Source organism: Protopterus annectens, chromosome 6.part1 (genome assembly GCF_019279795.1).
Source record: "Protopterus annectens isolate FY-2018-M chromosome 6.part1, PAN1.0, whole genome shotgun sequence".
Classification (NCBI taxonomy): Eukaryota; Metazoa; Chordata; order Ceratodontiformes; family Protopteridae; genus Protopterus; species Protopterus annectens.
The window spans coordinates 201534206-201606294 of record NC_056738.1 but is presented as its reverse complement, the minus strand read 5'-3'; the positions used below and the strand labels follow the sequence as shown (position 1 = coordinate 201606294).

The window sequence follows — 72089 nt, the reverse complement described above, 5'->3', positions numbered from 1 at the left end:
CTGTGAATGACTCATAATCATAGGACCTAACCCTCCTTGATCACCTACACTTCGCAAAATAAATGAATTCACAAGCAATCAAAGTAAAGATTTGAATCGTCATCAAAAAATAAATAGAACATGGTGGATGGACAGATTTATTACTCAGCACTTCCCCATTTCTGGAATTATCTTCCATTACATATAAAACAGATTGGTACCATTGCTTCCTTGTAAGCAAACCTTGATGGATGGATGGGCACTCATAAACTCTTCCCAGGGCTGAGGTATTTTTGCCTTCCTGGAAGCAGGAGCTGCCTATGAAGGTAGGTATTGGAAAGATGATTACGCTCCATGGACCAACTCTGCCTTCTAAACTCTGTGAATTTCTGAAACATTTTACAAGATATTCTTATTTTGTTATTTCCTTCATACTTTTCCTATCATTAATATTCATGTCTACTTCAGCTTAATTCATTGACTTCTACTTGCTGGTTATTCTGTATTTGGAAAATGGCCTTAATCTTCATGTAACACCGACATCCTCTCTACATCTGATCTCCCATGTAAAATAGATACCCGAGTCATACTTTCACTAATTAGTTACCACAATATGCATTAATACAATGAATACTTTGGCTTGCAAGTCTTTTAAAGCTCTACTCCAATTTTCTCTCCAGCGTTCAAGCTATAATTAAACATGTTAGTTGTGGTACCTGAGTGCTAGAATTTGCCGATTTGGATTATTTAATATGCATCTGTGGGCCTATCTACTGCAGATGCCACTTTTTCCTTTGATCCTTCACCTGGACCATCAGGACAATCCACAACAAATTTAGTAACAGCATTCTTTGCAAGGCAATAAATGTTCAAATATTCTTACCAAAGAAAAGGTGCCCTAAGACACATTCATTTTGCAAAGTTTCTTAATGAAGTTATACAAAATAGTTGTCAGTCTGCTTGTCAGACACTCTTAGAATGCTTTACAATTAAGGTTGTGACCTTTTTTAGGTGCCTACTGAAATTAGAGTTTTTGAAGACTGACCACACCCTTAAGAAACACAGCTTATTAGTTTTCACTTGATTATCAAAATAAAGAGTAACTATTGAGAAATGTAGATGTTCTTACCGTTCAGAATACATTAAGACACTTCAAATAAAGTACCACAGTTTCTGTAATATTTAGAAAAAAGTTTGGAAAGATGTGTGTTTTCTAAAATATCAGAAGACTTATACATTTTTCTTATTGTTTAATAGGACATGGCAACCTAAATCAGGAGCGTCCCGTGAAAAGTGGGGAGACATGATAACCCTACTTATACTGGTGAAAACTACTAGTAAAAACACAGAAGGTGATTAACACTTATAAAATATGGATCATTGAGGGCTTCAGTTTTTCCTTTTAAACTGATCTAATAGCTATTGATACAGTGCAGTGAACTTGTGCATACAACAAAAAAGACAAACCAAATAAGAGGATACAGAGGAGTTTTATTGGGGGTATTTATGTGAGACATTTGTTTTCACACTCTAGTAAGTGTGAGTTTGTACATGTATGTGCACACGCGCTCGTGTGTGTGTGTACATGTTCAGACTGCTTTTACCCTAATTATAAGAAATGTTAGGGCATGGTTCAATTCAAGTATTCTTACCCAGTATGCAAAATATCAAAGTAGAGTCCCTAATGAGTGGAAGGTTAGCTTGAAAAATAGGAGTGCAATTCACACACTGCTGAGCATTTTTGTTTTTCTTAGCTTCTTAATATAAAACAGGTGATATTAAGTCAGGCAATGCAAGAAACAAAGGTAGTAGTGGTGGTGGTGGGCTGGTTTGGCTATGACTAAAGCATCATACATAAGATATTAGAGAGCTGAGCTGTACTTTTGTAGACTGATCTAAAATTCTTCAGTCTAATTACAATTCAATTGTATGTAAGGTTCTTGTATAAATTCAAAAAAATAAGGTTTATAAATTTTTTCCAAAAGTTTGAAAAAGACTTATGATTCTGTTGCATTTCTCACTTATATTTAACTTCACTCAGTGAATATAATGGTTTTGCAATACATTTTTTTCTCCTCTTTGACGTTCTGTGTTACAGTTTGGTAGAAGCATGACCAAAGATATGAGTAGCAGCACAGGGTAATGTAGCCACACTTACTTGCTGTGACGTGAATAGGATTATTGTAAGAATGTCAGAAGTGCTGTGGCCTCTTTTGTTGTCAGCTCTTTAAGGCCTTAGATTAACTTGATTAATAACATATAATGTACATTTTTATTATTGGTGGTTGGAAGACAGATGTTGGATTTCTGCCTTTTTTCATGCTGTTTTTTAAATGTTGGTCTTACAAATGCTGCAATATCTGTTTGACATAGTTGTGTCCTGACAGCTATTCTCCAGAGAAAACCTGGGTTGTATTTTTCATTTGATTATATACACAATATGTCTCAGATTCTTTTTCTTAGAAACAAAGGAAAAGCAAAAAAAATATATAGTGAAAAGGTTAGAAAATAGTTTAAAAATGATGAATAAGATGCTCTGCAATTGTATACATTTTCTGAACAACAAAAAAAAACTTTGGAATTATTTGATCCTCAGTATTTTGTCAAAAAAGCCACACATTTTATTATGTACAGAGCAAAATTTTAAGACAAAATGAGTCACGTCCCTGAAATTAGGAACAATAAAGAGACATGCGTCTATATTTTTGCAAGTTATAATTGCTTGCCCTGTTTATTATTCTCTTCTCTTGTATAACTATAATAACCTTAGAAACAAATAAACAGTAACAACATTGTAGTATATGGAGCGTGCTGATTATGCTCCAATATTCAGAAAAAGATAAAATCAGTTAAGTTCTACTATAGTAAGGGGCACAATCTTAATAAACATTACACACCCCCTGCTTAACTTATTAAGGTCAGGTCTCACACTAGGCAGTCAAATCTGTCAGTACTGACCAACAAATGACAGCGGCAGAATAAAAACAGATTTGTTTCTGCCTGCTGTCCGTACCAATAAAGTGCCCCACACTTCTTTTCACAAGCTTAGAAAGTAGCTAGAGTAAGAGGATGTGTGTTCACCTGCATTTTCTGAAAGATATGAAGTCTGAAACTGCCATGTCATTATTTAGTGAGTCAGTAATTTGTCCAAAAATCAAATATTGTATGAGGAATAGGCCAAAAATATGAGGCAAAAATCTGGCATTCTGTGAAAATCTGGACATTTGAGAGGCATGGCAAGGTGAGTGTAAATGTAAGGGACTGTGTTACATTGTCTTCCTGACAGAGCTCGCTAGATGCTTTATGGCTTTGAAAGACAGCAAAACACTTAGCAGTTTATAATTTCTTTCTTTTTTTTTTTTGTAACTAATAGTAAATGGAGCAGATAAAGCTCCATGCACTACAGAGAATTATGATTAGTTCTCCAATCATTACCTTTAATAATATGTTCTCGACATGGATGGCAAGAATCACCTCTTGAGATTCGCTATCAAGGTGAATTTCTTGACATCCATGTCTTGAATACATATGATTGGGGACCCCCTCATAACCCTCTGTTTTGAATATTTAATTAGCTATAGAATCTCAAAGGTGCTATGTTTAACTGTAGTTGTTGAAGCATTTTCTTTAGGTTGGGTAAAAGATGTCTTGACAAAGTATACCCCAAACGACATTACACTAGATGGCTTTTACAGCTGAATGGAATGACTGAAAAAAATCTTGTCTGAGTTAGCTTTTAGTAATCCTGTGAGTGCAGTGGATGTAAACCAACTTATTTTCAGATGTTGTGATTGAAAAAGCACAGATAAACATAGGCAAGAAAAAAACAAGACATATTCAGAGTCTTATACAAACAAAATGACAGCTAGAAGTAAAGCAAGTGCTACACATTTATTAGAAGGCATGATAAAGGCAAAATACAGAGAGTCTGGACATCATTAGCGGAGGGCATTGTCTGCAAAGTTTGGCAGATAAAAAGCAGGGGTCAGAGTATAGTGTTGAATAGACTGGTGTAAACAGAAACAAATGAAAATGTACTGATCAGGTGAAGTCTCTTTATATTCATTATGTAAACTAATAAATCAAGTACAAAAAAATAATTTTCAGCATTTAGCTTTTTCCATCCTTGTTTTCTCAGAAAATCCGCTGACTGTATTTGTAAACCTATGGCCTTCATGTTCATCAGCTGTCTTAAATCTGGCACAAATTGCTCATCTTGGCTAAGAAACTATTTCCTCAGCAGATATTTGCAGTTAAAACTTGCTATCTTCTTTAGTTAATGTTATCTCTGGTTTACCGCAAGGCCTTATTAGGCATCCTGTTTTATTCTCTTTTCTTGTTACTTCACCTCGTGACCTTCATAAACTCAGTATGACTCTGTGCTGATCACCTCTTTTTTAATCATCTCCACTGGTGGTTCTGCTAGATTGCAAAACAGTATTATGGATGATGTTAAAATCTGCCACTGTTTTTTCTTCAACATAAACTCATAGTAAACGCATCCAAGGCCAAACCTATGGTGTTCCATATCCACACAGATTAAGCAACTTCCCTACTTTTAATATTACTGACCCCACCAACAAACCCAAGTTTGCACTTTAGGTACCTAGACATCTTTCTTAATCCAAGCCTAATGTTTATTATGCACACTAAATTCATTATCTGCAAAGCTCTTGCTCAGCTTGATCTATCCTATGGGATCTCTCACCTCCTTTTGCCTGACAGCTGGTATTTTGTAGTCAAAACATTCTTACCTCTAAACTAGAATATCATCTTTGTCTCACTTCTTCAGGTAACTTGATAAATTTCATGCAGCCTGCTATAGCAGATCCTGAACAAAATCTGTTGATTTATTTTTATTCTTTTATTGTATGCCTCCATTTCTGCTAACCATCAAGACTCTCCTTGATCACACATTGTTATCTGAGGGGGAACACCATTCAGGCAGCCATAAAAGTGTTTATTTCTCCATATATCCTGGCAATGAGATCATTTTTCATTTTATGGCCTAACACTCCCTTCCCCCTGGGGTTGACATGAGCACTTGCATCACTGCAAGAGCTGCCTACACCCTCTTTGTAGATGCATACATGTTCCCCCACATGCACTGACCAGGGTTACGATCACTGGCTTGGGTAGCCAGCCCCACATCTTCCCCAAACTGACCCACACATCATGATTGGCCTCCTCTCTCTAGCCAAGGCCCTGCCATTAGAACAGGAGAACAACAGGGACTGGAACCACTGCACCCCCTCACCCCTGGATAGGCTTGCCTATCCTTCATACCTGCATCATCAAGCTTTCAAGCTGCTACTCAAATATGAGTCACCTGTGCTATCAGGTCTTTATCTCTCTACACCACAGGTGCATGTTAATATTTATGAAAATAAAATTGTCAAAGATTCCAAAGACAACCACAAGGCATTCTATAGTTATGTCAAGAATCTAAATGGCAATGCTCAGATCTACTCTGAACTATAACAGAATGGCATTAAATATACTGATCCCAAGGATATTGCCAATATACTGGCAGATCATTTTAGTGCAAACTTCACCCCCCTCTCACCCCTAAAGGGCCCATCTCAATAACAAAAGATTGCCAAATTCCGGTAATCATGGCCACACAGGTAGAAACTGCACTCTCCAAAGCTAAGAATACAGCATCCATGGGAACAGACGGCATCCCGAGCTGTGTACTACATGAACTACAAAATGAACTGGCACCTCACCTAAGTGTCATGTTTAATCATAGCCTCACCTCAGGCTTCGTGCCCACTGAGTGGCGCACAGCTACAGTTATCCCACTCCACAAGGGGGGATCCACCCAGGATCCTTGGAACTACCGTCCCATCAGTCTGACAAGCCTGATCTGCAAGAGCATGGAACACATTATCATGGAACTTATAAACAAAGACATTGGCAACCTTCAAACACTGGACCCCACCCAGTTTGGGTTCATGAAGGGCCAATCTTGTCTCCTGAACCTGATTGACTTCTTCGAATCAGTCTCCAGAGCTGTGGATGAGGGTAAGGCTGTCCACACAGTCTATATGGACCTTGGCAAGGCCTTCAACACCATCCTCCACTCTGGAATCATTGATAAACTTACTAAGCTGGGCATAAATCCCTACGTCACTCGATGGGTTACCAACTGGCTTACTGACAGAACCCAGACTGTAAAAGTAGCCGACTCCAAATCCAGCTCTAGACAAGTGACAAGTGGAGTACCTCAGGGTTCAGTCCTGGGACCGCTCTTGTTTGGCATCTACTTCTCTGAAGTATAGGATAACGCTAAGGGTCTCTGGCTAACAAAGTTTGCAGATGACTGCAAACTGGGAGCCATTATTGAATCCCCAAATGATGTGGATATACTACAAAAAGGCCTTACAGAAACAGATGCTTGGTGCCAGAGCCATGGGCTCAAGCTTAATGCCAAGAAATGTGTAGTTATCCCCTTTGGGAAAAAACATATACCCATGAATTACCACATAGGTGGCAGTACACTAAACACTGAAAGTGTGATGACAGACTTAGGGACACAGGTGGACAGTGGTCTCTCCTTCGATAACCACATCGCCACAACAGTCAAGAACTCCTTCTATGTGGTACACCTCATCACTAAGGGCTTTTCATCCAGAAAAAAGGAGGTCATTGTCCCACTGTATTCATCCCTCATTAGACCCATTATAGAGTACAACGCCCCATTTGGTATGTACCTCACAAGACATCTGCAACAGCTGGAAAGGCTACAGAAATACCTCACTAAAAGAATCACAGGTCTAAAGCAGATGCCCTATGCTGACCATCTAAAAAAAACCCAGCTATACTCTGTTGCATATCGTCTACTCAGAGGTGATCTCTGCTTAACATACAGGGTCATGTCAAACCCTGAGCTGTTGGACATGCTCCACTTAAAGAAATCCCAATCCCTCAGAGCCACATGCTCCAGGGATCTAAACCTTGTCATCACAATGAACAAAACATGCTGGAGGGATAGGTTCCTGACCCAGAGACTCCCCATACTCTGGAATAGACTGCCCATACATGTCAAGCAGAGCACCTCCTTGGCCATCTTCAAAAGGAACCTTGACGACTGGATGGGAGATAGGAAATTCACCCCAGGGATCACGTCAGGTGCCCTGCTAGATAGGGGTCCAGGGAAGTAAATAGTGTGGGAAAAAATATCCAGGGAATTGTTATGGCTAGGCTTGTATAGGCCCTAGGGCCGATAACCTAGTACCAACCTATGAACCTGTGAACCTATTTGTTGGTTTATTAAGCTGTCCTATGCACAGATATACCAGTGCAGCTTGTTTATTTCGGTCACCACTCTTTCAATTAATCTTAGCACCTCCCTTCTTTTAGCTACAACCACCTACAAACTAGTTTTCTTTAATGTTTGTCCTCATTTCACTCTCTCCTCTGTTCTGCATACATCTTGTACTCACTAGGTAACTGACAAAAGCACTATTTCTTTTCAAAATCCTTCATTCACACCTAACTGTACTGAATGAGCTTCTCATAAACTATCTCCTGATTTATGGAACAGTATTCTTTGGGACATTGTTTACTTATATATGTGTGTGTATGTTTGTATGTATGTATGTATGTATGTGTGCACATAGTATGCTGATCTTAGTTAGTGGACCAGTTGCAGGAACAGCTCAGGTGTGTATAATTACAATGCTTAATTAGATACAATAAAAGAAGAACAATCCTGACAGGATAAATTAACAGGTTTTAAACACTGTATTCAGTTCAGGAGTGATAGCTACTAGTAAAATAAAGTAAGAACAATGTAAAATCACGGTATAGAAGGAGGGACTGAGGAGGGTAATGAGGGAAGGAAAATGCAAGCAAAGGAAAGAGAAGGTGGGAAGGGGGAGGGAGAAGTATATTATTAGTTACTGCAAAAGTGATGCTTAAGAAAGACATAAGGACAGAAGATGGTGATGCAAGCAGGAGCTTCTGAGGTCTTGTGTAGTAGTAAGATGGGAAGAAGGTCAGCTGTCTGTGTTATTGATAGTCATTTGGCCTTAGACAATGTAAGGCACTGATGTTGCTGAAGCGGGTAGTTTATAATGAAGTGACATATGTTGTCTGAGATGGTTTGTAGTGTATTGTTGCTTTCTTTGACAATGTTGCAAATATTGGAAGACTGCATTCTAGTTAGGTAAGTGGAATTTCCTTTTCTATTGCAGCTATGGCAGAGGTTCACAGGTATATGAAGATTTTTAGCCAAAAAGAGTAAGCAATTTATTTTGGAACAGCTTTTTTCACTGTGAAGTTGAACATTAAGGACTGGTATAGACCACTAGGTACTTAAATGTAATTGTTTCAAGAGTACTGTGGAATTTGGATAGCTTGTAGCGAGTCCCAAAGAGCATACATTTGGTTTTGAATGGGTTTAGTAGGTGTCTGTGTTGGAACAGCCATTTGTTGAGGGAGAGGAGATCATTTTTGGAGATGAGTTTGGATGTGTGTGTGTGTGTGTGTGTGTGTGTGTGTGTGTGTGTGTGTGTGTGTGTGTAGCTGGATCTAAAGATGACCAAGTCATTAGCGTATAAAATAATTGAATTGTGATAAAGGTCATAAGGGAACTCAATGAATATTGATGCAATCAACTGGACGTATAAGTGAATTTAAGTAAATCTTTATCTGCACTTTTTTCAAATAATGCAGCACTTAAATTGATTTATTTATGTTGCATTGAATACTATCTATCTGGAAGTTGTGGCTCTGTTTTTTCAGTTAATGTTTGTTAAAATTTAGTGCTAGTTAGAATTCCTGCATAGCCAGTGATAAGTGGGGGTAATTTCACTTCACTGATATTCGGTTTCTGCCTTATATAAGTGGTACATTTTTAATTATTTTCTGCTTAAACTCTGAGCTTTGGCTGGCCAAGACCTACCTGCAATCAACTGGACATATAAGTGAATTTAAGTAAATCTTTATCTGCACTTTTTTCAAATAATACAGCATTTAAATTGATTTATTTGTGTTGTATTGAATACTATCTAGCTGGAAGTTGTGGCTCTGTTTTTTTCAGTTAGTTCTCCATCTACCCTCCCTGCTTTTGTTTTGGTGTTAATCTTGGTGGCTTTGAAACTGTCTGCCCCTCTTCTAAATTTGCATTTGGATACTCCTCCTGAGCCCATCTCATTTGCTCACTCAAAAAATTGCACTTTATTCATCTGCTTTTAGAATTATGTATGAATTTATTATATGAGGTCACGAAAAAGAGACAAAGTGGCTTTTATAAGTGTATTTTAGATTCTGACAGTATAATAGTAGATTATGCAAGGTATGGGTCTATTTTTGATACAGGGAAGTCTCCTTTGATGTATATTTTAACATACAATGATGATTCAGATTATATCACAAGGGTGATACTAAAAAATTGGGAAATCTTACAAATGGATAGGAATGTTGGTTCTAAATTTATGGATGTTCCAAAGATTTTGTTTAAGAAAGATTTATCTTTTAAAAAAATCTTTGAAATATTTTCCTTGTATAAAAATGTTACTAATAAGAGGGAAATTGGTAACTTTAAATGTGGGAGATGTACTATATGTTCATACATTTTAACGACTGGGAGTAAATTAGAAGTTAATAATCAGCAGGTATATATTATGGGACATTTTAACTGTTATAGTAAGGACGTTGTTTATCTTGCTAAATGTTTTGGATGTATGGCCTTCTATGTGGGGAAAACGAGTAGGCTATTTAGAGAGAGGATTAGGGAACATCTTTTAGATATGAAACATCAAAAACCCACTAATGCTATGGCTAGACATATAATGGACCATCATGATCATTCTTTTAAGTTTTGTGTCTTACAGCAAATAAATAGTGACCAGCAAGGTAGAATTTTGGATGTGCATTTGGATTTAAGTGAATTAAAATGGCAATTAAAATTGAATGCACACAATTTCCCTGGTCTAAATGAATATTGCACTATAAAGCCTGTGCTTAAACTCAAGCATATTAATGGTAGGGCATAGTAGTGCAAAGGTTTATGATGTCATTTTATTATATTCCTTATAAGGATCACAGTAAATGTTACTTGTAGTTATAAACATAAGAAGTATAGTTACGTTTTTAATTATTTATTTTAAATATGTATTTTTAAACATGAAATCAATTAACTATTTTGATTATATTAAATATAGATTTAATATAGTATATTATTTTATAATATAATTTATACATCAAATTTATAATATATTTTATTTTATATATTTAATATAGTCAAGTATTGTTACATGTTGAAATTTATACAATGTTAGATTTTTTGAATTAATTGGAAAGGGTGCTTTAACATTATAATTGATTTAGTCACATGATATGTATTCATTCATTTATTACGGTATATAAGAGGTGTTTTGGGTATTTTTAAATGTTCTGAAGAAGTCCGTATTAATGTGGACGAAACCTAAGTCAATCGTTTTTACTGCTGTATCGTTTCTTGCCATTGTCTGTGTTTTTTGGATGCATTAAACCTTTTCGTCTTGGACTTGGTTCTTCGTTTGTGGACATTTTTGGTCATTTGGTTCCTGGTTTGTTGAGTAGGGCTAAATTATTCCTGGCTCCACCAAGTCTTCTCTTCATGTTTTTCCTTGAAAGTAGTCTAACTCTCAACGTAAGCACTTAAAAAGCATCCTACAGTCCAGCACTTGTTCAGACCTAATAGCAAGCACTAATATATCCCCACACTTGATTCCCCAGCAGGGCAAGGCTCATTATTCACCCCTCACCAACCAAGCGACTAAGCAGTTCACCCTACTATTTAGGCATGACCAAAGGGCAATTTCAGGTATACTCTCCAGTCCAGCTGGTGAACCTGGGTATCCTGAGGCAATGTTACAACTGCCTCATGTACACAGACAACCCTCTCCTCCTACCACAAAATATTAACATATGCGAGAGATGCAAGTATATAGCTAAACTGGAGGCTAAGCTCTCTCCACCCAAGTGTGGAACAAGCAGTCATGAGGAAAAGGTTAACACTTGCACTACATCTCCAGCCTCACAAAGACATACTAAACCAGCACTGGCAAAAAATACACATAAATACACAAAATCATACTCAGAGGCTTTAAATAAAAACCTGCAAAAGCATCAGAGACCTCCAAAGCACACACCCAAAAAACCTGCACCTCCCGTCACAAACCAAACAACACATAAAACACAAAATCAGTGTGCCACACAATCATAGCCCTTAAGGTGAAATAACATACCTAACACACTAGTAATAGGTGACTCTATAGTCAGGCACACTGACGTCCCACTCACTAGGCTGGACAAGGAGAAGGTTACTGTTAGTTGCCTGTCGGGAGCCAGAATCTGCCACATAACACAAGCACTCAGGTCACTCCAAAACAAGTACAACTATGACTCTGTCATTGGTCATGTTGGTGTGAATGACCTGAGATGTACCTCCCGGACTACATGAAAAGAAACAAGGAAGAGCTCTCTGGTCATGTAGCCCAGGCGGGTATGACCCTGAGTAGCATCCTGCCCTCACCAAGAATGATACCGCAGTATAAAGAAAAAATAATCAATTTCAACAATTGGCTAAGCTTCTGGTGTCATGCAAAGGGGATCCAGTGTTTGTCAGCCTGGGACGACATGCTCGACAAGCCTCGTTGCTTCGCAAGAGATAGCTTGTACCTGTCACCACTAGGCTTTCAAATACTGGCCAAGGTTCTTGCTGCACCCATAGTGCCTTTTTTAGGCAAGGTTCAAAAGTCAAACCCACCTCCGTAAACAGCACAAATAAAAAAATGAGGGTTATGCTACTCAACGCCAGGAGTTTAAATCTAAAATGCACGTGCTTGAAGCACTGCTCAGTATGGAGAACGTCGATATCTATGCAGTAACTGAAACCTGGTTCAAGGCTCCTCAGAGCACCCCAGCACCACTGGGCTACAACTCATACCACACATTTCGGCCACAGAACATGGACCGAAATACAAAAAGAGAGGGTGTATCCATATTCATCAAGGATACCTACACCTCCAGGTTAGTGGCGCAGCATGATACCTCTGAGATCATCCATGTGCAACTAACATCAGGCAAATCTGCAATGCAAATTGTTGCCTGCTACAGATCACCCTCCATGACCCAGGACCACCACTCCGCCTTTCTGGATACACTGGAAAACATGAAGGTCCTACCAAACAACCTGATATTGGGTGATTTCAATTACCCTACAGTTAACTGGGAAAGCTACTCAAGTGCAAACTCCCAGGTCCAGCACTTCCTGGAATTTATCAACTCAAATGCCCTGGATCAGCTGGTAAACTCCCCTACCAGTGGTGAAAACATATTGGACCTGGTCGTCACCAACATGGGGGACAGGTATTTCACACTGGAGGTCAACCCATCACTGGTTAGACCAGACCATAAACTAATCAGTCTGGATGTCAACACCACACCCACCACCCCCAACCAAGGAAACCACAGTGAAAAACTTTTCTATAGCAAACTTTGCCTTACTTAAGACAGAGATGGTAAGTTTCACAGCCCCCACACTAAAGGATAACAGTGTCCAAGATGCAGGAACCTTTACAAATGCACTCTATGAGCACCTACAAGGATGCATGGATCGTGCCATCCCTAGCAAAACCAAGACTCACTCCCCTAAGAGAAGGAAACCAGTCTAGTAGACCCCTGCAATAAACAGGCTATACAATAGAAGGAGGAAACTAGTTCAGAAAAAAAACAAATCCCAAGAAGGAAAGACATCCTTGATCAGTATCAGTAAGAAACTAAGGTCCCTCATAAAATCATCCAAGGCTAACTTCGAAAGAAAAATAGTCAAGGATTCAAAAGATAACCACAAAGCCTTCTTTAACTATGTCAAGAATCTAAGTGGCAACTCACAGATATATTCTGAGCTAGTGCAAAATAGCACAAAATATACAGAACCTACTGATATTGCCAACATCCTGGCAGATAGATTCAGTGCAAACTTCACCCCCAAAAGGGCCTACAACAATACCGGAAAAGTGTAGTGTCCTGGAAATCACAGACGCACAGGTGAAAACAGCCCTTTCAAAAGCCAAAAGCACAGCGTCAATGGGGCCAGATGGTGTCTCAGGCTGCGTCTTGCATGAACTGCAGAACGAACTAACCCCCCACCTAAACACACTGTTCAACCTCAGCCTCTCCACAGGCTATGTGCCCATTAAACAGCGCACAGCAATGGTTATTCCACTCCACAAAGGAGGGGCCACAACTGACCCTGGTAACTATCGCCCCATAAGCCTGACTAGCCTGGTCTGCAAGGCTATGGAGCGCATCATCATGGAACTCATTAACAAAGACATTGGGAACCTCCAAACACTTGACCCGACCCAGTTCGGCTTTGTTAAGGGCAGATCATGCCTACTAAACCTGGTTGACTTCTTCGAGACAGTCACCAAGGCCATAGATGAGGGGAAGGAGGTTCACACAGCCTACCTTGACCTCGCCAAGGCTTTTGACTCCATTCCCCACTCGGGAATTATAGAAAAACTCACCAGCCTGAATATAAACCCCTACGTCATGAGATGGGTTGCCAACTGGCTTACAGACAGAACTCACACAGTAAGAATAGCGGGCTCCAGGTCCGACTCTAAACCAGTCACAAGTGGTGTCCCACAAGTCTCGGTCCTGGGACCTCTACTGTTTGGCATATACTTCTCAGAAGTACAGGTAAACACAGGAGGACTATGGTAACCAAGTTCGCTGATGACTGCAAACTGGGAGCCATAATTGACTCTCCGGCTGACACGGACATTCTCCAAAAAGGTCTTACTGAGACGGACACGAGGTGTCAAAGTCATGGTCTCAAGCTAAATGCCAAAAAATGCATAGTCATCCCGTTTGGGAAAAACAAAACACCCATGAATTATCACATGGGTGGCAGCCCCCTTAATACAGAAGAGGTAATAAGAGATCTGGGGACCCAGATAGATACTAATCTCTCCTTTGACAATCATATTGCCAAAGTAGTTAGGAAATCCTTCTATGTAGCCCATCTAATTACTAAAGGGTTTGCATCTAGAAATAAAGAGGTTATAGTGCCCCTCTACTCGTCACTCATCAGACCCATCATAGAGTACAATGCCCCATTTGGGATGTACCTCACAAGACACTTTCAACAGCTGGAAAGACCACAAAAGTACCTCACCGAGAGGATTACTGGCCTCAAACATATGTCCTATGCAGCCTGACTGGAAAAACTCCAGCTGTACTCAGTGGCATATCGCTTACTCAGAGGTGATCTCTGCCTGACTTGCAAAGCCATGTCCAGCTCAGAATTGATGGACATGCCCCACCTAAAGAAATCCAAGTCACTGCGAGTCACTCGCTCTAGTGAGCTAAATCTCACCACAGCAATAAATAGAACATGCTGGAGGGATAGATTCCTGTCACAGAAACTCCCCATGCTTTGGAACAAAATTCCTAACTACATTAGGCAGAGCTCCTCACTAACACTCTTCAAGAGAAACCTTGACGAGTGGATGGGTAACAGAAAATACACCCCTGGGATCACTTCATTGGCTCTTTTTGACAGAGACTCAGTTAATTAATCAATAGGGTGGCGAAAGCTGACACACTCTGGCTAGGCTTATAAATGCCCTTGGGCAGATAGCCTAGTACCTATCTATGAACCTATGAACCTATAAGAATATCTGTGGAGCTAGAATGGCACCCTGTGGGACGCCTTTGCTTAGAGGTGTTGCTTGAAAATGGAGAACCTATTTCACCTTAAAGGAAATGTTTTTGAATCAAGGATGAGAATCATTACTGATGACAATCTCTATAAGCTTGTCAAGTAGCAAAGAGGAGTCTTTAGTAGTCTTGTAAGTCTGCCCTGGTAAGGATGCTTTTGCCCACATTTATAAGTATTTTATCTGTCAGGGTCCAAAGAGTGGTCAGTGTGCTTTGTACCCCACACCCCCTCACCCCCGAATCAGTGTTGTATCTTATAGGTTCATAGATTCATAGGTTGGTACTCGGCTATCGACCCTAGGGCTTATACAAGCCTAGCCATAACAATTCCCTGGCTATTTCTTCCCACATTATTTACTTCCCTGGACCCCTGTCTAGCAGGGTAACTGACATGATCCCGGGGTGAGTTTACTTTCTCCCATCCAGTCGTCAAGGTTCCTTTTGAAGAGGGCCAAAGAGGTGCTCTGCTTGACATGTATGGTCAGTCTATTCCAGAATCTGGGGAGTCTCTGGGTTAGGAACCTATCCCTCCAGCATGTTTTTTTTATTGTGATGACAAGGTTTAGATCCCTGGAGCATGTGGCTCTGAGGGATTGGGATTTCTTTAAGTGTAGCATGTCCAACAGCTCTGGGTTTGACATGTCTTTGTATGTTAAGCAGAGATCGCCACTGAGTAGACGATATGCGACAGAGTATAGTTGGAGTTTTTTAAGGTGGTCAGCGTAGGGCATCTGCTTTAGGCCTGTGATTCTTCTAGTGAGGTAGTTCTGCGGCCTTTCCAATTGTTGCAGATGTCTTGAGAGGTACATACCAAACGGGGCATTGTATTCTATAATGGGTCTAATGAGGGATGAGTACAGTGGTACAATGGCCTCCTTTTTCTGGATGAAAAGCCCTTAGTGATGAGGTGTGTCACATAGAAGGATTTCCTGACTGTTGTGGTGATGTGGTTATCGAAGGTGAGACCACTGTCCACCTGTGTCCCTAAGTCTCTTATCACACTTTTGGTGTTTAGTGTACTGCCACCTATGTGGTAATTCACGGGTACATGTTTTTTCCTAAAGCGGATAACTATACATTTCTTGGCATTGAGCTTGAGCCCATGGCTCTGGTACCAAGCATCTGTTTCTGTAAGGCCCTTTTGTAGAGTATCCACATAATTTGGGGATTCAATAATGGCTCCCAGTTTACAGTCATCCACAAACTTTGTTAGCCAGAGTCCCTTAGTGTTGGCCTGTACTTCAGAGAAGTAGATGCCAAGCAAGAGCGGTCCCAGGACTGAACCCTGAGATACTCCACTTGTCACTTGTCTGGAGCTGGATTTAAAGTCGGCTATATTTACAGTGTGGGTTCTGTCAGTAAGCCAGTTGGCAACCCATCGAGTGACATAGAGATTAATGCCCAGCTTAGTAAGTCTATCTATGACTCCAGAGTGGGGGATGGTGTCAAAGGCCTTGGCGAGGTCCAGATAGACTGTGTGGGCCACCTTACCCTCATCCACGGCTCTGGAGACTGATTCAAAGAAGTCAGTCAGGTTCAGTAGACAAGATCGGCCCTTCATGAACCCAATCTGAGTGGGGTCCAGTGGTTGAAGGTTGCCAATGTCTTTGTTTATAAGTTCAATGATAATACGTTCCATGGCCTTGCAGATCAGGCTTGTCAGACTGATGGAACAGTAGTTACTGGAACCCAAGGTGGATCCTCCCTTGGGAAGTGGGATAACTGCAGCTTTGCGCCACTCAGTGGGCATGAAGCCTGAGGTGATTCTTAGTGAGAATGTGCAATTTTGAATATAGGCTGTTAATTGGGTGTGTGATTTTTGTTCCAGCATTTGTTGTTTGTTCTAAGGAATAAAGAATGAAGATGGGTTGGACGTGGGAGGGATCTTTTTGATTTTGTTGTTTGGGGAGAGGTTTCATTAGGGTAGTTTTCCATATGTTTGAAATACATTGTAAATGTGTGGGTTGTAAGGAAGTTTTTGCATAGATCTGTGAACCAGGGATGAAGGTTATCTGAACCAGAAGGAGAGTTTTTGGTGATTTGGTTTAGCAGGAAGTTAACATTGTCTGCTTGTATCTTTTTGAAATAGAATGAAGGACTGAATGGAGATGAGCATGGTGGTTGTAAGATTGTAGTAGTTGTGGATGTTGGTACTTGGGGTAGATTGCTAAACATAGCTCTCAAAAATGAGGAACAAATCTCAACAAAATTAGTGACAAATCCAAAAATAATCAGGGATACTTTTAAAATATTAGTACTATTAACTTGAGATATTGAAAGAATAAGAGAATGAGAATTACTATGCATTTTCTGAAGTAAAGGAAGTTTAGAACTTTAATTATTGTCATTATATATTAAATGTAATTCACCACCTTTCCTCCAAAAGTCACCAGTTTTAGGAGGGATTAAGAGGGACAGAGCTAAAATTTGAATCAAAATTAGGGACAGTTGTGAGGAATATTGCTAAATCTATTGAATGAGTCAGGGAAGTTAAGTTTATTGTTTGAGCAGTTAGTGAAATCTGAGGAGGAACTGTCAAGTGATTTACATCTGGTCAGGAGGTTAATTTCTTTCCAGAAGTGTTTGGTTTTATGCAGTAGGGAGTTTTGTTTGTATTTGTAGAAGATAGATTTATGTCTACAAGCTGTTTGAATGGCTAGGTTATGTAGTTTAGTGAATGAGCAATGGTTTTCAGTGCTGGGGCCTTCGTTCCAGTGTTTCCATGCTTGGTCAATTAGTTATGGGTGGTACTTACATTTTTTTGTAAACCAGATATTTTTTAAGGGCTACAGAAGTCTTTTTATGGGAGGAAAAAATTATTCCTATATGAGAAGAGTTTGAGCCAGGGAGGTAGCGTCTATATTGGAGTCTTTAACAGAGAGTAGTGGGGACAAGTCTAGACAGGATATATGTTGTTTAAACTTGGTGATGTTGATGTTGAGTATTTTTGGCCTGGACATTAAAATATTTGGTGAAAGTTAAAAAATATGCAGTGGTCACTGAATACTAGTGGGTGTATGGTTAGACTGGAAATGGTTGCCGGGTTATTTGAGATCATTAGGTATACGAAGGAGGGTTGTGAGAATGAGGGTTTGGTTATGTGGGATATAAGATATGTTGGTTGAGGCTTAGGTCAGGTTGGAACTCAGACATATTGTTAGAGTTGGGGAATAAGTAAAGGCTTGAAGTCTGCAAGACTGCAAGTTTGAATTTTTGGGGCGGGGTGGCTGCTATAAGGGATTTGAACTTGGAGTGACAGAGCTTGGGTAGGTAAGTTTAGGCTATCAACAGTAGTTGTTTGTTAGCTGAGGGGAATTTAAGGACTAGCCTTTTAGGGTCTGTGTCTAATTTGGAGTTGACTTAAACTATAATTGTAGGGTTAAGGAATGCATTTTATAGTATGATTGCCCTCCCTCCTGGTTTAGAGCCTGGTTTCAGGTCACATTGGTAATTGTAGTTAGGTAGCAGGTATTGTACTATGGAGGAGTCAGATTTGAGCCAAGATTTTATACTTGTCATTATTTCAAGATTATGATTAATGAGAATGCACTGATTTGTTTGTTTTCTGGACTTTGGGCATTTAAGAAGGGAGCAAGAAATGTTGGTTAAAGTTGTTTGGTGATTTAGAGAGGCTGTGGCTGGGGTAGCCAGACTGATTTCAATGTTGCTTCAAAGAAGGAGGATGGAGATAATAGGGGTGAGCTTATTAAGGAATTTGGGGAAGTGTGGTTTAGCTTGATGGGGTTTGGAGTTTTCGTAACAGTTGTAATTCTTCTAATATGTCCTGTTTCAAACAGGCATTGAAAGCATACTGCTCTGATGGAATTCAATGTCTCAATAAACCACCTTAACTTCTGCTTCTTCTCTGCTTACACTCTCCACAGACATCTAAGCTATTTTGAATATTAGCCTTGTTTAACTGCAAGTAATGTAGACTAGTTTCAGTTTAGCTCTCTTCTTATCTTCTCATTTATTCATTTCTTTTTATTTCTTTTCACTGTTTGATTGTTTAGTTATGTTTCAAAAGTTTACCTAGGCAATTTTACTTCTGTTACTAGTTTTTGATACTTTCTTTGTATTTTTGTTCCTTAAGTTTTCTGTGCCTTCGGCTTAGGTTGTGACTGAAAAATGCTACTTGACCAACTCACCTACCTGGCTATCAAAAATGTGTATGTACATATCTATGTATGCATGTATGAATAAGCAAACAAACAAATAAGTAAATAGTGACAGTGGCGTGATTTGTGAAACTGCTACACAAAGGAAATATTTTTTTCAGAGAAGGTAGATTGGTATAATAATAGTCATAAATGATCAGGCAAATAGAAAAGGGACCAAAAGGTGTGGAATGAGTTATAGCCTGGTAGTGCAGGGGTGCTTTCTGCTGCCTTGAACCAAGTCTCTGTTAGGACACAAACGTTGATTAATGTTCTCCATTTTAAGGAGTGCTTCGAGCGAGTGCATTTTGAGATTTAGACTTCTAGCGTTGAGCAGCATGACCCTCAGATTGCATTTGTTTGTAGCTGTTATTGTGGTAATTTGGCCTTTGGAGCACTGCCTAAAAAAGGCACTATAGGAGTGGCAAGAGCCTTGGCCAGTATCTGGAAGCCCAGGGGTGACAGATGCTGGCCATAGTGCCTTTTTTAGGTGGTATTCCAAAGATCAAATTACCACCGTAACAGCTACAAACAAATGCAATCTGAGGGTCATGCTGCTCAACACTAGAAGTATAAATTTGAAAATTCACTGCTTGAAGCACTCCTTAAAATGGAGAACATCAACATTTGTGCTGTAACAGAGACCTGGTTCAAGGCAGCAGAAAGCACCCCTGCACTACCAGGCTATAACTCATTCCACACCTTTTGGCCCCAGAACTTGAACCGAGGCTCCAAAGGCAGTGGTGTTTCCATATTCATAAAGGATGCGCACACCTCCAAACTGGTAACCCAACATAATGCATCTGAGATTCTTCAGGTGCAGCTAACATTGGGTAAGACAGCGATTCAGGTCATAACCTGCTATAGATCCCCAACCATGTCCCAAGACTCACACTCCATGTTCCTAAGCACCCTAGAGAATGTTAGGGTCCAACCTAACACTCTCATACTGGGCGACTTCAACTACCCCTCCATTAACTGGGAAAACCACTCATGTACCAATACAGTTGTCCAACATTTCCTGGAATTCATTAATTCCAATGCCCTGGACCAGCTCGTTCCTACCCCCACTAAAGATAGCAATATCTTTGACCTGGTCATTACTAACATGGGCGACTGTTGCTCTACACCAATAGTCAACTCCTCCCCTGGTTAGATCTGACCACAAACTACTCAACTTGGAAATCCACCCCCACCCCCCCCACCCCCCGCAAGGGTAACCACCATGAAAAAATCTCCAAAGCTAACTTTGGGATCTCAAAAACAGAGGTGGCTAACTTCACGGCACCCATGCAAATGGAGTTAGGTTGTATGACAGCTGAATCATACACGAATGCACTGTACAAACACGTACACAAATGCATGGATCTCGCCATACCCAATAGAACCAAGACACTCTCCTCCAAAAACAGGAAACCAATCTGGTGGTCCCTTGCCATAAACAAACTCTACAACAGAAAGAGGAAACAGATGCAGAATAAGGTGAAGTCCCAAGACTTGAAAAACTCCCTTATCAGCCTCAACAAAACGTTGAGATTCCACATCAAATCCTCTAAAGCTAGCTATGAAAACAGAATTGCAGCAGACAGTGAAGATAACCGCAAGGCCTTCTATAGTTATGTAAAGAATTACCATGGTAATACCCAGATTTGCTCTGAGCTACTGCACAATGGTGCCTCCTATACACAGCCAACAGATATTGCCAATATACTGTCCAATAGATTCAGTGCCAAATTTACCCCCCCCAAAGGACCAGTCACAGTACCAGTAGATTACTAGGTACCCAGTATTACTGCTGCACAGGTTAAAACAGCACTGTCCAAGGCCAAGAATACAGCTTTTATGGGACCTGACAATATCCCTAGCTGTGTTCTACATGAACTACAGAGTGAACTGACACCTCACCTGTGTGCTCTGTTCAATCACAGCCTCACCTCAGGCTTTGTCCCTACCGAATGGTGCACTGCTACAGTCATCCCTCTCCACAAAGGAGGAGTGACTACAGACCCTGGGAACTATCGCCCCCATTAGCCTGACGAGTCTGATATGCAAAGCTATGGAATGCATCATCATCATGGACCTAATAAACAAGGATATATGGAATCTCCAAACTCTGGATCCCATACAGTTTGGTTTTATGAAGGGTAGATTATGCCTGCTCAACTTGGACAACTTCTTCGAGTCAGTCACGAAAGCTGTGGATGAAGGCAAGGTGGTTCATACAGCCTTCCTTGATTTGGCCAAGGCCTTCGATACCATTTCCCACTCAGGAATAATAGAAAAACACACTAAGCTAGGCATCAACCCCTATATCACTAGGTGGGTTGTAAACTGGCTCACAGGTAGAACCCACAGTGTGAAAGTATCTGACTCCAAGTCAGACTGCCGACCAATCACACGTGGAGTTCCACAGGGTTCAGTCCTGGTTACTTTCCTGTTTTGTATCTACTTCTCTAAAGTCCAGGCCAACATGAAGGGACTCTGGCTGACAAAGTTCACAGATGATTGCAAGCTGGGAGCTATTATTAACTCCCTGAGTGATGTTGACATCCTACAGAAAGGCCTCACTGAGACCAACAACTGGTGTCAGAACCATGGCCTTAAGCTCAATGCCAAAAAATGTGTTGTCATCTCCCTTGGGAGAAACACGGTTCCCATGAATTACCACATTGATGGTAGTCCACTGAACACAAAAAGCATTATAAGAGATCTGGGAACACAGGTTGACAGCAACCTCTCTTTTGACCACCACATTGTCACTGTGGTCAGAAAGTCCTTCTATGTGGCACATCTCATTACTAAGGGTTTTGCATCCAGGAAGAAAGAGGTCATTGTGTCCCTCTACTCTTCCCTCATTAGGCCAGTCATTGAGTACAATGCCCCATTTGGCATGTACATCACTAAACACCTGCAACAACTGAAGAGGCCGCAAAGGTACCTCACAAAAAGGATCCTACACCTTAAACACTTGTCCCATATGGACAGACTAAAAAAACTCCAACTATTCTCTGTCTCATATCGCCTACTTTGAGGCAATCTCTGCTTGACTTACAAAGCCATGTCTGACCCAGCTCTGTTAGAAATGCTACATCTAAAGAAATCCCAATCCCTCCACACCACATGCTCCAGAGACCTCAACCTCATTACCACAATCAACAGGACATGCAGGAGGTACAGGTTCATAACCCAGAGACTGCCCAGGCTATGGAGCAGACTTCCCATACATGTCAAGCAGAGCACCTCACTGGCCCTCTTCAAGAGAAATCTTGATGAGTGGATGGGAAATAGAAACTTTACCCCGGGGATTACTCCAGTGGCTCTACTCGACAGAGACACTGGGAGCTATGGTCGGATGGCATGATGTCAGGGTAATCCTATGGACTAGGCTTGTAAAGGCTCCGGGGCTATTAGCCTAGTACATACCTATGAATCTATGAACCTATAAGGAAATAAAAGGACAGAGATTAAAATGATAAAGGATGATGTCAAAGGAGGAACATATGATGTATTGTTAGACAGAGACTGAAGGAAAATAAGGACCAAAACTATGTGGATTCACACACATCTGTTCTTTATTTACCTACAAAAGTTGTCATTTTTATGGGCTTTCTATTTGGCTTACTTCTCCTCTGTTTCCTATTCCTCCCTTACCCTGTTTGGCATAGCTTTATGTCTACCCTGTTACATCTTGAGTTCTCCCCACTGTTGAACCAATAACCTGTTTTAAGCATTAGCAGTCTTTTTAGTAAGAAATAATTACATATATCTGTGCTCACCTGTTTGTGTGTAATTCCTTCTTTAAAAGATGTTTCACTTTTCACCTTTATTGATCTCCATAAGAAATATGAAAACTTTTATCATGTTTCCTCACTACCTCTTGTTTTTCAGTTGCAAACATGTTAAGTTACATTAACCTTTTCCTGTTAGGGTTTCTCACACAAACCTTATTTCATCCTGGTACCTCTCATTTGAACATCCTTGGTCATATTTATGTTACTGGAGTGATGGGTCACCTGGAGTGTGTTCAGGGAAGGAACATTGTAGAGCACAAAAAAAATATTCCAGAGAGTACACAACGAGTATGAACAGCTGAAGTATGTCATTTGGTCTTACACTGGGGAAGAATTAACATAACTTGATCAGGATATTCAGTGTGGAAATTTAAGTTGCATTTATTTCTTTTCTTTTCTTTTTTTTTTTTTTTTTTTTGCCAACAAACATCTTTATTAAATTTTTACATATGAAATAGGTAATCTTATATTTATATAAATGAAAATAAAGAACATGACACCATTTTAGTTGAAAACAGTATACATCACAGACACCACTGAAACAACTGTAGTTGCAAACATTATACATCATTTATTGTCTATGCAGTCATTGCCAGTTAAGCATTATATGGCTCATTCAAATCCTGCCTCTTAAACCTCGTTCCTGCTCTGCATATATCGTTCCCACAATTCACATTTTTTCCTGTGTAGTTTGCTCCTACCCTTTTCTAAAGATCCCAATTCCAGTTGTTTTATCTCTGTTACTATATTCACTTCTTCTAGTAAAGTTGGTTTAGACTTTGATTTGCATTTTCTAGTAATTGCTTTTTTGGCAGCCACCATAATTAGACTCGACAAGTTTTTACTATGTCTAGGCAATTCCAATTCTGTATCATAAGTCAAAAAAAATCATCACCCCGGTCAATCCAATCTGCTCACCCAGCATCTCCAACAGAGTGGTATTTCTAACTAGAAAAGTTAAATTGAGACAAAAAGGCAATATTTGATTCCTAGATGGTTGCCACTAAGCCTTTCAGTATGAGACTTACATTTGTATAAATTAGAACACCTGATGCATTTAAGCACATTAAAATGACCCATTCTGACATCTTATAGGTATATGGCTAGAGTCCTATAATTATTTTACTAATGTAATGCTGATTATTTTGTAATATTTATTTAATGACATGTGATATCTACATTTATGGCCACAGGACACCTCTAGATTTCATATATTTGACTTCAGTTTATTGCAATATGCATGATTAATCTGTTTAATGTTTCATTTGGAAGCCCTGTTGTTTTCCACTGGCCAGTTGATTAATGTCCAGAATGTCAAACCTGAAATATCTCTAGCATTCTGTCATGGCAAATAGACTTGGAGAAAAGCAGGAAGACACTTACACCTATGTATTGTTTGTGGGGTGTGGGGACTTGCTGTATGATGGTAGATTTTTGGGGGCTTGCACCATTATAAAACAAACAACAACAAAAAAAAAAAAACATGTTTTGTGACTTTGAAACTGTCACTGTTTTGATTAGTGACTTCCCAACATTTTAGATGTTTTGAATTCTAATAATCAGGTTTTGATTAAACGAGACAGCATTATTCACAGTTGTTGTTCTTCTTCTTTTGGCTTTTCCCAGTTAGGGGTCGCCATAGCGGAACTCCGGTCCACTAATGATTGGCAGGAGATTTTTATGGTGCAGAGGTGCCAGCTCGATGCCCAACCTTCAACGAAGGCATGCCCATTCACGCATGTCTTTCGAACGCACTCGACCGCGGGGAAGACATGCAGACTCCATAGTGGACTTGCTTAATTTAACAGATTACTTAATTCTTCTGTTTTATTGTAAATATGTTTTAATACAGGTTGTTGCATTTTGTCATATTTTCTTGTATAATGTCTTGGCAAATGGACACAGACTGTTAACATAACTTGATGACATTGCGTTAATAAAGCAAATAGGAGTTTTCAGGCATTTAAGGAATCACTGTAAGACATGTATGCAGTGAAATAGCTTTGTGTATTTCACTATGGAAATAATATTAGTGCAAACTGATTTGAGTGATGGAAGAGAAAACCATATGGGTTACTTAAGTCTGGTAAAATGCAAAATATACACTAGGTCCTCATGTCAACATTAGCAAAACTATCTAAACATGAATGTTCTTTTGAAAAAATTGACAGAAAGAATACTGTCTTGGAGCATCTAGTAAAACTAAACCATCTGTAGGGGATAACATTTAGACATCCTTGCAGGTCCCATATTATAAACTTGTTTTACTGTTCTTGGCAGCTCTAGCAACTTGCTTATAGCTTTTCTAACAGAGATGCTCGACCTATAACGATAGCTTAGGGCTTATGCTTTCTGAACAGCAGCATAAAACCTTTATTTTCTATAATGGGTCATATAGCTTATGGGCTATAAAATGCATTTAGGGATCACATTAGAAGTGTTATTTTACATGCCTGTTTAAAACTTAATGCATGAAACTAATTTGAAAACTGTTTCAGAAATTATTTTAGCACTGAACTTTCAGAAGGAAACTCTTCTGAAAAACATCTGCGTCAGCACTGTTAACTAAACGGTGTGCAAAGTGATACCACAATTAGGTTTTGCCTACCCATTTACTGCAGAGTCTTTTTAAGAGTCTCCTTGGAAACACAGAGATAAGACACAGCATGTAGAAAACATTAGCACGCAAGCAGAGATTAAGCTTTGAACTATTGTGTATGTAGTTAACAGCCTTTAAGCGTCGACTAGACCATTTAGAATGATCCTGCTCTATCACATGGCTGGCGATGGCAGCACCATGGTTACACATCAGAAGACCGCACTTATTGTCTTCCTATGTGGCCAGTCCAGCTAAATCCTTTTGATGAAAGTTGTGTCATATGGAAGATGCAAAGCAGAAGCCTTGAAGGGGGAGGGGCAGAACTTAGAGGATGACAACTGCATGTAATCTAATACATACTTTAGAGATAGAAAACATGGATAGACTGTAATGCTAGGTAAAATTTACAGGTCATCAAATTGTATACATCTCTTTATGCAGCATACTGTATAGCCTATTGCAAACGCTGCTTGGTTTATTTGACAGCATGATTCTGACTGATATGATAATTCTTGGTATACTAGAGCATGTTGCACTAATTTGCTGTTTTTGAGTCTGAAACCTGCTTTAATTATTGGATTAAATCCCATCACACTTCCTGAATGGCAGGAAGCAAGATGCTTTTTGTAGAAGTAAGTGCATGTCCAAATGTAATGGCACTTAACTAACATGGCATAATTTATTATTGAATAACACACAGTGCCCTGTCCTCATTCTTTTTCCCTTTTAAGAAGTGAGTAGGCCGAACAGTAGGAAAGAATCAATAATGTATGAACAAGGCAGACATTTGCTGGGGAGTCCCCCATGATGTACTAATTTCCTATCATACCTGGAGTCTGCATGTCCTCCCCACGGTCGAGTGGCGTTCAAAAGACATGCGTAAATGGGCGTGCCTTCATTGAAGGTTGGGCGTTGAACTGGCACCTCAGCACAGTAAAAATCTACTGCCAGTCATTAGCGGACCAGAGTTCCGCTGTGGCGACCCCTAACCGGGAAAAGCTGAAAGAAGAACATCCAGGACATATACCTTCATATCCAATGGACTTCAATGTATGAGCAAGTCTCCTTTAGGCTGAAGTGCTGAGTCACAATGAACAGAAAGAGACTAATAGCTTTTGCACTCAGAGAGAAGGTGCAGTAATTATGGAAGTGGAATGCAGACATGATCCGAGTCCATATTCAACTTTCAGAAAAGAAAAAAAAAAACACTGAAATGCTGTGGTACTAAAAAAGATTCATTAAAAAGGTCAACCACTGTGCAATAGTTTACTTAGTATTGCTATAACCAATGTTAAAGAAAATGAATACATGACAGTACTTCTGTTTTTCAATGATTCAGTGTTAGCAGGGTTACAAGACTTAGTCAGCCTTAACAGTTTTTTTTTCATACAGCATTGTGTGTCTACTTTTTGAATGTTGCTCTTAATAAAATAAATAAAATTTACAGATGAAGTATACTCAGATATAGAATTTTTATATATATTTACACACACGCTTAGTCATGCATATGTGAGTGCACACACACACACACACACACACACACACACACACACACACACACACACACACACACACAGTATTGTACACACACACACACACACACACACACACACACACACACACACACACACACACACACATTCTTGTATATACACACACACTTATTTTTTTAATTTATTTTAATTAATGGCTCCTTCTCATTAATGACTACTATTTTCGTTTGAAGGTGGTTGGTGACTTTGGCAGTAGTACTCCTTGCCTTCCACCACTAATTAACACTGCCACTAGCTCTTGGGCCATATTTGATTGAATAAGGCTACTAGCCATTCAGAAACCATTGAACAAGCACTGTAGATGACCTATATGAGAAATATTAAACAAGCAGTGAAGTACACAGCAATATATATGCCAATTTAATGCAGCTAGGGAACCATATTTTAGAATTACTGTTATGCAATGCAGACCCTTCAGAATCTTCCTTCCTCCAAAAAAGGATTTATTCTTATTCTTTCATACTTTAATTTGTAATGCCAATAAGTAAACACGTGCTGTGCTGTATTCTAGCTGTGATGCAATATACTGGTGGTTCAAGGAGGAAGGCTGGTCACTACGTCTCAGTCAGCCATTATCACAATTCTGGTAAGGCTGATGTAGCAGATTATAAATTAATGTCTTTTGCAATTCTTTTTTTCTCCCCCCAGCTGTGCTTCATTCTGTCCAGCCATCCCAGTACCTCTGTCTGGTTCTACATGCTCCTTCTTCCTCCCCTGAACTTCTTCAATTGAGTTGGATCCAATGTGGATCTTAAGGGCATCCTGTGGTGTGGTGCTGGCAATTGCTTCTGCCTGCTGAGGAGGGGTTCCTAACCTTATTTTCCCCCACCCCCTGCATTTGTCAGTATGTCCAAGGGCTACTCCCCTCTGTGGATCATGCCTCCTCTCTACTTTTTTCCTATTAATATAAATTTCTGATGCTTGATTGCAATAAATGTACAACTGCAGCCTACTGGTCTAAGCAGAAATGAAAACACTTTTCAATGTCTATCTCCTGTGGAGGATAACACCTTCCTCAATGTTCACTAGCAGGACTTGTTCCTTACGCCTTCCCCTACAAAATACTGCTGACTCCAAATATGCAGAACTCAGTGGAAATAACTGTCACCTCATTCACTTCAGACACTTCATTTCACTTTTGTGAAAGTGATCACAGAAAAAATATTTATATTGATATACATATCAGACTACTGCAGTCTCTATTAATATGTTTCATGGTGCTGATTACATCCATTTGGGTGTCCAGTTTTTGACTGCCTCAATGTTTCCTGTGTTCAGGTGAAGCCAAATTTCTGCAACTTTATGCTACTAGAAGTCACTGGGAACTCAACCAGCTATTGGTACTAAGGAAAAAATCATCTTTTTTTGCCTGTTTATGTTATTTGGTTATAGTTGTTACCTCATGCACATATTCAGATTTTTTTTTTTATATTTTTAAGTTTACTTGCAAGAGCAGTGCAAGTGATTTAACTGGACAGGAGAGAGCAGTGCATGTATGTGTGTGTGTGTGTGTGTGTGTGTGTGTGTGTGTGTGTGTGTGTGTGTGTGTGGCACTAAATCGAAAGGCGGAATTAACTTTTTTGCTCCTGCCAGGTGTCTATGCACCATTAACAAGGACTAGAATACAGTGTGCACATATTTATTTATTTATCCTTGATTGACCAGGTTAGTCCCCCTAGGCTGATGGCCTCTTTTCAGGGGGAAACCCAAGGTGGTATTTATACTACTACGAGAAATTTGGTCAGGGCATCGGGGAACTTCCTTTACTCTTTGCAGAACGATAGAGGGTGCCAGAGGCGTAGTATAGCAGGAAGGAAGAGGCCTAAGGGAAGCAGCATGGAGGAGAAGAGAAAAGCTATGGAGAGTTTGGTGCTGGAAATGAGAATATGGAGCTTCAGAATGTAATTCCTGTGTGGTCGATATTACAAATAAGCAGCATTTAGCTGTCTGAATGGAGAAGAAAGTAAGTGAGTCTGTTGAAATGGTGCAGATAACAGAACTGGCATCATTAGAGCTTACAGATGATGTTCTGCTAAAACTAATGGAGTAGGATGATCCAGGTGGCAGTTCTACTCTTTCATGGGACGAGATGGCAGATAATTGCTTTAGAAGTGCTGAGGGTGGTAATGTGGACAAGAAACCAGATGATGTGGCAGCAGAAAATGTGGAAGTAAAAATGTATCAAGCAGTGACAGAAATTAATACAGGAAAGAAGCAAAAAACTGCGAAGGAGTCTAGTTTTGTAGCAGCAGATAATGCAGTAACTAAAATATTTGTGGCAGTGACAGTAGACAAAAAAGGAGAGCAGCAACACACTGTAAATAAATTTGTTTTTAAAAAGAAGAGAGGACCAGCTTTTAGAATAAGAATGAAAAATGACACTGTATTAGACAGATATTATGTATGGGGTACTTTGGTAAATGTTCTGGGTTTTAAAGCTAAGAAATTCTGTCTTTTATACATATTGGGACAGAGAACTTTTTTGACCTAACATTTGAAACTCAGGGACTTATGATGATATTTCTGCAACTGTGTACCAAAACGAAGGGCATTCATCTGTGAAACAATTATTTGTTTTTTGGTAATAACTTAAATGTAAAAAGTTACTTTGCAATTTAGGACTGATGAACAGGAAGACAACAACGTTAAAGAAATGCATGCAGAGTTTGTGTGAAATTATTAATATTGTGAAGGTTAGAGATGTGAGAAACTTATGGGATTAAAGGTTGGAAGCTGTTTTGAAATGTGAAAAACATGCTGAAACACTTGCCAAATGTTATTTCTGTAGCTGGTTATACTCATAGCGGGACATTAAGAGATGCTGGCCATCCTAAATCATGTTTCTTTTGTGGGGACTTCTCATTTAATTAATGATTGTAACAAGGTACAATGTAACTAGTATGGGGGCAAAGGGCATACAGCAAGAAGGTGGGTGCCTGAATGGAGCTTGTGTAAAAAAGGGACACTTTTGGATGGAGTGTCAAGATCAAACAGTAAATAATGAAAAGGAAGGGTGAAAGGAAGTTAATGTATATGAGAAAAGACAACAAGACACTGGGGGAGAGCATGAACTTGGCAAAGAAGAAACTATGGAAAAAGAAACAATTTGGAGGGGGAAATGAGGAGATGGAATACTTGCAGAAACAGAGGTCAAAAGAAGGGATTGATATTAATAATTTTTTTTTCTCTGAGGATCAAGGACCATTTGTACATAAACCTTTGATTAGGAGCTAGCACACGCAACAAAATTAATAACCAAAAATGAGTGCAAAAAGAACAGGCTAAGGCAGAAAAAATAGTAAAAACAAAACTTTAATTGAACCAGATTAGGTGCTTTCGTACCACACCGGGGACTTCTTCAGAATACTCAATAAAAAACATAACTTCTTTTTATAATATTCCTTTCCTCACTTTAAAGAAACAGCCCAAATAATTGAGGGTTGCAGCAGAACATTTTTCCCATTACTTACTAATTAAAAAACATACAAAAATACAAAATGTAAAATGAAAACTCTGAATCCAATCCCTAAACATATTATGTCACTAAAGAAGTATTGTATTATATTATAAAATTATGAGTGCTGGATAACTAAAAGGTTAAACGGAATTGTTTAACACTTTAACACAATAATACATTATATATTTATTATTTTTATGAAGTCCCCGGTGTCAGACAAAAGCACTTAATCTGATTCAATTAAAGTTTTGTTTCTATTATTTTTTCAGCCTTAGCCTGTTCTTTTTGCAGTCTTTATTTTTTGGTTATTATTTGCACATAAACTAATGAAAAATATTCAGTTGGGGAAAGGGTAAAAATAAGAAAAAATATTTCCCCTAAACTTAAAAAGAATGAAAAGCAGCAATTTTAGAGTACTTTCAGTAAATGTTAACAGCATCATTAACATTGTAAGAAGGACAGAGAGGCTGTAACAGTGTGTTAAGTGTGATCTGGATGCTTTTCTTTTAGATGCAAAATTCCTGACTAATGAAGAAAGACTGCAAACAGAAAAAAATGTTGGGTTACAATATAATATGGAACTTAGGAAGGGAATGTTGTTCTAGAGTGGCTGTGTTGTATAAAAAAACAGTGAAAATGCTAAATGTAAATTAGTAAGAATGTGAAGGTTAACTGTTGTGGATGTGAGACAGAGAGAACATGTTTATAGAATTATAACATTATATGCATATATAATTAATAATGAAAGAGAGAATCTGTTTAATCAAATATTAGACTATGCCGTGTTTAACATGAAAATCATAAGTGCAGGGGACTTTGTGATTTAAGGGGAAAATGTAAAAAGAAAGGGAAATATGTAAAAACATACAAGAAGTGATAAAACGTGGTAAATTAGCTGTCTGGAGCAAAAGTCAATCACCTTATAGAAGGGGATGCGCTTAGATCTAAAATTTTTTAACATTATTGGAAGTCTTGTGGGTAACAGATGGCGATATCGTTGTGACAGATTTTTCAGACCATTTAGCAATATGAATGGAGGTGATGGAAGAAAGGGGGAATATTAAAATAGGGGAGAGAATAAAAAAGAATAAGTGAGAAATTATTGGATGAAACTGGAGAGTGGGAAATATTGCAGTTGTGGAATATGATCATATAACCATGAAGGACTTCTGTAAAAACTAGTGTGAATGGGGGATTGAATTTAAAAAGAAGTATAACAATTTTTTTTTTTTCAATGGCAGGATGATGATGATGATGATGATGTAAGAAAGGGAGAGAAAGTAAAGTGTGGAAAAATGTATAGAAATGTATTAGAGAATTAAGAGAATCATACAAGGGAGTATTATGAATGGAAAAATACATTTGTAAAAGAAATCAAATTAGGAAATTACTGTTTCTTTCATTTGGGGTTCAGAATTAAACCCAGTGAAAAGAGGTGTGTAGTATATGCGTGAATGTTAAGGGAGATTGGGGTTACTGAAGCCAGTTGTTTATTCATTAAACCTGTATAAAGTATTAAAGTGGGTAAAAGAAGAGAATGAAAATTTATAGCGAGAATGTTTAGTTATAACTAAAACAGTCTGGGTGATGAAGAGAATAAGAAAAATAGTAAAAGAATATGTAAATGGAAAAATTAAAAATTGTCAGGAAAAAGTGCAAATATGGAAAATAAAAAAAATAATGATATAGAGAAATCTAGAAAGATGTAGTTTAATAATGTCATAGGTTCATAGGTAGGTACTAGGCTATTGGCCCTAGGGCCTATACAAGCCTAGCCAAAAATGTACCCTGGCTTTCGCCACCCAAGAAAATTATTTTCCTGTGCCCCTGTCAAGCAGAACCACAGAAGTGATCCCCAGGGTGAATTTCCTATTACCCATCCAATCATCAAGATTTTTCTTGAAGAGTGCTAATGAGGAGCTCTGTTTGACATAGATAGGTAGTCTGTTCCAGAGTATGGGAAGTCTCTGGGACCAGGAATCTATCCCTCCAGCATGTTCTGTTTATTGTGGTGACAAGGTTTAGGTCCCTAGAGCATGTAGCTCGGAGGGATTGGTATTTCTTTAAGTCGAGCATGTCCAACAGCTCTGGGTTTGACATAGCTTTGTATGTTAGACAGAGATCGCCTCTGAGTAGGCGATATGTGACGGAGTAAAGCTGGAGTTTTTTGAGACGGTCTGCGTAAGGCATTTGTTTGAGGCCAGTAATCCTCTTTGTGAGGTATTTTTGCAGCCTTTCCAGTTGTTGTAGATGTCTTGTGAGGTACATACCAAAAGGGGCGTTGTACTCTATAATGGGTCTAATGAGTGATGAATAGAGGGGAACAATGACCTCTTTTTTTCTGGATGAGAAACCTTTTGTGATGAGGTGTGCCACTTAGAAGGATTTCCTGACCACTTTGGTGATGTGATTATCAAAGGAGAGACTACTGTCCACCTGTGTCCCAAAGTCTCTTATCACACTTTCGGTGTTAAGTAGACTACTGCCTATGTGGTAGTTCATGGGTACAGAATTTTTACCAAAGGGGATGACAATGCACTTTTTGGCATTGAGCTTGAGACCATGACTTTGACACCAGGCATCTGTCTCAGTGAGGCCCTTTTGTAGGATGTCCACATCATTAGGAGTTTCAGTTATGGCTCCTAGTTTGCAGTCATCTGTGAATTTCGTTAGCCAAAGACCTTCTGTGTTAGCCTGTACTTCAGAGAAGTAGATACCAAACAGGAGAGGACCCAGGACTGAACCCTGTGATACTCCACTTGTCACTGGTCTGAAGTCTGATTTGGAGTCTGCTACTTTCACAGTGTGGGTTCTTTCAGTAAGCCAGTTGGCAACCCATCTTGTGACATAGGGATTTATACCTAGTTTAGTGAGTTTATCTATAATTCAAGAGTGGGGATGGTGTTGAACGCCTTGGCGAGATCTAGATAGGCTGTGTGAACCACCTTACTCTCATCTGTGGCTTTGGTGACTACTTCAAAGAAGTCTATCAGGTTTAGGAGACATGATCTGCCTTTTACAAACCCGAACTGTGTGGGGTCCAGGGTTTGGAGATCTCCAATGTCTTTGTTTATGAGTTCCATGATGATATGTTCCATGGCCTTGCAGACGAGGCTCATCACGCTAATGGGGTGGTAGTTCCTGGGGTCTGTTGTGGCCCCCCTTTGTGGAGTGGGATAACTGTCGTGGTGTGCCATTCAATGGGCACAAAGCCTGAGGTGAGGCTATGATTGAACATGGTACTTAGGTGGGGTGCCAATTCATTCTGTAGTTCATGTAGAAGGCAGCCTGGGATGTTGTCAGGTCCCATGGATGCTGTGTTTTTGGCTTTGGAGAGTGAAGTTTTTACCTGTGCAGCCGTGATTACAGGAACTTTGCATTCTTCGGGTATAAAGATGGGCCCTTTAGGGGGTGAGAGGGGGGTAAATCATAAAACAATATTATTATGTAAATCCATGAGAGAATTTACCAGAAGAAGTGATTAAAGCCATTAAAGTAAGAAATAGTGTTCCAAGATAGTAGAGTGTCAGGATTTCCTACAGAGACTGGTAATAAAGGGGAGTATGTCATATAAAAAGAAAGTTGAAAGAATTTATTTAATTTGTGGGGGAAGAAAAGACAACAGATTACGTTTTTTTTTTAAATGTAAAGAGTAGTGAAACTTTGGAAAATGTTGTACAAAGAAAATTATTTTTTTGAGAATATTAATCAGTAAAAAACTACAAGAAAAATCTAGCCAAGCTAGATTTTCCACTGTGTGATTCCTTACAACCTCTTGCAAATGACACTTAAGGACATCAGGTGTTTCAGCTATATAGCAATTCTGAATGCCCACAAATTCTTTTCCTTTTTAAGTCTATTAGGGAGAAATTCAGGATAACAAAGCTGTGGACATGCATATTTCACCTTTCTTATGGCCTCCTCAGCACAGCATAAGTGGTCTGTTTGGCCATCCTTTAGAAACACATGGTTGTCGTAGAACAAAGGGGACATCCACAACTGTGGGAAGTACAGAGGCAACAAAATCCTATCACACTGCATGAAAGGTCTGGAGAGGATGACTGATAAACGGATACGCAGAGTAGTAGAATGTAAGATGGGAGATGACCAGTTTGGATTCAGATCAGGATGCAGCATGATTGGCCTGATGTTTGTAGTGAGACAGATACTTGAGAGGAGACTAGAGATGAGGAAAGAGTCCAACTGGGCATTCCTAGACTTGAACAAAGCATATGACAAGGTCCCAAGAAAGCTGACCTGGGGAGTACTGTGGTGGTTTGAAGTCCCAGAAACATTGGCAGAATAAGTGCAGGGTATGTACAAGGACCCAATGACTCGAGTATGAACAGTGTTCGGCCTCACATAGGAGTTCCCAGTGGAAGTGGGTGTACACCAGGGTTCAGTTCTGAGCCCACTGCTGTTCATACTGGTGATGGACTACATTAGCAAACAGGTCGGAGGGGACAGATCAGCAAAGCTGCTGTATGCAGATGATGTGACATTACAGGCAGACTGAGCAAGAATTACAGCAAAAGATAGGAGAATGGAATGCAAAACTGAAGGCACATGGGTGAAACTAAGCACAGATAAGATGGTGGTAATGGCAGCAAACTGGGGAAATCAGAAAGAACTGAGAATGGAGATAGAAGGGTAGCTAGTGGAACAGGTAAACAGTTTCACGTATTTGGGAGGGGTGATAGAGGAGAAGAGAAGTCTGAATGAGTAGGTTAAAGCTAGAATCAATGGGGCTGCAGCCAACTGCCATAGAGTGTTAGGTGTAGTCTATGACAGAAGAATGCCAAAGAAGTGGAAAAGTAAAATGTACAAGACACTGGTGCGACCAGTACTACTGTAATGTACAGAAACCTGGGTAGTAAAGGCAGAACAGTTGAAGAAGCTAGAGGTGATGGAAATGAATGCCTGAGAAGAGTAGTAGTGTGCACACTGTGGGACAGATGAACAAAATGAGGACATAAGAGCAGAAACCAAAGTAGTTCCATTTGCAGAAAAGATAAAAGAGTGCAGATTACAGTGGTTTGGACAAGTGCAGAAAAGCAGAAGACAATCTGGTGAGAAAGATTTGGGATAGACAGGAAGACAGTAAAAGGAAGTGAGGATATCCAGCAAAGAGGTGGATGGATTGTGTGAAAGAAGATCTGCAACAGTCAGGCATGAGTGTTGAAAAAGGCAGGAGTGTGGCACTGAATCGAGAGAGTTGATAACAATTAACATGACACCCTGACCCCATGTAGAAAAAAATGGGAAAAAGGGGACTGATGACGATGATGATGGTTGTCATACTCAGCTGATGTCCATAACCATTAGGGTATATTGCAAATATCCCAACTAACAAACTAAAACAATGTGTAACAAGGTCGCACACACACACGCACGCACACACAGACACATGACACACAGTCATACACACACACACACACACACACACACACTTTGAGGTTTGATTTATGCACACACACACACACACACACACACACACACACACACGCACGCACGCACGCACGCACACACACACACACACACACACACACACACACACACACACACACACACACCTGGGAAAGGCTGGCATAGGTTTACTAACTATGCCCTCTTCTGTCCAGGCTATAAAATATTTTTCACTGCCACCAGCCACTACTTATCAGCTACTTTAAGGTCCTTAGCAAAGGGTGTCCAATCTTACTGTGTAATGTTACTATTAATCCAAATGGTAGTTTGACCAAGAGCAAGGCTATTATGAGTGGCCTGCACAGTGTCACCAAATAGGCAATTACTCTAAGAGTTTAAAATATGTTTCACAAATATCAGCCGCAATGAAAGGTTTAAATATATTTACTAATAAATAATAAAAGAACAAGAAACTACTCAGTAAATAATCACAGTAAATGCAGAGCTGAAAATCACAGGAAATATTTAAAACAACATTGCAGGACAGACTCAAATAAATAAAAAAAAACATCTAAGCTATACTGCATTATATTTCTAACTGTATCTAAGAGAAATTACTGTACCCTAGACTTACTTACTTGTAGCATGGCAAGATGGATGTGGTGAGTTTTCCAGCTGATGTTGTCAGGTCAAAGACAAATCCAAAATGCCCTGCCTCTCTCTTGGAGAGTTCTTAAATTAATATTTCAAATACGACTGCTGGGATACTTGCAACATGTCATCACTTCTTGTCATCTAACTCTATACCAGGTGAAACCCCCCATTGCTAGAAACTGTCTGCATTTAGCATCTCCCTGTGAAAAATACATAGCCCTCAGATCTTTTGCAGCTGCTGGAAGACATAAAACAATAAAACACTTACAATACAATGCAGAAGGCTCCCAAGTTTTAGATGTCTTGTCTCCTTGCTGCATTGAAACTGAAAGATAAACATCTCTTTTGTTTATGGCCCAGCAATAAAGTACTCCAGTCTCAACTATTGTTAAGTTTTGCAAGTTAATATCCTGTGTTTCAGTCTCCCCTGTTTATATATATATATATATATATATATATATATATATATATATATATATATATAATATATAATATATATATATATATATATATATATATATATATATATATATATATATATATACTGCTACAATAGTGCATATACATTTCTGCTCAGTACTTTAAAAATATCTCTTCTATCCAGCAGTTTGATGTGCACATAACATACAGTCCAAGCAATTGTATCATGCTGATATTCATAAATGACATATAACTATTTACAAAAGTCCAGAGCTGGGCTGGCAGTATCGCCTTCTGTCATACTTCTTTATACATCATAATAATCTTCACAGATGACATATAATTATTTACAAAATTCCAGCTAGCTGGGCTGGCAGTATCTCCTTTTGTGACAGTCTGAACTACTCATTCTAGCAATATCTAGTTTAATAATTCAGCTGTTGACAGTGGGAGTTGAGGGTTGGGTGTCAAATGTCTCCTAGTATCAGATACTTAAAACATGGAAGTAATCACATCTTTCAGAGATCCTCCATAGACTGTAGGGTTAAATTGTCTCATCAGAGAATAATATCCCCCAGCCCCCTACCTTATTTTAGAAGAGGAGGATAGCCATATCTAGAAGAGAAAACTAGTAATGTTACTTAAACATGAGAGGAGTTGTCATGTGACCTGCAACATCACAAGAACCAGGAAGTAATGCCTAGGTGTGTATAATGGACTGCTGCATACATCTGCTGGAAGAATACTATTCAGCTTTCAGGCAGCAACAGAGCTCAGTACAATCACTTTGTTTCAGATTGGATCACCACTTTAATTGCAGGAACATGGACAGAAAGGCACACACACACACACACACACACACACACACACACACACACACACACACACACACACACACACACACACACACACACACACACGCACTCTGTAGATAAACTACTAGAATATATCAATGATGGTGTGTTGAAGATTATGTAATAAGACAACTGCAGAATCTTGTCAGGGCAGCTAGCTGTCTCTGCAGACAGGGATATGAGTCATAATGTCCCATCAACAGGGCAAGGAATCAGTAGCTGCAAAACCAGTGTGATGAGTATTGACCATACTTACATACATACATACAGACATACATACATACAAATATTTCAGGCATGGGCGATAGTGTATCCCTACATAAATGTCCAAATTGTTCCTAAAATATCTAAACTAGCACTTGCTTTAATTTTGTTTTGTTGTCTATCCAATGCATCAGCTACTCTCGCAGAGAACCAGTTAGTACAGCTGTCTTTCCTATATAATCTCCTACATAACATTTCCAAGGGTAGTTGTCTCTAAATGCCCTATATAAACCTTAATAAGGTCTCTTCTTAGATATCTGTATGAAAAACTGTTCCAAGATCAGATATTTAAATTTTTCATAATAACTTAAAATTTTCACAACCGTGGAGGCCCTTGATATATTTCTGCTGCACTCTTTCTAATTTATTCATGCTGACTTTCTTATAAGATTTCCATATTATTATTTCATACTCTAGTTTGGGACTGAAGTAACTTACAATTATTTCATCATTTCTGATATCCTAGAGTTTATAAATCCTTTTATACAGTCTATAGTTTTATAACTATCATTAATCAATTGGTTGATATGATCAGAAATACTCTGATTACAGGGTCTACTCATATACCCATGAAGTATACACTTGGCAGGTAGAAATGACATGAACTTTTACAACACAACAGAAATATGCTTATATCACACACATTGTACACAGATGGTAGACAGACCTCTGATCATGTCTATAAAAAGCAGTGACACAGGGATATGCCTACAACTGTGTATATAGAAGAACATGGGACAGCAACAACAGATCAACCCAGGTGGATACACCAGCTGTAAGGTACTATCCTATTGGAGGGGGGAAAATACATGCTACAGTATATGTTGATGGACATATGTACTACTGTGAGTAGTGCTAGAACAGTACAACCTACTGATGTTACTTGAATAAAATATGACCTGATCCTGTGCTGGACCACAACTGTAACAATATGGAGCCATACCTCTCAACTGTCTAGACTTTCCCAGAATGTCCAAATTTTTGCCTCATATTTTTGGTCTGTTCCTCATAAAATTTCTGTTGTTATGGCATGTCAGAGAATATTGAAGTCACTAAATAATGACTTATATTTGAGTTTCAGATTTCATATCCTTTAGAAAATGCATGATAACACAAATCCTGTTATTCCAGCAACTTTCTAAGTTTTTAAGAGTAAGATTTAAAATCTGCCCATGTTTTTGGGCCTTTGTCCCCCAATCACAAATTACCCTCATGACCATGGTCCTTATCCCAGGAAGGCTGGATGCTGCTCTACTAAGACTTCACATGTCATGCATCCACATGTACCAGTTTGCCCGCTCTGATGGTTCATGAGACAATACAAGATGTTCTTATGAATGTTGTTGTAGAACTACCACCCAGGAGCAATGTTTATTACACAGCCTAAAGACAGAGGGTGGGACAACTGTAGACACATTATTGTAGATAGCATTCATTTCATGGAAGACACTATTATCATGACAGTTAACAACAAAGCATGTTCCACTACATACTTCCTGCTGTCTGCTTACACCAATTAAAGTACCAAGCTGTATTTGCCATGCCACAGGAGTGAGAATTGACATATATAAGTACATTTGCATTCAAAGCATGCAACCATTGTTGTCAAAGTAGTTATGCATGGTGTTTACTGTATGCTTCTTGATGTCACTGCACATGGGATACTATTTTCTACCTACAAAGGTCTTCTGGAGGAGTGTGCAGTATAAGATCTCTCAATCATGTATATTTGTCATACCACACTAGAACTCTGTGGGCACTGCTAGGCAGCTGCAGTATTTCTATCACCTGGACAAATGTCAGTGGCATTTAAGGCAGTAGAGAAGAATATCAGTCTTGAGCACCAGCCCCAGTATTAGCAGTTTGTGGAAATGTCAGCAACACCATGAAGTGCATCAGATGTTGCATGATGATGACGTATCCATGGTTCCCAGTACAGATATGGGTGAATGTGATACACCAGCAGAGCAGCTTGGGTCTGTCTGGTATACAGAAGCATGTGGAGGAGGGGCATAACAACATGAGGACATCTCTATGTGCACCCTGATGCCAAGCTTTCAGTTAAAGTGGATGAGGAATGTGCTGGGATGGATGCTATGTACCTGAATGTCCTTGCTAGGTAGTGATGCCTAACTTGTATAAGCACCAGGAGCACTGTGTTTGGATCATTTTACTGGTGGCCACGGCTACTTTCCTGTTCTAGAGTATGTCACTGCTCTGGCACAGAATATCATGGTATGATGTCTGCGCTGCACTGCTGCATTTAATGTGACTGGTGCACTGTGTAGTGTTGCCAGTCCCTTGCAGGAATACTTCTCTGCATTTGTCAGTTCTGCATAAAATACCTGAGTATAAATACAAGTTTGTGTCTATGCTACATTGCGGCTGCACAGGGAATTTGTTGTGTGGCTTTGTTTTTCCATCCTTTAGTTGCTATTGTGTGCCATTCCTGTATCTGCCTTTGTCTGGGACCTGCTGTGTGTTGCTGCCTAGACATGCACCACTGCGTTTTTGTTCAGGTGCCTATTATCTTAAAATAGCATTTTTACTTTGTTTTCTTGTGTTAGCACTGTGCTGGATATTCCTACTTTCTTTGCTGTCTCGAACTGCAACATGCTGCCAGCTGCTGTCCTCTGTGCTACAAATGTTTATTTTATTTTCTTTCATCCCTACATACAACACTGTTCATAATGTGCTGTATTCCTTGTTGCATACTAATTGGCTCCCTTACTGTTCTGCCATTCATGTTTATTGCTGTATTTAACCACTCTGTGTCACTATTTATCATCATGTGCAAATCTGCCTATATTCCCTGTGTCCCACATTATCTGTTGCTTTGTGTTCTGTACTTGTATGGTCATTCCCCTCTTAACATATCCTGCTGTACTTTCATACTGTCTGGATGGGAGGGTTACATTTCTTCATGTGAATTTTCTGCAGATTTAATCTGCTCCATATGCCCAGTGTCAGGGTCTGCTATGTATGGCTCTAAATTGTTAGAAACTCCAACAAAAGACAAATTACTGAAAAAAACACACACCAGAGCCAAGACAATGTAGCTACCAAAACTTTAATGGTGCTTCCTGGTACTTTGGCTGTTGCCTTCGAAGAAACAATTACACCATCTGAACAGCCATTCTTTTATATACAACAATTCGCACATAATTATCCAATAATTAAATAAAATGTACCAACAACATTCCCACTTAAAGTGCAAAAGCATTCCCCAACAAATACCAAAAACATTCCCATTTAAAGTAACCACCTCAAAATTGCATACAAATATAAATTTCACAAACAACCCCAAGAATATTAGAATCTATCTTCAGTGAAATATAAACCTATGAATAAATCATAAATGAAGGTTTAATTCCAAATTCAATCCATTGGGGTATGAAGTTTTAAAATTGATAATAAACTTTGTTTTTGTTTTTAATAGCCCTTGTGCATAATCCATCCCTTGAGTGAAATAAGGTTTGGCCAAGATGCTAAAGAAGAAGCTGTTATCAAAACCAGTATATACTGAATGCAAATGATGGGCAACTGGGTTGTCCAACTTAACATTCCTTATATCTCCCAGATGTTCCATTATCCGCCTCTTAACCATTCTTCTGGTCTGCCCAATGTACCATTTTATACTGTATGTGTGCAACTACAACCTATAATGTATATTACACCACATGTACTACAATTAAAATGGTCAGCAGCTTTATAATTCCTTCCATTAACTCATTCCCTCCAGTACAGCTCTTTTGAGTGTGTACCTATAACTCGAAGTGGGTGTGGCATGAGCCTCTAAAAAATAAAGTTATCACCTTACAGTTCTAACAAATATTCATTGACAGAGGTCAGATATCAATACAATTGTTTGAAATCATGAATGCTTCAAGATAAAATATTCTGTTACCTTGTATGCAGCATGGTTTTGGTATTATTAATGCAAATATGAACAAGCAATATCTGACACCTAGAGGCACAGTAGGAGGTAACTGCAGAAATGCCTAGAGGCACACTTGGCTGGAATGAGTTAATCTTGCTGCCATTTAAATTTCTAACCTTAGCCTATACATTGCACCTGCCACATGGAAAAGATCCCACCTGACTGTCTTCCCTTTTTTAAATTTAGCAATTTTTTCAAATTTAAAAACCTACTGTAAGAAAACGTTACTCCCTCTGGGAAAATTTCACTCAAGCTTTCATCTTATTTTACAATAGGCCAAAATCTTATAACCAACTCCCTCAGAATTTTCGAAAAAGGGGAAAATCTATTGACAAAAAAGATTCCCCCTTCTTCCTCCATTTCTACATTCCTATCTATCCATGTTTCATCATTTTACTCCCACCTCTCTCTGTGGACACTTTCCAACATGGGAATTCCCCTCACTCTCATCTCTGCTTTTCTTAGCATTTCCAAAGCATAACCTCTACTTGACAACCTGTTCCTGACTTTACTAAACTCCTCATCCACCTGCGCCTTAGTAAACATGTTGTTAAAAATGCGCTTGTATGCACCATAGGGTAAATAGCTCAAAAGATGGGGGTGCATGCTGTCAACACAAAGAAAATTGTTCACAGCTGTTTCTTTAAAGTAAGGCCTGAAAGACACCTTGCTGTCTTTCCGACAACATATTCAATATCAAGAAACTGCATGATTTCTTTGTGAGTTTTATAAGTGAATTTCAATCCACATATATTTCGATGCACCCCCACATAAACCCATCAAACTCACTCACATCACACTTACATATGAAAATTAAGTCATCAATGTAATGCCTGTAAATGACCACATGTTGAGAATAAAACTTACTATTATAGATGTGAAAATTCTCAAAATGACCCATAAAAATCATGGCATAGAAAGGGGCATTGTTGTATATAAAAGACTGGCTGTTCAGATGGTGTAATTGTTCCCTCGAAGGCAACAGCAGAGGTACCAGGAAGCACCAGTAAAGTTTTGGCAGCTACGTTGTCTTGGCTCTGGTATGTGTTTTTTTCAAAATTGTTAGGCATGTACTAAAGTGCTACACTATTGTCAAGTCACAGATTCACTGTCTTGGCATAGCAGTATGGCTAAAACCTGATCAAAACTCTGTCAAATATCCTGAACACACAGTAATTATACAATCGTACCTGACATAATACCCACCTTCAAATGTTTTTATAATCAGTACTGTATATGTCGATGAGTCATATTTTTGTCTATACTTTGGGTATCTGTCATAAATTGACGTGTTTTATTGTTGGAGTTTTGACAGAATGATGTTCAATCTAAGGAATAGCATTGTCAGATCATATTAGCTTTTGGCTAGTAGGCCTTCCATATTGTGACTAATTTCATCTCTCTAGGACTCCTGAAAGAGAACGTCTTACTTGCTAATCTAAAACAAGTCTTAATTCCAGTTTAAGTCCCATGGTTGTTCTGTTCTGGATATTAAAGACTGTATTACTTGTTCAGATGGAGGTCAGAAACAAATGACAGCTCTTTTGTAGGCTAGAACAGTATCTTTAATGGCTTCTGTAGTTCAGTTGACTCTAAGACTTCCTACTGCAATCTGTCACGTTCTTTCTCTTCCTTATCACTTTGTCCCATTTGTTTTATACATTCAATATGGCATATCTCTCAACCTGTTAGAGCAAGAAATCTGGACAAAGCCATAACTAATGGAGGGATAAAGGCCCCTAAATAGGGACAGGTTTTAAATATTATTCTTACAAACCTAGAAAGTTGATAGGCTAACAGGCTTTGAATTAGCATGACTTTTCTGAAGGGTATGAATCCTAAAACTCAAATGTCTGTCATTCTATTCTGACTTGAATACTCAATGATTTGCTATTGATTTTCTGGAAAACCACAATTTTATGAGAAACAGACTGAAAATATGACACAAAAAAGTGGACGGTCTGCAAAAATCTGGATAGCTGATAGGTATGAGTACTGAATGGAGATAAATGTATTAATCTACTACCTACCTACTGAGGTAAAAAAAGAACACTGAAACTTTGTCATTATTCATGGTCTGCTAAGGAATATTTGCAAAATAAATCTAAGTGCAGCTGCACTTGACACTGCCTAAATGCTTAGAAACAAACACAAAGAAGTGGCTGCGCACACCAAGAGCTAACCACCAAAGAATGTGTGCAAAAAATGGCTAGAGGCGTCAAATGCTGGGACACAAAATATCCAGTCGAAACAGTGCAAGAAAATCCTTTATTGTCGAAGTAACTACTGACTAAATGCTTGCCAGGGGTGTTGAAAGATGCTGAAGGTTAGAGGAGTGTCCAGAAGGGCACTTAGTGATCTAAAAGGAGCATTTCTTAAAATGATTTAATATGATAAATGAACTGTACAAGTAATATGAGCTGCATGTACTGTAAGCCGAAGTTCCATTAAGAATAATTCTACAAGAAGCTCATGCAAAATTACAAAATAAAGTTACTGCCTCTCTTTACACCATTCTAAGTCCTAGTGAGAGACATACTTTCACTTGAATGCATGGTCTGAGTATACTGTTTACATGATGGCCTGTGTACCAGGAACTTGGAAGACTACGGGTTAGACGGAGAGAGGGATTAACAGGCAAGATTAGGAAAATACCCGGTTTGGGTATTGCAAGATTAACTAATTGCTAAATAGCTTGGGCTGCACAATGTCATTCTATTTCTGACAATAGTCTTGGCATTTCATTGTACACTTTGTATCTGGAAATAGCCAAGCTACATACAGCGACTATTTCCAAATTCATAACAAAGTGTACAGTGAGCTGTCAGGACTATAGCCAGAAATAAACTGAAATCATGGACTCCATGCTTTTGCTTTGTCTGGCATGTACTACCATGCCAAGGAAACAAACACAGGTTCTTTGTTTCATTAAAAGACCACACAGACACACACACACACACACACACACACACACACACACACACACACACACACACACACACACACAGACTTTTGCCAGCTAAATCTGTATTAGAAGCGTTTAGTCCTACTGGCATTTTACCGGTAGAAAGCAATAGTGAAATATGTAAACATCTTCAGTTATAAAAATAAGATCAGCTTTGAATAATCAAATAATGCAGTGACTAAAACAATGCCACATCACAGTTCTACTTGCTGTTTTGTAGAAAAGTCATAATGACAGTTGGCCTCAGCTAAGTAATGGAAGTAGCTGGAAGGATGTAAAACTTATCCAAATAAATAGACAATTGTTGAATAATTTACCTTTCAAAGATAATGGAATAGGATGACAAAATAGCAATATATTGAAAACTACTCAGTAGGATGAGAAGAAGGCTATCCAGCATCCTAAGGCTATTTATTCTTATAATGGCATTGTTACTTGCTCTTTAGTACAGTAGTTTTGTGCTCTGACTGGTCAAGGATAAATAGCTGTTTTGTAGCTTGTAGAATTTGTGTAGACCTGCTAACATCTACCCCCAGACTAAGTCAGATCATAAACTAGTGATCTTCACCATTAGACATTCTAAACCCGAACATATGAATATTTCAGAATTCAAGGATCAAAGGATTTTGAATGTACAAATCTCATTAAATTCTATGATGTCGTTTTATGCCTGTCATTATTTGATTACTGCAATCAACAACAATTTGCCAGGAAGTTACAGATTTTATGAGAATCAGACCAAACATGATACAAAACTGGGACTGGGGTCAGCTGCAAGATCTGCACAAATGCACACATACAGATACACACCCACAGATGTGCCACACATGCACGCACATACACACGAGCAAGCGCATACACATGGGTCTATATTAGAAGACCTAATGTTTAGGTGAGTGGACACCTAAACATTGATCTTCTAATATCGAACCGCACAATGTCGAATATCCCAGGGAAACATGTCCCTTGGGCACAACACAAAAAACATTACTTTACATCTAAATTAACTGGGGGGGGGGCTTCGCCCCCACATCCCCTGATGTGGGGGACTGTGCCCCCCCCACACCCCCCCCTAACTAAATATACGAACTCCAAGATCACTCAACAGTAGAGAAATAGCAAACTATGGCGAACGGCCAAGGGAAATCTTTCCCTGCATTAAATTGGCCATTCGCCGTTTTTTGCTTTCGATATTAGAAGATCGATGTTTAGGTGTTCGATAACCTAAACATTCGGTCTTCTAATATAGACCCCGTACACACACGTGTGCAAACACGCATGACCAAAATTTACAACAGATCAGATAAATGCATGAATACATAACTAAGGGCCAGACAGTGCAATCCTCTACCTCTCCACTTCTTAGCTGAAGAATCAAAGACCCAGTATCAAACACAGATTTTAAAATTTCTTCTTACATACTTCGAAAGTTGCTAGAAGAACTTGCTTTGCATTAGCAAACATTTTCTGAAGGACATGAAGTAAGAAACTCACATGTGTCATTATTTAATGACTGCAATCCTCAACAGCTTTCCAGAAAAACACACATTTGATAAAGAACAGACCAAAATACTGCTCAAATTCTTTGTTCAAAAATTCCAGAGCCAAAAATAATAGGGAGCAAAGGACAGCTTTTCAGGAAGAAACGGGTCCACTTCACATGACTGAAAGCTCGAAATACTGAAATTCATTTGACTGAGTCCACAATTCCAGTTGTTCAAAATACTGAAAACTCATTTGATTGACTTTCAGAATACTGAAGGCTTACAATGCTGAATTGCAAAATGCAAAATGTTAAGCCATAGACATGATGTGTGTTTCCCTTCATTTGTGAATTTCTTAACATAACAAAAAATGCACAGATTGTGAATACCAAACATTTCATCACAAAAGCATTAACAGGCACAAAACCTAGGTTCTCAATATTAAATAAACCACGCAAATATTACCAACAATTCATCTCACCAAATAAAAACTATAAAAGAAAAAAATGCACACTTACAACACTAGCAACTAACTCTTTCCAAAATTAAAAGCTACTTACTTACCTTATTAACAGACACCGCAACCGGATGATATAAAACCAAACTAGTTGTGCCCCGCCAGACCCCCAAACTATATTTACTAACTCCAGGATTGCACTAGAGTGAGGAAAAAGGCATATATCCTTTACTTACCTTTAAGTACTGTACACACTGCCATTTCGTATTTTGCAATTCAGCATTGTAAGCTTTCAGTATTCTGAAAGTCAGTCAAATGAGTTTTCAGTATTTTGAACATTCAGGATTGTGGACTCATTCAAATGAATTTCGTATTTTGAGCTTTCAGTCATGTGAAGTGGACCTGGAAGAAACACCCGTCACTGTAGAAGACACTTTTGTGTGACTAACATACACATAAGAATAGAAACACTCTTTAAGAAAAGTAAGAGCGTGGGGAACACAATGAGTTTAGGGATATATAATCTACTGCACTAGTGAGCCTGATTCCTACATAGGGAGCAAGACTACATATCACCAAATGCCTTGCTTAGCTATACTTTTCATTGTAACACACCAGCAGGTCTCGCAGAAGCGTTTTTCTGCTGGACACAATGTAGAGGTGATATGATTGTTTGAGAATGGGAACAGTGGTTACAACTGAAGAAGATGGAGGGACCATGTCACACCTTGTACAGAACTAAGCTTTATTGTATATTTGATATATATGGTTAATCAAAGAACTAACTTTAAAAGAAACTAGATCCATAAAACAGAAAAAAATGGCATTATATGTCATCGGCTATACCAAAGCAAAAACAGTGTTTTGCAGGTTGGCAAGCTCCTTTCTGCTTCACACCTCCAAAATCCTCTATAGAGACTAACTTCACTATCCTGACTGTCACATGACCTTACTGAAAGAAATATCCCTTTTTTGGCAAAACCCAGAAATCAAAGAAACTAGTTCAAAAATTAATGCTTTGTTGCAACAGAGGTCAATAATCAGCAAGTATCCCATATGCACTACTTAACTTAAAATGGTACTACTCTCGCCCTTTCCCTGAACTCTTCTCCTGGCTAAATGTTGCAACAATTCTACCATTTGTCCTTTGATTTTAGTTCCCTTTTGGTCTTCTTACATAATGCAAGCTACAGGTTCTTCATCTGAAAACCCACTAGTTTATCATTGCTACAGTAAAACAAAAATGTTACTTTTTTTTGCATGTGATAATTAACATTTGCTGTTTTGCATTGTATTATATTGTAGGACAACATGTAATATTCATTAACTGCTGAGCTTTTCTGCACGGTCCTCTGCTAAAAGTTTGTTTACTTATTTTATTTTATTTTACATTTGTTGACTGGGCTAGTCTAACTGGATACATGTCCATTTTCAGTAGAGGCCCGGGGAGAAAAGCTCCTAGGAAGCACAAAAATATAATCACATATACAAAGATTAATTCCATGTTAAACATTGCTAGAAAGAAAGACCAGGAATAATCTCAGAGTTCCAGGGAGATAAGCTCCGAGGAAGCACGAATATAATAACATATACAAGATTAATTTCATGTTAAACATTGCTAGAAAGAAAGACCAGGAATAATCTCAGAGTTCCAGGGAGATAAGCTCCGAGGAAGCACGAATATAATAACATATACAAGATTAATTTCATGTTAAACATTGCTAGAAAGAAAGACCAGGAATAATCTCAGAGTTCCAGGGAGATAAACTCCGAGGAAGCACGAATATAATAACATATACAAGATTAATTTCATGTTAAACATTGCTAGAAAGAAAGACCAGGAATAATCTCAGAGTTCCAGGGAGATAAGCTCCGAGGAAGCACGAATATAATAACATATACAGGATTAATTTCATGTTAAACATTGCTAGAAAGAAAGACCAGGAATAATCTCAGAGTTCCAGGGAGATAAGCTCTGAGGAAGCACGAATATAATAACATATACAAGATTAATTTCATGTTAAACATTGCTAGAAAGAAAGACCAGGAATAATCTCAGTGGTCATTTGTTCTTAGTGTAGTGCTAAGTAAAAAACACTTAACATAATACAGATGTAGTTGCAATATAACATTTAAAGGATAGCAGCTGAGTTAGATAAGTTATTAGTAAGCGGGTTGGCATAAAGAAGGACAACAAAAGTATGAGCTGCAATATTCAGAATATGTGTTAAAAACAGGTTTAATTAAAGAAGGTATGAGGAGATAATAAGAAAAGATCTAGAAAGGAATAAATTTGCTGTTAGTAAGAAAAGGAACAAGAATATAGAAAAGAGGAGAGTAGATAGATCCAAGGAAGAAAGGTAATAGATCAGTTAGGTTTAGTACAAGGGCATAACCACTGTGTTCTGAGAAAAAGTTTCAGTTTGTTTTTGAAGAGTGATATTGAGGGAACAGAGGAAAGTTCAGTAGGAAGAAGGTTCCAGGATTTTCCAGCAGTATTACAAAAAAGAGAGTCTCCAGCCCTGTTGTTAGATTTACAAATATTTTCCAGCAGTCTTTGTGATGAACGTAAGGTCTTAAGATTGTTGTAGGGGACAATGAGGGTAGATAGTACGGGGTATTAGTAGGATGGTAAAGGGTTTTGTGGACAATGGTAAGTTGGTGGAATTTAAGCTGATTTTGTAATTCAAGCCATCCTAGTTGCTTTAGGTTAATACAGTGGTGGGTTCTGAAAGGGTTTCCTGTTGCAAATCTGGCTATGCTATTGTAGGCATTTTCCATTTTATTAAGGTTGTTTTTAGAGAGATTAGTGTATATGGGTGAGGCATAGAGGAGAGTAGAAATTAGGTGAGTGTGAGCAATAGGTATTCTTACTGCAGGAGAGAGAAAGGGTTTGATCCTGTAGTGAGAGCCCAGTTTTCTATTAACAGATTTTAAGGTATTATTAATAATGGTATCAAAGTTAAAGTTGTTATCTATGGTGATACCAAGTAGTTTGGTAGTCGAGTCTGGGGATATAAGAGTGTTGTTATTGGATGTTACTGTGAGGTTTAATGGGGGGGACTTACTAGTAGGAGTGAAAAGAAGGAGTTTAGTTTTTTGGGGGTTTAGTAGGAGACAGCATTGAGTAAACCATAGTTCGACTGTGTTAAAGACCTTTTGGGTGAGGGAGTAAAGCTCAGGTATGGATGCGGCTGAGCATATAAGTGTCGAATCATCTGCATATTGTATGCATGTAGTTTGGGGGATTGCTAGGTGAATGCTTGTTATGGCCCATTCAGACTTTCCCCGTAGACAAATGCTAATAAAGATAGATAGAAAGATAGATACTCGGATAGATAGATTAGATAGATAGATAGATAGATAGATAGATAGATAGATAGATCGATAGATTACAACTATTGGTTGAGTGTAGGTAAAATTAACTTCAGAATTCTAAATGCACTTTGGTCAACAATGCAAATGGTCAACAGTTGTGATTTAACAAACATTCCCTAGGGTTGGGGAATTTGCCCTTTCTTGGAGATTGTGTGATCTCAAAGTTAGTACATATAATTGGCAGCAGATGGGGGTGCACATGCAGATGCATGTCAACCTTTGCATTTCAACATAAGTGTGTCAATGTTAGGCCACTAGATCCACACACACACACACACACACACACACACACACACACACACACACACACACACACACACACACACACTCACACACACACTCTCACACACACACACACACACACACACACACACACACACACACACACAAACCTACATTATCACCTTAAAGTTAAGCCTTAATATTACATATTAAGAAATTTGAGTTATGGTTAACTATACTACACTGTTCTAGGTATTTCACATAGGATACATTTTTGCAAACAAAAATCTCAGCATTTCCAATGGCAAAATAACATTCATTATGCACATACAGCAGCTGAAAACATAATTTCTTGCCTTTATAACATATTGTATCATGCCATCCATCTTATTTTTTTGATAGTCCTTTTTTATGTTTGTTTGTTTTAGAGTCAGTTCTAGTAGCTGCAATCACATCTGAGTGAGTTGTCTTTGTAGATATTTTGATGACTTAATCAGGGGTGTTTTAAGAACCAAAATCAGGTTCGATGTCACATTCTGAATTATCTTGTAAATTCGAAACAGTTTCTGTGGTGTTTGAATAATCTGGAATTCCTCTGCCATATTTGTTAATCTCAGGAACCACTTCCCCCCACAATGTAACTGATCTTATAGTAACAACTTCTTACTGCTCTGAATGCTCGTTATATGCATTTTGCATTCTCACAGTTTTTCTTGAACAATGTGCAGACAGATCTGTAGCTGGCTCATTTGGTGTCCAGCACCACTCCCCTGGTCTGGCTCCCATCAGCACTAAATTGATTAGCAAAGAAATGGTCCCTTCTCTAATCTGGTCCTAATGCCCTACCATTCATTTTTGAATATGACACTCCTTCCTTCTCTTCTAAGGAGGAGCATCAGTTCCTTAACATCCTCACACTTTACATGACAGCAAAACAAAAAAGAAGAAAACAAAAACATTTGTCAATCTAGCATTCATGAATGCCAGGTCCTAAAGCCCTCCATCTATGCTCCTTGACCTCACATTTATATAAGGATCATGAAATTGAAAAAAGAAAAAAAATGGATTTGATAGTCAGGGCCCTTGACACCTTGTCCCACCTCAATTATGTTTCTGAGTGCAGTTAACAATTTGGATGTTTTGCAGATAAGCTTGAACATATATGGTACATAGTGAGACTCAGGCTGATGCCCCTTGTAGTTTTGCCTTGAGTTTTTTTTACTAATTATCAGTTGTGAAGGTGATAACGCAACTAGTTTAAAAGAGTGTTTCTGTACCCAAGCAAAGCTAGGTAACACTCTTGTTTTGCACTAACAGTACATTTTAATGATGTATTGCACTGTCTCAATAACTCTTTCACATGCCCACTGGACCATGGATATCTTACACTGCTTGTAATACATCTGAAGTTTAACACCTGAATAAATTTTGTAAATTTTATGATCCACAAATTGAGGACCATTTTCAAAATAAGAATATCTGAAATCTTGCATTATAGAATAAGTGCTTTAAGAAACATAATGACTAAAGTTGGGAGGGCGGCCTAATGGTTAAGGTGTTTGCCTTATAAACACAGGGTGCAGGGTTTGCATCTCACAAAGGATAACTGGCTAAGCTTAAATGCCTCGCAAGGACAGTTAACTTAGTGCTAACCTGTGACTTCACTTCTGGATATTTTGAGTAATATGCTGGTATTCATAGTCAGCTATGTATGTGTACAGTGTACATTTGTCCTAGTTGTAGATATGCAAACACTGTGCAGCTCAGAAAGTAGTGCTGTGCATGTCTGCAAGCCTCCAAAAGTCACAGTAAAAGTCATATGTAAATGGGTGCATAATGACATTTACATTAATTAATATATGTCTATGATGCACTGATGATATGATAATGTAGTGCCTTTAACACCTTTTGTTATTCAGAGTTGCAGAATGCTACACAAATACACACTGTGCACACAAGTTACAAAAAGGAAAGCAACACTATTTCTAGTCACTTTGCAATTGATGAAGATGCTCAGAGTTATGGTTAGTTTTGTGACCTACCACTTTTAAACTCTTACAGCCACAGTATAACAAACTGCTATAGCCAGGGGCACCCACAGCATATGCATTACTGGCAATGTTTAACACATTACAGGTTTAAACAGCAGGATGTTCTTGACAGGTTTCACATGGACAGGGATATAATACAGACTTTGCTGAACTTGTATGATCCACAAACTGGAATTGCAGCAATGACCTGCATATCCCTGTGGTTATCAAGGTATGTATAAGTCTCACTATACTTGCTACAGAGACCTTCCAGAGACAGACTGAGAACACACTGAGTATCTCATAAGTTTCTGTCTTGAGGATACTGCAACAGTTTCTCAGTGTTATTCTAGGCCATGTGAATGAGCAAATCTTTTTTCCACAGATACCACAGCACAGATCTACCACCATTCATGATTTTTATGATCTGGCATGCTTCTCAGAGGTGCTTGGCTTGCACCCATTAGCAATTAGGGTCTCACCTAATCCACTGGGAGAAAGGTACTGTCAGAGCTAAGGCTACCATTCCATTAACTGTCAGGCAGTGTGCAATGCTCATGGCTGTATCACCAGTGTCTTGACTTAGCATCTCAGTAGTGCTCATGATTTCCACATTTGTCACACAAGTTCACTGTGCTTCCAATTCTTACGTGGATGGATACCACATGGACACTTAGAGGGTAGGTGCACCGCAAGTCACCAAACACCCTCCCTAAGTAATTGTATAATAATAACAACAACAAGAATGATGTAATGCATAACCATCCTGCCACCATGTGCTCCATCCCCCTTATGTCTTAAGGTGGTGCAGGCTACACATTCCAACCTTGGCTTATGACCTCAGCTCAGAACCAACAGGGATCTGCAATGGTACATTACAACATTGATCTGCCACAGACTTGCATAGTCATTGAGTGAGTGTTTGGTCTGTTTAAGCCCTGTTTCAATTACCTGGATGAGTCTGAGGAGACAGCTCAGTACAACCCTGCTACTGCATGCAGAATGTTTTTGGCATGCTGCATTTAGTACAATATAATTTTGTACTGGTCCAGTCCATGAAGGCCACCAACACCAGTAGAACACTCAACTGGTCATGCAACTCTTTCCTATGTACAACCTGGAGTTTGTAGTAGTGAGGAGAGTGACGGCAGCCAGCTGATACAGCAGCACAACGCCCCCTTGGAGAGGTTTATGCAGAATGCACAGAAGTGTAGGTGAAAGGGTAGCATTTAGTCCACAAATATGGGCTTTGATGAGTACTATGTGACAGTGTGAAGTTACAAATGTAAGACTTAGTACATATAATATAAACTGTTGTCTGTGCTGCTCAGTGTATGGTCAACTGACACTGTGTATCAAACATTCCTCTACACACCATACATAAATGTATGGTTGTTATGGTCACAGCCATCATCATTTTCAAAGCAGTCCTTGGATAGGCGTACATAGTGCTAAGCATATCGGCAGAGAGGAATCTGTACAGTAGGTGACATAGTGCAGCAGGTCATATTTGTTGACATGTACCTAACCTTACATACAGAAGTACCCTAACCATGCATATGGATGTGTGCTGTTTTGTTTAATTCTTTCCTGTCCTAGCCCTAAAAGTGAAGAGATTGGACTTATCAAACTGATTTTACTCTTTTCCAGTTGTTTGTATTTTTTTCTATGTCCACAGATAAGTATACTTATATATTATTTAACTATCCCGCATAGGTAGGAAGAGGCTTTTTGCCTATTTTTTTCCTTCTGCGTTGTTTAGAATACATCTTTAATGTTTTTTTTTATTCTACAAGTGTATTTCTTCATTGCTATTGCCAGTGGTTGGGAAGGCAGTGGTTTGAGCATATAAGACATGGGGCATGAAGATCAAATTTGCACCATATCATACATAATGTCCAGTAGGGGGATGGTCAAGATAAATGGTAAAAAGTACACACAAAAAGCCAAGAACAAACAGAAAAATCCCAACATAAACCAGAGTCCTCACTGTGTAATACTTTAAATTTGCTTTGAAGGAGGCCCATGGGATATATACAAATGACATCTTGAAGATATTCAAGTATTGAACTGTAAGGACTCTGAATGCCCTCTGACATTTTACTTCTTTAAAGTCTTTAATAATGCATTTAAGCTTTTAAAGCTAACCCCATATCTGACATGAGATGACATGCTTCAGCTTCTTTTATGAGCTCATTAATACAGCATAAGCAGTTAATGTGGCCATTCTAAGAGAAATCTCCAATGGGATGGAGATTTGTCGGGTCACTTTGCGACTGTGTACTACTGTAATTAGGCTGTGTCACTGGAATGAGAGTAATGACATCAGCTTGCAGTGTTGCCTAGTAGTCTAAGACTGTTGGTACAGTTGTTGACATATGTGTGACAAATGAGAAACAATTTGCTGTTGTGTGCTGCACTACCCATGCATTTGTATATACCTATACATTAAGCAGTACAGGTAAAATGAAGGAAAATTATGTGCACCATGTGATGTTTCTGATAATCCTGATATATCTATTGGAGAGATATTTCAAAGCGGTATAATGTAATCATAGTGTAAACTTGATAACTGATCCATTGTCCCACTGCAAATTGAACATACTCACCTGCTCTACCAGCCATTTACATATATGATGAGTGACCCAAACTGCTAGTATCTGTGCTACCTTGAATATTACCTGTGCCATCCTGACTACCACCAAAATCATCACCACCACAAAGGAATAACATACTTTATATCAAATAATTTATCTTTATATTATACTAACCCAGTATGAAAAATAAACCCTAAAAATAAATCATAATAATGTTCAAAACTATCATATTTGTTACCTGACTGCCCATTTTATGTGAATTAGTCTTTTCTGAAGTTCTGTACACTTAATTTTTCATTATAGCATTGAAACTATATTGGGTGAAATGTGTGGACTGTTTGTTTCATAAACATGTGAATCATTCTCTTTGTGAGTCTGTGAATAATTTTCTGCATGAATGCAGAATGCCTACCCTCACAAATGTACAAATTATTCACTACTAGAACTTGTAACTGTTTAAATTCATGAATCTGTAAATATTTGCCTTCACTGGCTATATACTTCTTCTGGTTACTCTGAGGCTACATCTGCAGAGTGCATATGATTAATCATACCCAGTTGTTCACAAGTCATTTTATACAGAATATTAGGTTATTGTAATAACATAATTTAAAACAAAAAGTATAGATTTTGTTTTTATAAACATAGCACAGTTTATTCTAAACCATTGGTGTTAGCTTATTGCAGGAATAATTCAATGGGATACCTTTTGTAAATCTTTCTGTGCCTTGCAAATTCAAATCTGTAAATGCATTCTCTGTCAATATGCTACACTCTGCACCAGTGTCACATTTAAAGTTAACATAGGTTCATCACTGATTATTAGGCTAATGACCCCAGTGGACCTTTTTAAGCCTAGTCATGCTTCCCAAGGTGAAAATCAAACCATGTACCGTGTCTGTGAGGTAAGCACTTTATATTATGCCAACCCCCAAAATATTAAGCTAGCTAACCTTGGAGGCCATTTTAAGCTTAGCCAATGTCATTTTTAAAGATGAGAATCAAACCCTATACTTTATGTCTGTGAGATAAACATCTTAATCATTATGCCAACCTGCACCCCAACTACTACACAGTGCTTTTGCCGTTTTTACATTATAATGGACACCAACCAATTATTTTTTCTCTGTTTCAACACTTGTATGCTATAGTTTAATGTTGCACACACTACAAGTGCTCTCATTTGAATGTTGATTATTTCTGCTACTTAAGATATTAATTACTTCATGTTAAATCTTATTCTCACAGTAGTATGCTTCTCAACTTATTATTCTTTATGTCATATGCAGTCATACCAAACTAATAGTCTTCATCTCTATGTCTCAGCTGAGTTACACACATACCATTGGACTCCTGAAGTCCTTAATTTCTGGTGAAAAATAAATTATGACCACACTGTAGATTTTTCTTAGGTCAATTATTGTTTAAATATGTCTTGAATGACTGCTACATCAGACTGCAGCTCTTTAGCAAGACTAAATGTACCTAATGTATTCATGGTATTATCTTCAGTAAGATGAAGAAATATGGCTACCTTCACCTCTTTACTTTTCTCAACAATATCAGATGTAACACAAAAGAGACATAAAATTTATACAGTCATCTTTCTGGATGCTATAATGAAAAACTACAACTGCAGTCATAAGATAATGGAGACTGTAGTTTCATTTTTTGACCAAGACCATTATTTACTGCAGCAATGAAAAAGTAAGTGGCTATGTAAGCTAAAAAGCTTTTTGGAGCGATATCACTGAGTTAGATTATTGCTTATGGGTTCATAGAATTATAGGTTTATAGGTTTATACTAGGCTAATGACCATAGGAGTCTTTACAACGCTAGTCATTAGTTACCATCTCACATTTTCTCCTTCACGCTATTATGTCTGTCACTAATTGTGGCATGCCTGTTTGGCTAGTGCCTGGTTAGTATGATCTAGCTTATTTCTTCTACTTACATAACATGGTAGCTTTTGGTGTCCCTTCTTTCTGATCATTAGCCTTTATTTTCATTAGCAGTGTAGGATCCAGCAGGTACCCACAATAACCATACCAATTTTATTCATCATTCTCTGAAGACATTGAGTATGCCTGCAAAGGAGGGGAACCTAAATGACTGCAATAAAGCCATTTTAATGATTAAGAGAAATGCGTGTGTGACACTAATCCTAAGGCTCTCCTATACAATGCCAAACGTACTAAAAAATGCTCAGAGAACATCTTCTGTTAAAAAGCAAATTCCAGACATATTACTGAAATAAAACAAAATGCAAGGCAGAAATACGTGTAACATTTTTACAGTGGTGGCATGCATCTTTTTTTTGCTATTTTTACTCCAAGGACATGTCTTCATCAACCATCATGTGCTGCCATGTTGCACAGGTAGTGTATTCTTGGTGTGACAATATTCATGTTTAGGGATTGGGTGTATTGGTGCCTTTTCCCCTTGTAAAAAGTTGCATGTCTGTTTAATACCTTCCTATTTTGTTTTCTTTCAGCAGTACACTTTCTTTAAATAAAATTAAAAAAGCTGCATGTCTCTTTTATACCTTTCCATTTTGTTTTCTTTCAGTAATACACTTTCTTTAAATAAACAAAAAACTTTGCAGCAGATATATAAGTCGGAATAGCTAAATATCATGTCATAGATGCTGCTCTTGTGGGTCATTTTAAGCCTAGCCAGTTTCCCTTTTTAAACGTAAAAATCAAACCCTGTACTTTGAGACTGTGAGGTAAAACACTTTAACCATTACACCAGCCCACAGCCCCAATACAAAAAATTGTATATGTTTCACAGGTAAATACTAGGTTATCAGCCTTCAGATTATTATAAGCCTAGCTAAAAAAGAGGTTAGAATCAAGACTTGTACTTTTGTATCTTTGAGGTTACAACCCTAACCATTATGCCAACACGCCCCCCCCCATTTTTATGTATTAAAGAAAAAAAACACTTGTACTACTATTATACAGAGATGTGACATTATTAAGTCATAAATAGACCTATACCTTACAGTTAGTGCCAAGGTAAGTTCCACTTGCCTACACTGTTATTTTTATGGTTTGTTTGGACTGGGAGATCCCACCACCCATTCTTGTCTACCATTTACAAAGAAATAAGAAGGCATAATATCTCCAAATAAGAGCTATAAAAAACAGAGTGAATGAAAGTGAATGAAAGCGCTAAAAACATTGGTCGAGAGTGGTCTTTGGAAGTGTGCTACAATACTGAGGCTGAATTTGTTTTAAGTTTGGAGTTTCTAAGGATATAAAGTTAATTTTATCTTTATTGTGTGGTCTTCAGTAGTTTAACACTTTCTGAATGGCTTCAGACGACTCTACACAAGACATGTTACTGAATGTGTCAATTTACCCTGTTCCCGAGAGTGGTACCACCAGCAACAATGGTAACAACAGTAAAGAAGAATTGGTGAATATTATTTCTAAAATAGTAAAAGAGAGCCTGGACAATTATGTTGGTTCAAAGTCTAACTATGGCAGCACAGTCAATACAAGACAACAGACACAGAATGGATTACATCATCACGTCGATAACGTACATACTGAATGCAGTAACAACTTGAATGATGATGGCGTTCTGAATCGATGGTTGTGTACGACTGACAATAACGTTTTGGATTATGTATTCAAACAGAAAGAAAATCCTTTTAGTAGCGTTGCCGATACAACTTTTGTTGCAGACGTAAGTAAGCAGTTAACCAACAATACGTATCTAGACTCTATTAATTGTAAAAAAGCTATATATGAGCTAGAAAAATATATCTTGAAGTTTGTGACTTTGGATTTGGAAATTCTTTACTTAGAGGAATGTATAACCTGCTAATGTGTGCCACAAGGTTTGAGAACTGCTAAATTTCCAAATTCTGTCATGCCTGGTGATGATTTGAGTAACACCTTGATAGATTTATACAATATGACTGGGTTAAACATGATGCGCATTTTGACAATGCACTACGGTAAAGAAATCATCAAAGTCAAAGATAATATAAAACAAATGGATGAGGGTGTCAAAAGTTTTGACTGTTTTTTAGAATTTAGTGAATTATACAACAGTTTGGAGGCGAAAGCAGACAAACAAAGAGCCTCCATTTTTGCTAGAAAACAGTCGAAACTTAAGAGAGACATTCTAGCATATAAATTCAATAAAGCATATATTATTCATGATGGGACACAGGTGACTGTTGGTTCAGAGCATGTAAATACTATTGAACTGACATAACGACCTGGAACTGGTGTTACTAATGCTGTGGCGACTGTCCATAATAATAACATAGAAAATATATTGACGGACGGCAACAATGTTTTGACATCTACAAGTGTAGGTTCTAATGCTGAACATGAGAAAGATGAAACTGCGAACAAATCTAGTTATGCTCAAGCAGTTACATCAGACAGTTCAGCATTCAGTCACAATGGTGGCCATTTTATCATGGATAAGATGGGCAACAAACGGACACCCAAGTGGTCCAATACCACTCAAAACAAGGGGAAGGGGAGGGGGAGAAACAAGAAGAAATGGTGAGGGTGAAAACTGTTTAGAATTATGGATTAGATATTTTAAATTTATCTGATGTTTTACTTACACATGATATGGAGTATGTCTTGAAAAAAGTTTTTTCATTCATTCCAGCTTGCAATATGAATATTGGAAAATCGATTATTGATTTTAGATTATATTTAAGAAAGCTTAATTTAAGGTACATTATGCAAGAAGTTGTAACAAACAGTGTTGTAACATAATATATATTGGACAACAAGCCCAAAAGGCCTAGCACTTTCAATCCACCTTTACAAACCACTTTACAAGTTTTTCAGAACATATGTGAGACAGAATTTAGAAATATTAGATGTAAGCATCATATAAATAATTTATCTAAAGATGAATTTGATGCTCTAATCAAATTAAGTAAAAATTCTGAAGTAAGAACAATGAGAGCTGATAAGGGAGACAAAATTGTACTTATGAATATTAAAGACTACGACAGTTCTATACATACTCTGTTACAAGATGTTCGAACTTATAAAAAAGTAGATAGTGAAGAAGTAACTAAGAGTTATAGAAAATTGGATGTCACTTTATTTGATATGTTTTGCCAGGGTGAAATTGATAATGAGTGTTATATTTATCTTTTGGTAGAACATCCTAAAATGGCCTTTTTTTTGGCATTCCAAAAATTCAAAATAATAATCAAAATCCCCCCTTCAGGATGATCATCTTAGCTAGTAAATCTAAAACAGCAACTATATCCATCTGGTTAGACCACATTTTAAATCCAATAGTTCAGAAGTCCAAATATTTTTTAAGGGACTCCTGGCATCTATTGGAAATTTTGAGAAAACATGAATTTTCAGAAGAAACTATACATTTTGGTACATTAGATGTAAAGTCACTTTACACATCTATTAATCAAGAGATTGGTATTGATTTTTTAAGAGAATATCTCACTCACAATACTGAATTTGGAAGTGATAAAATTAACACTATATGTAGTCTGATGGACTTAGTGCTAGACAATATTTTTTTAGATTTAATAATCAGTTGAATAAACAAATTTCAGGTGTAGCGATGGGAGCGAGAGTAGCTCCTGCCTTCGCGAACCTAGTTATGGCGAACTGGGAAATAAAATATTTGGTTCTATCTACAAGGCTTAATAAGATCCAGGCATATTACAGATATATTGATGATTTGTTTTTTTTTCTATGGACTGGAGAATATAGGGAATTTGTTGATTATGTTAATTATCTAAATTCTGCAACAGATTTTTTGGAGTTTAAAATCAGTGGTTATGGTGAGTCCATTGATTATTTGGATTTACACCTGAACATTGATGTTGAAAATAAGAAATTTGAAAGTAGTATATTTAGGTTCATAGATTAGTACTAAGCTAACTGCCCTTGCGAGCCATTATAAGCCTAGCCAATTATCCCTTGTGGGATTCAAACCCTGCACCTTGTGTTTACAAGGCAAACACCTTAACCATGAGGCCACCCTCCCAACCCCAAAATTTGAAATGCCCGAACAGGGACTTGAACCCTGGACCCTCAGATTAAAAGTCTGATGCTCTACCGACTGAGCTATCCAGGGTTCTGAAGGAAACCAGTTTTTGCTAATCAGTATCTACATAGAGATAGTTTACACCCACAACACATGAAAAGGGGAGTTGTAAAAGGTCATATCATTAGACTTAGTAGACTGACCACTAATGATGAATGTTTCGTAAAAGAGGTTCATTTATTGAGGTCCTTGTTTGTATCTAGAGGCTATAGTGTAGAATGGTTACAACAGATAGAAAAAGAAGTAATGGGTTTAAGAAGGGGGTTGCATCACCTATATTAAAATCTACAGATATAATGGTAAGTCCAATAGTTACTGGTACATCTGACGTACAGGAGAACAGAATTGGGAATTATTATAGTGCTTTCCCTATACCTATAGTTACTGAGATGTGGCATATAAAAGATATCATTGAAAACAATTGGAAAGTTTTGTTGGGAAACAATGAACTTGCAACCACAACAGGTATGAAACCTAAATTCACTTATAAGAAAGTTACAAGTATAAAAAATATGTTAAGAGTCTAGGAAAATCACTACAGGTACTGCAGTAGCGGAAGGACATACCAAAAAAGGTACATATGCATGTAAAAATTGTAAACAATTTAGATTTATTAGCAATTCCTCCTTTGTAACCTTAAGTCACATAAACAAAACTTTTTGGGCTATGAATTATTTCACTTGTAGTAGTGAATACATAGTTTATATTGCCACTTGTATGTCCTGTGAAAGGTACTGCATTGGAAAAACTATATATTGTTTAAAATGAAGAACATACAAACACAATTTAGCTATAAAAAAGAAAGATGTATCTAATGCATTAGCTAGACATGCAATGGTATGTTCTGAATTCAAAAAGTTAAAATTTTTTGTCTTAGATAAGGTGGATAATGTGATTTTTGAAGGTGACAACAATAACAAATTGGAATGCAAAGAAGCTTTTTGGCAACTGTGCCTTGGTGCAGATCATGCACCTGGGTTAAATGAATCTATTAACTTAAAATGTTTTTTACTGTATAAATGAACGTCAATGATATATTTCTTTATATAGATATATAATTACTTTTCAGTGATTTTTTAATACTAATATGTGATGTAATTTCCTGTTTTAATTATAAAAAAATGTATAAAAGGGAAGTTTGGGTAGTTCTAATTGTTTCTGAGGAAGTTCACATTAATAAAAGTGAATGAAAGTGCTAAAAACATTGTTCGAGAGTGGTCTTTGGAAATGTGCTACAAAACTGAGGCTGAATTTGTTTTAAGTTTGGAGTTTCTAAAGTTCGTTTTATGTAAAAAAACAGAATTATTAGTAGAAGATTTCGTAATTAACAAATGTTTACCTCACTAACAACCTAAATATTTAATACAAATATATTTTTCTCTCTCTCAAAAGAAACATTTTTTCTGTAAGGAGTGCTAGATACTCATTTTGCAACTCAAGATTTGTACTTGATCTCCTGATTGTATGTTTGCATGTCATGTTAGACACCAGTGCCATACCTTGTGATTCAATATAAAAGTTCATATTTTATCTAATGTTTACATCTGAGGTGATAGGGTCTATAGTGATGTTTGCCAGAAAGTTGTTCCTGTAAAATGCACTACCCTATTTTTGTGTTACTTCCGGCAAACTCACCTTTTCTGACCATCTTCATATGCCGTTTAATGTTCACTCTTGTTTTTTTAGTGCAGGTTTTTTTCACTGCGGTAAATAGAAGAATCTGTTCATTTGGTTTCTGCCCTTTCTGTAAACAGGAATGTGAACATCAGATTCTATGGCTCATCTTTAGGCACCCAACTGTGCGCTGCAATCATCTGTTCTGCAAATATTGGTGCAGATGACTACATTTAAAGTCATCCTGAAGATGTCACTCCCAGGTTTAAAGCTATAGACCAAATAAAAAATGCCTGTTTAAAGCCGCAGATTTAAAGTATTGTAACCCAGTCACATAACTACAATATATGTGTATTTCAAAATAATGTATCTACGTACCACATATATGCCCAAATGTTCTTCCTTTTTACTTTTATCTTTTGGTGACTTTTTATATGTTAATGATATTTTAAATTAAATGAAATAGTTATGTGTAGTTTTAAGCTCCAAGCTCTCTTCTATATTTTATATTAATTATTACTATATTCAAGCACATTTCAAAGGACAAAGGGGGCATCTTTGTTTTCTATTGTTTCCCTTCAATATTTCTGTTTCCAGAATAATAATTTGGCCTGTATATTTAGTGATTTGTCACAGGTATCACCCTGGGGATTTCATATCCCTCACCTGGCCACCTTCTGATCTTAAACCACAAACTATACTGATACAACAAGTCTTTTAGCTATTGCATCTTAAGGCATTATAATAACTGACTGTACATAAGCTAGTCACACAGACTTCCACATGTTCTTTCTGAATGAAACCTACATATCCTTTAATTAATATTAAATTAATATTAAAACATCCCTTGTATCTTTACACTTATTAATACTCCCCCAGTGCAGTTCTGTGCTTTCTGATCCTGTTCTGCAAAATTTTGGTTAAAATGTTATATTCATTGTTTAACTGTATTTAAGAGCGAAAATACATTTTAATTACTTACCTCTTCCTTCTCTCTGTTTTTCCATAGATACTTTATAATATCATCTTAAAGAACCATGTTTTTTCATCTCAGGCTACTCATATATACCTCTGTTTATGGTTATATGTTTATATTTTACTACATCTGCCATAACTGTAGATTTTCTGTAAAATTTAAACTCAAGTCAGTCCTTACTTCAAACATTATCACTACTCGCCACATTGACAATATACTAAATTTCTTCCATAGTTACTGATTTTCTACCCTTTTTTACCCAAAATTGATAGAATCCTTGAACTCCACTCTTTATTGTCAATTATTCTTTCAGACCTCCATTTTACACTCCATTTTGAAATCAACTTTCCATAATCCTATATTTTATCTAATATCTCCTAGCTGACATTAGCTGACTCTCCATTTGCATTCTGAAGTTTTTACATGAAAGAACTTTTCTTCTTGACAAGTACAGCAAGAGAGTGGCACAGCTTACTTTTTCTGTTTGTTATACATTTTTATTTTCTGTATCCTAGGATAAAGCTGTTCTTGTTCTCCAAAAAATCCATTATCTATCCACCTCTTTCTTTTTCCATGATCTCTATTTCTATATACTTGTCCAACATTTACATCAACCCTCTGTATGTATTATATATATATATATATATATATATATATATATATATATATATATATACATATATATATATATATATATATATATATATATATATATATATATATGGTGTCAATTTCTTTTCCCAGTTCTTTGTCTCTAACTTTATATTCAGGAGGTCACCCCATTTTGTGGGTTGTGGCAGAAACAATATTTATAGGAGCAGCAATCTGACTCCCTTCCTTCCAACTAAGGCACTTGCATCACTATATCGTTTATTAATTTTATTTATTTATTTGAACTTTGTTGACTGGATTAATCCAAGTATTTCAGTTGCCTCTTTTCACAGGAGACCCAATGTGGTATTCTTACTGAGTAGGGGAAATTTCGTCAGACTACCAGGGAACTTTACCTACTCTTTTTTTGATAAGTACCATGGGATCTTTTATATCTCCCTGAGCTACCACCAACTCAGGCAGATGAGACATTGATTTAAATCTCAACCAAAGGATGGCACACACAGGAGAGCAGAACCCCATATGCTGCATTGCGGTGTCAGTATTTGAAAAAGTAGTCCAAACACCTGTGGCAGGAATAGAACCCACAGTCCTCTGATCTACCAGCACTTAAGGTGAGTGTGCTGCCTATCTCTTTTTCAAGAATAGCTGTAAAAATACTTTACCTCTGGTTGTTAAGGACTACAAACGTATATGCAGTAACCCACCTTGGCTGATGGTGACTAAAATGCCACTGATTCAGTTCCATAAATGCAGCAGTGAAAGTCATAGAAGCTGATGTCAAATATAACATTTTTATCTGACATAAGTGTATGAAAACTTCCCCAGACTGTTTCAGCTTTTTTTCTTTATCCACTTTAATTTACTTCTTTCTCATTTTGGATAGTAAAGAAAAGAAGAGAAAATCTCTTTTGGAAACTCTGCTCTCAGGCTAATCTGTTTTACTGGCACATACTGACTTTTGATAAACCCCTGCTTAACAGATACAGGTAGTTTATATGGGATTTCACCTAAATTATTAAAATAGTCATTATCAGTAGATCATTCAGGCTATTATCTTGCTGTGGTTTAATAACCACCATCTAGTCTTAAAGTCAATTTAAGTTTCAAAATACTCATTTTTGGATGCCAAATAACAAACAATTCTGAGCCATACTTGTATGTAAGCAAGGTGTGCTCTGAAGAATCCCAGTTCATTAAGATTCCTTTCCTGAGCCATATTATCAGTAAACCACAAAGGTTAGCCAAAGAGTCACATGTCAGTCCAGAGGTACAGGTTGAAGATCTCCATAACCTATCATCATGCAAAACCTCCTCACGTTTATAAGCAAACTGGCAGCAGGTTGTGTCCAGTCCATCACCATTGCGCAGATGAATTAAATAGTTATTAACTAGTACCTGCTCCACTCACTACAACAGTAATTGGTGACCCCAGCCACCCCACACTAGTATGATAGCAAGTGGAATCTCCCAGTTTCCTGTATGACACAGCAGTGATCAAATCTCCTGTGATGATGTGAGGTATTGCCAGCTATGTCAGGTGAAGTAGGGCAGTGGATGTGTAACATATCATAACATAACATATCAGGTGGCTATTTCAGGGATGGAGCAACCCTGTAACAGTGAGCCTGAAGGTGAGCCATAGCTGCTAGTAGGTACTGATGCTCCCTTGGACACAGTGACTGCAAGGGCAGAGGTGAGTGGTAATACCCAGGCTGACAGTGAGGTACTGCTGTCAGAGGACACCAGACTTCCTGTGAAAAGAGAGCTGGGAAGGGTCAAAAAGATAGAGTTGAAACAAGCTCAGCTCTCTGACCATACATTACGAGGTTTGAGGGAGGCAGCTAAAGAAGCATATGATTCTCAAGGAAAAGGGGAGTCTGTATACTGGAACAAAGGGTTACTGTATAGAGTGGACCTCTGATGGAGGGCTAGAGGGTGAGGTAATACAGCAGTTGGTAGTGCCTAGAGCATACCGTATGGCACTTCTAGCCATAGCCCATGACATTCCTTTTGCAGGTCATATGGGCATAAAGCATACCAAGAGATGTATTATGCAGAAATTTTATTGGCCTGGGACTGCAAGGGATGTAACAGGGTAGTGCAGGATTTGTGAGTAGTGCTAAAAAGTACGCAAGACAGTTGACAAGGTCATAACTTCTTTGATGCCTTTGCCTGTAACTGAGGAGCCATTTCAGAGGGTAGCTATGGATATTGTGGGGCCTCTGAGTACCCCAAGATCCACAGGCAAGAAGTATGTACTGGTGTTAATAGATTATGGACTAAATACCCTGAGACAGTGGCTCTGTCCACCATTGAGGCAGAGAAGGTGGCAAATGCTTTCTTGTTTTCAGCAGGGCTGATTTCCCAAAGGAAATACTGACTGACAGAGGTACAAATTTCATGTCAGACCTGTTGGCTTGTCTGTGGGAGTGCTGTGGGGTGAAGCATCTAAAGACCACCCTGTACCACCACCAGACTAATGGTCTTGTGGAGAAGTTAAACTCTACACTAAAGACCATGCTATGGGCATTTGCATACTAGTTTAAGAGAGAGTGGGAGAAATATTTGCCACATCTGTTATTTGCATACAGAGGGGTACCGCAGGAATCCACAGGTCTTTCACCCTTTGAGTTGCTGTATGGGCATAGGGTGAGGGAGCCTTTAGATTTATTTCTGATGAGTGGGAGGGTGAGTGTGAATCCCACAAGCAATCAGTTGTGGCATACATCCTATACCTCAGGAAAAGGCTTAGGGAGCTCATGGGCTTGGCCTGGGAAAAAGTGGCAGGAACCCAACAGCAGAAAAATGTCTGGTATGACAGGAATGCTTGAGCCTGAGAGTATGCTGTGGGACAGCAGGTTTTGGTTCTCATTCCTGTCAGACACAATAAGCTGCAGACAGCTAGGGAGGGACCCTTCAAAGTGGTAAGGAATGTCAGTGATGTTAACTACATGGTAGAACTGCTAGCAGGAGGCAGGGGCACAAATTGTGCTATGTTAACATGATGAAGCCTTACTATGATAGGAAGGCCTTGGTGCTAAGTATTTCCAGTGGATGGCAGGAAGAAGCTGAGGGGAATCTGGTAACTGATCCCTCAGTGAGGCTCAGACTGACACCTCAGTGGAAGGGGTAGTAATGTCCCAGTGGCTATCCCCTACCCAGGTATGAGAAATTTGATCAGTGTTGCAGGAGTATGAGGGCATGTTCACTGGAAAACCTGGGTGCACACACCTGGTACGGCATCATGTGGATGCAGGACACCAAAGGCCTATCAAACTGGCCCCTTACAGGGTGCCTGAGTGAGTTAGACAGACTCTGAGGGAGGGGATACAGGAAATGTTGGAACTGGGAGTAATCCAGGAGTGCAGCAGTCCCTGGACCTTCCCAGTAGTGTTGGTACAAAAGAAAGATGGCAGCACCAGGTTCTTTGTGGACTATGGAAAACTAAATAGTCACACAGAGTCAGATACTTCAAATGCTTACTCCATGGCTAGGACAGATAAATCCTTAGACCAGCTGAGTACAGCTAAGTATTTGACCACTACTGATCTGATCCAGCTGAGTGGGGCTAAGTATTTGACCACTATTGATCTGACCAAGGGCTACGGGCAGGTCCCCTTGACTCCCAAAACTAGAGAGAGGTCAGACTTTCTGACTCCTTTCAGATTATACGAGTTCACAAAGATGCCCTTTGGGATGATAAATGCCCCCAGTGACCTTCCAGAGGCTGGTAGATTTTATCCCAGCAGAAGCAGGAGATTATTCCCTTGCTTACCTGGATGATATTGCCATTTACAGCCATTCATGGCATGAGCACCTTCAGCATGTCAGGGAGGTCCTGGGCAGATGCAAAGAGCAGGGATGATCATTAAGCCCAGTGAGTGTCAGGTGGAAATGTCAGAGGTCTCCTACCTGGGACATAGAGTGGGGAGTGGTAAGATCAGGTCACAACCTGCCAAAGTGGAAGGCATTCAGGTATGGTCTGCCCCTGCTACCAAAAAGCAGGTGAGAGAATTCTTGGGGACAGCATGGTGCTTGCAAAATTTGTTCCCAATTATAGTACAATAGATGCTCCCCTCACAGACCTGAAGAGAAAAAACAGGCCAAACAAGGTAGTATGGACCACAGCCTGTGAGCAGGCATTCCAAAGCATAATGAAACTTTGGGAGGCCCCCCTATGTTAGCTAGTCCAGGTTCAGCAAAGAATTTGTTGTGCAGGTGGATGCTTTGAACCATGGGGGGGGGGGGCTGTACTCAACCAGATTTCCTCAGAGACAGAAGAGCACCCAGATGTATGTCTCAGCAGTAGACTCCAACTCAGGGATGAATGTTATGCAGCTGTAGAAAAATAATGTCTAGCCATAGTATGGGCACTGCAGAAACTTCAACCCTATCTGTATGGAAGGAAATTCACTGTAGTTACAGACCACAATTCCTTAATATGGCTACATCGAGCCAGCCAGCAAAACGCCAAGTTATTAAGGTAGAGCCCTGGGTTGCAGGCATATGATATGACAGTGCAGCACCATAATGGGGTTAGCAATGCCAATGCAAATGGGCTCTCAAGATGGGTCTATATTATTTCGTTGAATGGCTATTCAGCAAATAGCCATTCATCGAACACCTATTTAGAGAAGCCACTTTTCATTGGATGGTGAATTTTAACTAGTGCAAACCAGCGGTTGGTCACTGCCTGAAATTTGCCCTTTTTCCCACTGTAGTGCAATCTTGGAGTTGACATATTTAGTTAAGGGGTGTGTGGGGGGAATAGCATCCCACCTTGGCAGATTTTACATTTTATTTTTTTTTTGTGGGGGTCGCTCAGTTGGCCAACTGCTTGTTTGCCCCCTTAAAATTTGCCATTCGATGAAGAGTGGCATTGCTAAATAGATGTTTGATAAATGGCTATTCACTGAATAATCATTCAACAAAATAACATAGACCCCTCAAGACAGGGTTTGGGTTGATGTATTCCCAGACAGACTCATGCCTCTCAAGCAATGTGTCTCCCGGGTTGCTTGAGAAACTACCTTGAGTCTTCAAAGGGGGGAGGGATGTGACAATGTAATATATTGGCAGCTATGCCAGCAGAAGTAAGGCAGTGGATGTGTAACATATGCCAGCATAGCTAGCTGGAGTTTTGTAAAGAATGATATGCCATTTGTATATCAAACTGATTTGTACAAATGCTTGTGTTGAAAATGTATTTTTAAAGCTGCTTGTGTTAAAAATGTACCAACAGTGGGTCCTGTTGGACAGAAAAAAAGAAATACATCTGCATGTCAGACTGGTATTATAACTGTTGAAATTAATATTGTAACAGAGGATACTGGAAGAGAAGAGGTTAAGCTCAACACCTGCTAAATTTTAGAAAAATATCCTGAAATTAAATTAATTACACCATAAAGATTGTATCTCACAAGTCTCAATGCAGCCAGAGTAAAACAAATGTACTAGGAAACCTTCTGTATTGTCCTTGGGGATTAACTAATTGCTCTCCTGGAAAGGTTGACATTTGAAACTGGTTTATGACTTCCAGAAACTGCAACAGATCTTAGCAAAGCTCTAAGTGTGTAAGGTAACATATCTGTGCTAAATCCTGGCAGCTTCTAGTAAAAGGGATAGTATGGGAACCAGAAGTCAGATGACCAGATGTTTGTGATGTCATTCTGTAATCCTGCACAAAAATGATGCATTAATACTAAATGAGACTGAAGTCTCAGGGCAGTTTGTTTTTGTGACCTGACAAAGAAGGATCTTTCACCCACTTCATCTTGACTTGTTTTAGTAAGTAACCAGGGAATAAGTAGTTCTTTAGATCATCTAGGAAAATACAGTAAGATTAGTTAATTTCTGTTTTTCTGTATCTGAGTGAAAATATTCATCTAAGTTATTTTAATATTTCCTGTGATTGAAACTCTGGTGTTTATTCTAAATAGATATTATGTATTTCCATATCCTTTTATTATTAATTATTACATATTTTTAAACTTTTCATTGTGGCTGGTTCTTTAGAGAATATTTTAACCTTTGAGAGTACTTATATTTATTTAGTGATGCTGTGGCTGCTCCTGAAAACCTTAATGCATTGGTCAAACACTACCATTTGTATTACTATTTATTTCACTTAGTATAATTGGGTGCCCTTATAAGAGCCTTAGATTAGCTGGCTTTGGAGTGTCTCATGGCAGCAACTTCCATATAGTCTGGGCAGAGGGGCATAGCTAGTAAATCTGTGCCAGCCTTTCCCAGGTGTGTGTGTGTGTGTGTGTGTGTGTGTGTGTGTGTGTGTGTGTGTGTGTGTGTGTGTGTGTGTGTGTGTGTGTGTGTGTGTGTGTGTGTGTGTGTGTGTGTGTGTGTGCAAATCAAATCTCAAAGAGTATGTGCATCAGCTACTTGGAGTAGGGACACAGAGCACTGGTTTTACAGAGAGAGTGGTGGAAAATCTGTCTTGGACACTTGGCTGAGGGCTCAACTTGACAGCTTTGTCAGTGGGGAGTCTTATTGGGGGCCTGGCGAGAGAGGCAGGGAGAGATAGGGAAACCCAGCCCCCAGCCTGAGTCTGTTCCCTGTGAGCTCTTAAGGGAGATTGTGCTTGGTGTGGAGAGCTACATCTGGAAATACTGTCTGTATCTATTTTTGTTCCAAGTGAATGTCCCTCACTGGTATCGGTGGTGAGGATTCAGGCTCCTTGATTACTGGCCCAGAGGGGGGACATTACAACTCCCCAACCCCCTTACCTATCCTTTCAGTGATTGCTGTCCCCTGCCTGGTAAGCTAGTTTGCTATCCACTTGGTAACATAGGGGTTTACACTTATTTGGAGCAGCTTCTTAGTAATGCCAGACTGTGGAATAGTATCAAAGGCCTTTGCCCGACCCAGTTAGACAGAGTGACCCAATATGCGTATGTCTAATAAATCAGTGACTCTTCAAAGAAGTTCACCAAGTTCAGGAGGAAAGATCTGCCTTTAACAAACCCAAAATGACTTGGGTTCAGTGCTTGTAAACTGCCTATATCCTTGTTAATAAATTCCATAATGATGTATTCCATTACTATACTGATAAGACTGGTGAAACTTATTTTATTTTACATTTGTTAACCGGGGAAGTCTGACTGGACACAGGTCCATTTTCAGCCTAGGCCCGGGGAGAAAAGCTCCATATAACAATAAGAATGTATACATACAAGAATACAAATAGGCATACATAAACAAGCATTAACAATTTCTAGTTAGTTTCTACAGTGAATGATGCATGCAAAAAAAAACTTAAGAGTTACATTTTTTTTATTATTTCTCACTAGTAGAAGGTTGCTCATTCTGTTCAGAACCTTACATTAGTTAAATAAGTCAACTGGCTCTGTAAAGGACTTATCATTGGGATAGGTGGATCTTGGCAGACTCATAGCAACAGTTCAAAGTGTGGATTAACTGGGGAGTAGCATGAGCAAAGCCAGTTATTTAAGTAATGGGTTTTACAGAGGTTTTTAAATTGCAGGTAGGAGGTGGTAGAAGTTAACTGGCTTGGGAGTGAATTCTAGATGTTGGCAATGGAGCAGGCAAAGAGAGATTTCCCAACTTCATTTTTATGTTTAATGACATGATGAGGTTTTGATTATTGGTTCTTAAGGCTCTAGTGGTGGTACAGGGATGAATTAAGTGCTGAAGTGCTGTGTTTTTTTTCTGGAAGGTAGTAGACCTTGTGTGTTATTAAGAGTTGGCTGAGTAGGAGTAGATGAGGTAGCTCAAGCCAATTTAGTTGCTTGAGGGCAAGGCAGTGATGGGATCTGTGAGAAGCATCTGTGGCGAACTTGGCAATCTTGTTGTAACAATATTCCATTTTGTTTAGTTCGCTGTGGCGAAGGTTGGTAAAGATGGGGGGG

General features: G+C 38.5%; 1 non-coding gene across 1 annotated transcript; it reads right to left on the bottom strand.

Annotated features, from left to right (window-relative positions):
• Positions 1 to 60958: 60958 nt before the first annotated feature.
• On the bottom strand, positions 60959 to 61031 carry TRNAK-UUU. Its single transcript has one exon. It is a non-coding gene; the product is annotated as a tRNA-Lys (tRNA).
• Between the last annotated feature and the right edge of the window lie 11058 nt (positions 61032 to 72089).